Raw genomic sequence first — 72,089 nt, forward strand, 5'->3', positions numbered from 1 at the left:
ATCATTTATAATTTTTAAATTAAATCTTTTACATTTTTTTATTACAAAAAAAATTTATAAATCTGTTTTATCAGAACATAGTTCTAATATAAAAAAAAAAAAAAATTCTACTAAACCTTGACTCTGTAAACATTTTTCTTTATTTATTAAATTATCTTAAAACTTAAATTTGAAATGTTTCGGTTACAATTTTTTTTACCAAAATAATTACGATATTTTAAAATAAAAAATTTGTTATATGTCAATTACAAAAACAAAATCAACAACTTTACAATTATTTTGAATTATTGATAATTTAGATAATAAACAAAATTATATTTGATAAGAAGATAAAACAATTTCTAAAATATTTTTTGTTAAATTTGTTTTAAAAATATTAAATTTCAATTTAAAGATATATGTGATAAATAAAAAAATTAACCGTTATATTTAATTTAAAGATATATATGATATTTAAAAAAAAAATTGTTATATGTCAGTTCCAAAAATAAAATCAACTATACCATTATTTTGAATTATTGATAATTTAGATAATAAATAAAATTATATTTGATAAGGGGATAAAAATAATTTCTAAAATATTTTTTGTTAAATTTTTTAAAAATATTATATTTCAATTTAAAGATATATGTGATAAATAAAAAATTATCGGTATTTTGAAATTCTTTATTTTACACCATGTGTACAAATTTGGATTAATTAATTAATTTTTAAGCAACATTTGTTTTTAAATTTGAACCTTTTTTATTTAATAAATTATCTGTAAATTTTAAATATTTCAGCTTTCACCAAATTTATTACCATATTTATAAATAAAAATTTGTTATATGTCAGTTTAAAAAAATTACTAGAATTTTAACAAATTTTTTAATTCCTTCTTTGTAGAACATAATTCTAATATAAAACAGCTAATAAACCCTAAAACTTAAATTTCTAAACCGTAAATTTTAAATGCTTTTTTAATTTATCAAATTATATAAAAAAAATTAAATTTGAAATAATATAGTTAAAAAATTACCATAATAATTATAATATTCATAAAACCTTTTTTTAGTTACTAAAACAAAATGACTAGAATAATTATAAAATATTTAAAAAAACTAGAGGGATTGTTTGTGTGTTTAATAATTATACATAGACATAATATTAGAAAGTTATGTATAGTTATTCAAAGATAATATAATATTTTTTAACATCTGAGGAGTATAATGGTTCATTAAAAAGTGAAGACCAAAACCAGTTACATACCCCTATACCCCTTTTATAATAGGTATAGATAATTATAATATATAAACAAATCTACTAAACCCTAAAATTTAAAATCTAAACAATTATTTTTTAAATTTATTAAATTATTTTAAAGTTTAAATTTGAAAGGATTCGGTTTAAAAAAATGACCAAAATAAATACGATATTTTAAAACCAAAAATTGTTATATGCCAGTTTCAAAAACAAATTATCACTACAATAATTACAAAATCTTTAAAAACATAATTATAATGTATAAAAAATCTATTAAACCCTAAACCTTAAAAATCTAAATCCTAAATTTAGTACCTTTTTTAATTTATTAACTTATCTTATATTTTTTACATTTTAAATTAATTATTTATAAAAAAAATGATAACTATAATATTTACAAAAATTGTTTTTAATTTATCAAATTATTTAAAAATCTAATATTAAATATTTTAACTAAAAAAACACTAAAATAATTACAAAAATTTATAAATCATTTTTACCGAAAGATAATTCAAATCTAAAAATAATATACAAATTTAATGATTGAAGTATGTACAAATTAATTTATATTACTTTTATTATTTAATTCAATCTTTTATTTCAATGATTAACAACATCACTTAATTTTATTAATTACTATAATAAAGATGAACAACAACTGTAACACCCCAGCAACCCGCATGTGGATATTGTCCGCTTTGGCCGCAGCCCTCACGGTTTTGCTTCTGGCAATGGCACGCATGCCACCCCAAAACGCGTCCACACAAGGAAGGTATCCACACCCATATATATGGCATGCTTCGTTCTCCTTCCTAACCGATGTGGGACTTCACAATCCACCCCCCTCAAGGGAGTCCAGCGCCCTCGCTGGCACACCGGCTCGGGTCCCGGCTCTGATACCAATGTAACACCCCAGCAACCCGCATGTGGATATTGTCCGCTTTGGCCGCAGCCCTCACGGTTTTGCTTCTGCAATGGCACGCATGCCATATATATGGGTGTGGATACCTTCCTTGTGTGGACGACCCATATATATGGCATGCTTCGTTCTCCTTCCTAACCGATGTGGGACTTCACAATCCGGTGTGGATACCTTCCTTGTGTGGACGCGTTCTAGGGTGGCATGCGTGCCATTGCCAGAAGCAAAACTGTGAGGGCTGCAGCCAAAGCGGACAATATCCACATGCGGGTTGCTGGGGTGTTACATTGGTATCAGGGCCGGGACCCGAGCCGGTGTGCCAGCGAGGGCGCTGGACTCCCTTGAGGGGGGTGGATTGTGAAGTCCCACATCGGTTAGGAAGGAGAACGAAGCATGCCATATATATGGGTGTGGATACCTTCCTTGTGTGGACGCGTTCTAGGGTGGCATGCGTGCCATTGCCAGAAGCAAAACCGTGAGGGCTGCGGCCAAAGCGGACAATATCCACATGCGGGTTGCTGTTGTGTTACAACAACTATATCTGAAGGCTTTTCATAAAATATTAGCATGTACAGTAGCATTTAAAATTGTTCTTGTAACAGCCCAAATTTTTACTGGGCCGTGGGCCCAATTCGTTGCCTGGAACGGACCGTTTCGAAAGTGAAACGGGCCGTTCCGGAATAAAGAAATTGCCTAAAAAACGTAGTTGAGAACGGGTCGTTCCGGTTGGAGAACGGGTCGTTCCGGTTTGGAGAACGGGTCGTTCCGGTTTTGGAACGGGCCGTTCCAGTTGAGATTTTTGCTTGGTTCTGGAGGGTCTAGAACGGCCGTTCCACTTTTGGAACGGGCCGTTCCGGATTAGCTGAGGCAGATTCCTATAAATAGGAGGCCTTACCTCTCATTTTCTCACATCTCTCATTCTCTCTTCCTATTCTCTTCTGTTCTTTTTTCTTCCCCTCTTCTTCTCTCCGAAGACCATAGGGCACTTAGAGGAGGAGACCAAGAGATCCCTGTTGTAGTTTCAACTGCTGTTTATCCAGGTACGGGGGAAAAGGGAATTATTTATATGTAGAGGAAATTGGGTAGAGGAAGAACCCTAATTTTATAATTATTTTTGTTTGAAGAATTATTAGTCTTATTTGATTATGTATGTATTTAGGAACATGGATATATGATTAATTGGTAAAAATGATGCTCTGGGAGAGAAAACGAAATTATAGAAAAGTGCCTGTAAGCTAAGTTTTGGAAAAATTAGGATATTTCTGTTTGAAAAATTAATGATCCCATTAGATTCTGTATGTGTTGAGGATTAGAAATACATATTTAATTTGTAAGAATGATGATCTGAGAGGGAGAACGAAACTGTAGAAAAGTTCCTGTGAGTTAGATTTTGAAAGAATTGGGGGTTTTATTGTTTATGTTAAAGTTATATGAAATTGATAATTTCATTGTTTATAATATTAATTTATGAATGTTATTATTGTATCGATTGATAAGAATGAATGATCTTGATGTGAATTACTTGAGGGGTGAGTAAACCCTTATTTTGTTGGGCTTATCTGTTGTGTATGTGAGGTGGAATTGTGTACGTGATGTGAGTTTGAATTATGAGATCAAATGTTGTATGAATGTGATTATGATTGTGATTGTGGTGCCTCACATCAGTGACTAGGGATGGCACGGCCCCTGGGTAAGTGGTGCTACAAGGAGGGCGTGACCCTAACATGGTGTGGGATGAGTAAGACAGTTAACACACACCACTTATGTCGATTATGGCAGCCCTGGCATATGGTTAATTGCAAGAGATCGTATGGATTCTAATTTGATTGTGGTTCCTCACACTAAAGGATTAAGGATGATACGAACCCTGGTAATTGATGTTTCAGGGATGAGCGTACTCCCGGATGATCAGGGATGATACGAACCCTGGGTAGGTGATGCTTTAGGGACGAGCGTACTCCTTAATGACTAGGGATGACACGGCCCCTGGGTAAGTGATGCTACAGGGAGGGCGTGACCCTGGTTTGGTGTGGGAGGCAATTAACCTGTATCACTTGTGTCAGATGTGGCGAGGTCTTGGCATAGTGTTAATTGTAAGATTGGTGTGAATTATGGATGTGGAAATGATATTGTTAATTGTAAGATTGACATGAATTATGAATATGGAAATGATGTTGTAAATTGTATAATTGGTGTGGATTATGATGGATTGAGATATGTATGTGAAATGAGATATGTTAAATGTGAATTGAGATGTGAAGATGATGAATGATTGATATATATATATATATATATATATATATATATATATATATATATATATATATATATATATATATATATATATATATATATATATATATATATTATTAAATAATAAATTATGATGAGATTATATTGTGATGTGTTTGTATGTACTTTGCATATAGATATTTTCTTTTCTCACCGTATAAACTGTGGATATTTTAGGTGAAGAAGATCCGGCTACGAGTGGCATCTAGAATGTCAACAGTTAAATTATGGGAATGCTCTGATAATGTGACATCGGGGCAGAGGATTTCTAGGACAGAATATTTATATGGATTTAGTATTGTAATAAATGATTTTAAAATTGTAAACTCTTAAATTTTACCTTTCAAGTTTTATTTTTCAGTCATTTTCTTATATTGAAGAAAGAACAGTTTTGAAGTTTTATGTGAACCCTTTTACGAACCCTTTGAAAGTTTATTCTTCTTAATTAAATTATATTATATATGTGTTGGAGTAGTAAGGGTGTCACAGTTCTAACCTGTGATCGGTGGTAAGACGATCTTCGAGCAAGATCGGTGAGCCTCTTCTGCTTGACGATCTTCGGGCAAGATCGGTGAACTTTTTTTGCTTGATACGTCGACTGCTCGAAGATGGGGTTTGTATCTGCAAAAGAGACTTTAATGCTTAAGTTAGTCTTTGTGAGTGTGTAAGTGTCATATATAATACACATACCTTGATGCAGATTACGGCTTTTCCTATAAATGATAATGGGATTGATTACGATTTGATAAGATTATGATCTTATCAGTTTATCTTATCGGTTGGGGAGCGGTTCGACTTGATAAGCCGATGTGGTACCGATGTGGGTAGTACAAAAATAAAAGTGCAACTTAAAATTAATAACTCATAATTAAAGTGTCTCAAGATAAAGAAATAATATTTATCACCCAACAATCTGAAAATGACAGTATATATAAACTCTTTTACATATTGTATTAAGTAACCTTATATTTTATGTTATTATCAAAATTAAGATATATAGAACTAACATCACATATTGCTAATATTACATGTTAATAACTTAAACAAATTGTAAAAGCTTTCTTGTCGAATTTATTTTAAAAAATATTAAAGTATAATTTAAAGATAAATTTGATAAATCAAAATTGAATTACATGTTAAATTTTATAAAAAAAACTTTAAATTTTTCTCATCAAAATTATTTAAATAATAGTAAAAACTATTTAGTAGGATATATGTGATAACTAAAAGTTGAGTTACATAAGAAATTAAAATAATGTACAATTATGAAATATTATTTTATAGATAACTATCTAATTTGTAAGAGATTTTTGTTTTAATTTTTTTATCCAATTTGACTTTTATTTTTTATAATTATTTATTAATTAACCTTTACATATTAAACACATATATCTATCTTATCTAAGAGCATCTTTAGAGACTTTTCTTCTTCGACAAAAGAATTTTTAAAAATAAATTTTTAATCTGGCGATTGTACATGCATGTTTATTATATATAATTAATAGGGAAAGAGATACTTTGTGCTTCTATATATTTATTTTTTAAAACATTTTTAAAGAATTTTTTTATAAGTATAAGGGTAATAGTGTCCAATACAAAAATAAAATTTTATTTTTGAAAGAATTTTTTTTGTTAAATATATGAATAATAGTCTAATATAAAAATGAAAACTAAAATGATAGTTACCAAAATTTATTTTTATAATAGGTATACATTAATTGGTGTATTTTTAATGTCATATTTTTTATATGAGATCATAATTAATATTATAATTTTAATAGTTAACTAATGTGCATTTAATCATTGAACCAAAATTGTAAATTTCACTTGATTGAAGAACTAAAATTGTGAAATTAAACATTATGGAATGAAAATTGTAGATATGATATTGGCTTTGTTTGAAATTAAACAATTCTAAAAAAACTAATTTTTTAAAAAGTGATTTTTCAAATAAGATTTACTTCTTAAAAAATAGAGAACTATTTGTAAAGAAAATAAACGGTTTTTTTTAAACAATTTAGACTAGCATTTTTTTAATACCAATTTAGACCAACATGTTAAATAAGTAGAAAATTGTTTATTTTAGTTGGAAAAAAAATGGTAGCAAAGAATCAATTTTTTAACAAAAAAAATGGTAGAAATTTTATTTCTAATAATTAATGTGGGCTACATATATTATTTGTAGTTTTTATATTAACTATTTACATTTAGTTGGACTCAATAAAAGTGATCTGATTTTAGTGAACCTTTAGACTGTGAATAGAAAAAATAATATAGGCCCAAACAAGTGAGAACCAGATTTGGCCCGTTAGGGGTTAATGGAATCCTAACAGGTTTAAAATTCTAAAGATGGTCATGGTCCCCAATATGTCAAATTAAAAATAGACGTCTCTTTGTCTCCCACCAGAAGAGAAACATCAAGTCCCGTTAAATATTACTTCTTCTTAGACAGAGAAAATAATACTGTGCATCTATCACAATTTGAATTTCAATGGATTATAACACCTATTCTCACATTATTAATATTTTATATAAAATGTTATTTTCATCAATTAAACTATTGGAATGTAATTATATTTTAATAAAATTGAACAGTAATAAACTGATAATTAAACTATTTTTATTTTCATAAATTTCAATATATATATATATATATATATATATATATATATCATGTTAATATAGAATAAACAGAATTCAAGGTAATGGGAATAAATAAGTAATTTGATTTCTAAATTATTTAGTTTGTTATGAACAACCATGTACCAAAAAAGATGATGCATTAAATTAGTAAATATGAGTATATACATGTTAATTAATAATTTAACAGGCACACTTTTTAATTGAAATTGAAAATTAAAATTCCAAGTAGATTATACTTAAAAATCATTTGATTATTTTATATTAAATAATTTATTATTAGTTTATATCATCCATTTATAAATATTTATAATTAATTAATTAATTAATAGTATTAAAAATTAAAATATAGAGGTGACTTTTGTAATGTAATATTATTCTCCATTATTTGGTCTCTTAATATTTATTTTGTTGAATATATGAATTTGTCATGTCCCTTTCTTTTAATACTAAAATTAAAAAAATAATTATATCCTTTAAAACTTATCTTTTAAGTATTTCAATATTCACTAATTATTATTTTTAGATTCAAACAAGGAGCCTAAATCACCACAACCAATTTCTTCCTCATATGAAAAAATCCATTGTAAGTACAAACAAATAACTATCTAAGAAATCAAAAGATGGATCATTATCAAATAAAAAAGTTCATTCAAGGAGAAAGATATCTATACAAATTTTTGACAAATCCTCAGATGAAGAGCCAATTCTAATTCAAAATTTAAAGAAAAAAAAGCAAAAAAAAAAAAAAACAATTCAACAACCTAACACCAAAATAAAAATGACTAAATATTTATCTGAATAATGATTTGTATTCATTTTAATATCATTTTTGTTTCATTGGTGGTTTGCTATTTTATAATCAATTATTGACTTCAATAATAACTTCTTATCTTTATCTACATTCACATCAATTTCACTCTTACAAAACTAATTTTATGTAATGTTTATTTTTATATATACATACTTATTTTTAATGAATTTTTAACTTAAAATTATAGACACAAATTTGTAATATAATTAATAAAAAACTAATATATAACAATTTTTATATATTTATTTCATATCTTCATATTCCAAAATAATAGTTATTATATTACAAAATTTTAATTTACATATATTAAAATATTATCTAAAAATAAAAAAAATTCAATAAATTATGCAACGCACGGATCCATATCTAATTATAAAGAAAATTCGAAAACTATAATATAACCAAAATGAGGCAAACTAGATAATAAGATTTGTAAAATGGGTACATAGCTAATATCATATTCGGGGCAAACAATATAAGCAAATTCTTATAATGAATATTTTAATTACTCAAGACTTAGGATAAATCTATAAAATAAGATGAAGTAAGATAGCAATATTTGAAGTCAAATTAATCAGAACAAGACAAAACATGATCACAATAGTCAAAACATACATACAATACAACCGTTAGTTGGAAAACCCTCTCCTGATATTTCCCATGGTTCGGAAACTAATTTTTTTGTTGTAATAAGGAAAAATTATTTACAGTTTTTATTTATTAATATTTTAAGTTTTGTTTTAAATTAATTTGATTTCTTTGACTGGTACATAAAATTTAATTAAAAATTATTTTATCAAGGATGGGACTCGAGTAATATCTGAATAGTTCTAATTTTTTATTAAAAAAAATAATTCTTTAAATTGAATTTCCATTTTACCATTAAAAAAACTATATATATACATACAACGGAGTGGATCCAAATTTGCACCATCAAAGCTGAAACCTTTCTCTCGTATGAACCTATTCCACGTTCACGTACTTGTTAAATATCTTTGAAACTTTCAGCATGTTTCAGTCATATCACTTTTTGTTCTGAAATTTCTTCATTGTTATGTCTTACTTTTATGCTAACTCTTTTGCTGTAAGTTATGACGAAATCTTGACTTATATGTATACATATTTTTGTCCTACTATTGAAGTTCCTCCTACCATTGAAAATTCACCACTGTCTCCTTAAACCATCAGGTATGTATGATCATTCCTCTCTCTAACCCTGTACTGAACAATTTTATATAATACAGTATTTTTTTGCCTATAGTTTTATATAATAAGATTGTGGTTGTTTAACGATTTAGATATCTTGAATGGTTGAAGTGGTTCCTCATCACATATATATATATATAGAGATAACGTAGAAGATGAAAGAGAAGATGGAGGCAAGTACTAGTTCAGATGGAACAGAAACACCTCTATTAAGGGAAAATGATAATGGAAGAGAAAACACATGACCCCAAGTTGTGGGGTGGTGGAATAAAGTGTTGGACATGGAAGAGGCCAAGCATCAACTCTTGTTTTCACTGCCAATGATTCTTACCAACTTGTTCTATTACTTAATCACTTTGGTTTCTGTCATGCTTGTTGGTCACCTTGGTGAGCTTCAGCTTGCTGGTTCTACTCTCGCAAACTCATGGTTCAGTGTCACAGGCGTTGCTGTTATGGTAATTCATTGATTCATCTCTCTCTACTATCATGTTGTTGTCATTGTAATTCTTAAAAATAAAAAATAAAATACTTTTCTCTTATCACTGTAAGGATGTTTTTAACCAAAGTCTTCTATTATTGTAGTCTCTTAATATGTGCCTAGTTCATTGGATAGACAAACTGTAGTATATATGACAATTAAACTTTTCAATATCAGTAGTTGGACTGCTACCGATCTTGCAAATCGTAATAAATGTTTGAAAAACCCACATAACCAATTGTCATTAATGCTTCACAACTCATGTAGCGGTACAAATTGTCACAGAAGACTTAGGTTGTGTTTTTTGTCTTCACTATGTCTAGAATTTGTACAATTGTACGTTTCTAAAACAGGAGAAAAGATGAGAATTTATAAATTGATTGGAATGTGGAAACAACATGAGAACATGAAAACATTATATCATAACAAGCATGCCTCATATGCATAGTAAACATTATCTCATACCCTGTAGAGGAGATTAACAAAGATACAATTTTTTGGTTAAATGTCAATGATTGTTTCCAATCTTTATTTCTATACCTGAATTTATCCTTATAAACACTGGTGCAAATTTAACATCATAACATTTGTCTCAAACCTGGTTCAATTGAATGCAACAAGATAAATGTTGTTACTAGATTAAATTCCTGGTTCATACCCTTATTCTTGTCTTAGGTTGGTTTGAGTGGGGCACTGGAAACACTGTGCGGGCAAGGATTTGGTGCAAAGGATTACCAAATGCTGGCAATTTACCTACAAGTCTCTTGCATCATACCTCTTATTTTCTCCTTCATTATATCAATTATTTGGTTCTATACAGAACCCATCCTAGTGTTGCTTCATCAATATCAAGACATTGCAAGAACAGCTACTCTTTATATGAAGTTTTTTATCCCAGGATTGTTTGCATATAGCTTTTTGCAAAACATCTTGAGATTTCTTCAGACACAATCTGCAGTAATGCCATTGATTGTACTATCAGCTCTTCCATTGTTGCTTCATATTGGTATTGCATATGGCTTGGTTCAGTGGTCAGCTTCTTTGTAAAGGGCATGGTCAAAATGAGCAACATCAACACTCTCACAGGAAGCTAGGACAGATCAGAATCAATTGCAGAAAATTCAATTAAAAATGATGCATCAAAAATTGGAAACAAACTGCAATTAAGTAAAAGAAAACAAAAAAACATGCGAGAGGAATTGACAGAAACAGATCAGAGAAGGGGATTTAGACAATGGGAAAAAAAAATTGGCCGCTTACATGACCCAAAAGACAACAACTCAGTCCCCAAAAGACAAGAACTCCCAAATCCCCTAAGACATGACCCAAAAAGAATAAAAGTTCAGTCTACATATCACAAGATAGTCCAGTCCAGATTCACATTTTAGGTCAAAAGCATGTAAAATCTTCTGCAAAAAACTAAAACAAACATATTCACCAAGTAAATAAATTATTATTGAGCCAAAAATTATTATATGTAGCAATGAAACCAAATTAGTTCTCAAAAACGGAATCCTGATAAACTCATGGAAGTAGCTTTCTACTTTGTTTGAGAAACAAAATAGTTGATGGATAAAAGATCAAAATTCTCAATTCTTGAAATAAATTGAATTACAAGAACAGGTAGTCTTCACCTTCGAACTAACTGCTCAGGTTCCTCTTCCTCCTCAGCTTCTTCGTGATCAAATCGAGGGGCAGTTGTTGTAGTTCTGCCAGCAAGAAGGTCATCATGTCTTGCAAGAACTTTCTGAAGTTGCTCATTCAATTCAATTGCTCGAGAAACTATGCTTTCATCTCTGCAAAAGACCAATGCAAAACCAGTTTAAGGAAAAAATTAACAATATAATAATAACTAGATGCATTGTCAGGTTGTACATGTGCAAAACTGCAAATACATTAATATTAGGGAAAATTACAAGAGAAGATTTCATTCTGAAAGTAAATCCAGATTAGGAATAATTAATTACTTAACTTGTTGAATATGTTCAAATAGTGATTTCTGAGTAACCCTTTGTTAACTGGTTTGTTCAAAATACTTGAAATGTTCTTATCATGAGTGTATCTTTGTGGTTTTCCCATAGGTTTTCTTGGGATCATGGTAGAGCTACCACGATCATACCACGCTGCTGGTGCTTTAAGAGACCAGTGAATCTCAAGTTTCAAATACTTAATAGTTCTTGTTATCCAATACTTGAATTCATCCTCTTTTAGGAAGAGGCAAACACCAAACAAGGAAACTAAATCTGAACAGAAATAAATCCAATCTAAAATATAAAAAAATAAAAATAAAAAAACTGAATAAAGGAATGAGCGAGACTAAATAACAGAAGCAAATTCGAACAGATCCTATCTAATTGTATCAGAATTGGATTCAAGTTAATTAGATTCTATCTAATTATCAGCTGCTGTATCCATTATTTCCGGCCTTGGCCTCCTTCAATGTGTATCATATTGCGGGTCTAACAGATTAACACCAAAACTCTACTGTATATATTATTAAACAATCCAACATAGTTTTCTTTTTGGGGCTTGCAATTTGCATAAGATGAGTATCAAAGGAAAATTCTTAGAGCTACCAACAGACTACAAGCAAAGGCATTTACATTCATCCTCTGAACCATCTCAGTTCCACAAAGGATAAAGAAGGAAATTGTACAAAAAAGTTTAAGTAAAGAGAAATTTGAAGCACCCTTACCTAGAAGGCATCACAAGATGCATAACCCTTTGCTTTTGAAAGGAACATTGTTCTACAAGATCAAGAGTGAATTCATCCCTTGCTCCCAACAAAAGAAAACATTTATAAAGCAAAAGTTAGGATGTAAGTATTTACAGATTCTACAATAGACTCGCAGTAGTCACCTGAGGATTTTAAGCATCAACAGCATCAAGGACCTCTTTTAGTACTTCTAATGCGTTGCTAGCCTTTTGAATAATGCTGCAAAATATAAGTAGATGAAAATGAAGAAACATCATTTACTTACAGTACCTACCAATATCTAGCTAGCTCTCCTATGTTTCAAGTAAAGAACTACATGGTGGTGGTTGTTACCAACTTACTGTATAACAAAGGCCTATATAAGCTATTAAGGTACACAAAACAAAACATATTCATAGCTTGAACTCAGTCCCCAAAAGACAAGAACTCCCAAATCCCCTAACACATGACCCAAAAAGAATAAAAGTTCAGTCTACATATTACCTGGTCCAGTCCAGATTCATATTTTAGGTCAAATGCATGTAAAATCTTCTGCAAAAAACTAAAACAAACATATTCACCAAGTAAATAAATTATTATTGAGCCAAAAATTATCATATGTAGCAATGAAACCAAATTAGCTCTCAAAAACGGAATCCTGATAAACTCATGGAAGTAACTTTCTCCTTTGTTTGAGAAACAAAATAGTTGATGGATAAAAGATCAAAATTCTCAATTCCTGAAATAATAATCATCTACACACCTTGGGACAACAAAAACACATAAATTCTGCCAATAAAAATATCAAAACATACAAGCATCAAAACGGAAAACAATAATCTCACAGAACGCCAATAATCTTGTTAAAGCACACCCAAATCATGTCATATACAACAATACTGCAAAATCCATTCAACTAGATAACACGGAGAAAACACTGTAATCAAGGAGTCATATCCTAACCTAATTAACATTTTTTCCCAAGACATTTTATCAATATAGTTAATCCAAACATGAAAGGGGAATAAAAAGCACATAAGAAAATCTAAAACAGAGCCCTCTTTTTTACACAAACCAGATCACAAACAGAAATAATTAAACCCTAAACTAAAAAACACTATTCCCGGGAATGTCAAACGCCCGAGGACCACCATGCCCGTCCCAACGCCGCCTCCGCCCCCGCCGGCGACGGGGCCACAATTGAAGTGGTTAGGCGCCCCAGGGGCCGCCCTCCTGGCTCCAAAAACAAGCCCAAACCGCCACTCGTTATAACCCAGGAGCCCGAGCCTGCTATGACCCCTTTTATTTTAGAAATCCCGGGCAGAAGCTACGTGGTCAAGGCCCTGGCCCGGTTCAGCCGCAGAAAGAACACGGGCCTATGTGTCCTGTCCGGTTCGGGAACCGTCACCAACGTCACTCTCCATCAACCCTTCGTCACCCCCGGCGCCACCGTCACTTTCCACGGCCGCTTTGATGTCCTCTCCCTCTCCGCCACGCTCCTCCTCCACAACTCGCCGGCAATACTTTTCTCTATTCTAAACTGATTTTTGTCGACAGGTGTAGTTAACCAAGAGACAAAGAACATTAACATGCTATAAGGGCAACTTAACTAAGATTTTAAAGATACTCCAAAAAAAATCAATAACAACACCTCAAATTCGATCAAATCCACTAATACTGATATAAGAAACACTAATTCCAAGTCAATCATAACCTACAAAAGAAAACATGTTATTATAAATTTTACGGAGACAAAAAAAGAAAATTAAACCAAAAACAAAACTCAAAAAGAGATTAAAAATTCCTCACATGTACTCATCAGTGACTTTATTTGACCGCAAACCTCAATTATCAAGTGGTATTTCCAAGTGACTTGCATAGCGTTTAATTGTACAAGCCTTGCACAGAAGGTACTCGTGCTGGAGTGGATTGTTATTGACTTTGAAGCCAAGCAAGCACCGTCCCGGTGTCACTATACTTAACAATTTAATATATATAACAATAGGTGATAAAGCAATATGCTACTCATCAAAAATACACCGCAATATCACATTAATTGTTGAAATTAAAAACCACTTGTGAATTGAAAAAAGTGAAGTTAGTATCTTAATTTAATAATGAGTACTTAAATGGAGTCTAAGAGATCCTTAAGAGAAAACCTTAAATGTTGAAAATCCAGCTTTATGAACCTTGAAAAAATTTGTTGTTTTAAGATAGCAAACATCAACTACTAAATAGCATTGCAGTTTTTATTCAAATAAAATAGTTTAACCTACTCTTAGCTAGCTATGACTAAAAAAACCTTTTCCTACTCAAGATAATGTATCAGAGTATCAGAACACAGTCAAAGGAGAGGCAACTATCTGTACAAAAACAGACAAGAAAAAGGGGCCAAAAATAGTATTGTAAATTATCATTGTGCTTAATTATATTAAAAAGTTTCCCCAATTTTATTATAAATTGTTTTGCTCGAGGCTCTTGTTTTGTACTGTATAATGGAAAAGAAGTATAAAATGGGACTAAACGAATAAAAAAGTATTATACATGCTGAACCTAATCCTGAAGTTAAAATTCAGTAGTTAATTTGATTGATGAGTGATGACAGCCTTGATCTTCAAATTAATTACTATTTACTACGTTGAATTATGGTGTAAGAAATGGTGGGGGAAGAAAGAATATTACCGTTGAAGCATGAACCAACGAAATATATTTTCCTTATTGGATTTACTAGTATTTCTAACAAATAAAAACAGAGCATGTACTAAGGAATGTTATGAATGAAAGTGACAGAGAGAAGATATAAAAAATATTAGTCCTTAACATAGTTCATGGATATATTTAAAAGAAGAATGACATAATAACTTAAATAAAACCAAGCGCATAGAGTCTGACAATGCTAACAGGTTAGCCCCGAAGAAAATGTTGGTATTCAAATATACCAGTTATCTACTCAAACAAATTTTCTGCAGGAATTCTTGTAATGAAGGATTTTCTTTATTAGCTGCGAAATGACTGATAAGCAATTCTGTGGTGGTAGCATCTGCAGAAAAACCTTTGTCTCTCATTAATAAAAGGTATTTTGTTGACCTTGAAATATCATATCTCCGCAGCAATCCTTGGACAAACACATTATAAGTCCTCATATCTCGGGGACAGCCATTCTCTTCCATTTTCATCACCAAGTCTTCAGCATCATCCAATAGTCCCGCTTTACATAGACCTTTAATCATTGTCGTATAAGAAATAACATCAATTTTCATGCCTTTACTTTGCAAACAAGAAAACAATTCTCGTGCATCATTCAGTTTTCCAAACCTACACAATCCATCTAGCACAATATTGTAAATAACAATATGGAGATCAAAATTCATCTTCTCCATCTCCCTAAACAATGACATTGCCTCCAAATGAAAATCACACTTGAATAGGCCATCCAAAATAATGGCACAAGTTTGGAGATCAGGAGGTTGGTCATGCTTGTGCATTATAGAAATCAATTCTTGCGCAGCTACTGGTTTCCCTGCTTTACAAAACCCCCCAATAAGAATGCTCCAAGTGACAACATCCGGACTCAGTCCACAATTAACCATTTCACCCAAGAGATGCATAGCCTTATTTATGTTTTTAATTTTACACCATCCATGGATTAATGAATTATAAGTTGCAACAGTTGGTATGCTGCCCTTCTGAATCATCAAATCAAATACTTTCACAGCATCCTCCATTTGATTTAGCAAACAATGAGCACTAATGAGTGAAGTATATGTGACAAAATTAGGTTCCACTCCAAAATGAACCATGAAGTCCATTATACTTTTAGTCCTTGCAATCATCCCCTCCTTGCAAAAATTGTCAATTAAAACATTAAAAGTTTGCACATCTGGCATGATTCCCTTTCTCATCATATGACCCAGTAGAGTTGCAGCCTCTTTCCATCTATCAAAATTACAAAGGCCGTGAATTAAGGAATTGCAAGTGACCAGATCATGATGAATACCTTTGCGAGTCATTTCTGAAAACATATCCAAAGCCTCCCATACCTTGCCATCCTTGCAAAGGCCGTCAATAACTGTATTCCAAGCAATAACGTCCAAAGAGTGTTCCATCTTCTTGAGACATGAGATAGCAGCAAAAGTGTCTCCGACCTTACACAACCCATTAATTATTGCACCATACGTGTAGGAGTCAGATTGATATCCCAAGTCTTCCAAATGCTCCACCAACCTCACTGCTTCAGCCACATTGCCTTCTTTGCAAAACCCATTAACGATGGTGGTAAGAGTCACGATGTTGGGCTCCACACCAATTTTGAACATAAGCCCCAAAATAGAGAAGCCATACACTGTGTGATTTAAACGGCAGACACAATTGATGACTATAGTGAGCGTGTAAACATCTGGTTTCACTCCAAGGGAATACATGTGTTTGGTAAGGGAAATCACAGTTGTGTAATGTTTCATCTTTGCAATGATGCCGAGCAATAAGTTGAAGTCCTTGTTACCATGGAAAGGCTTCATGGCAATCATTTGGTGGAACAAATCCAAAGCAGTGTCCACATTTCTGATGTTTCTGATGGAATCCAATAGTTTTGTTCTGCGTGTATCACTACCACTGTCTAAGGTGGAGAAAGTTGAAGGAGAATGCGATGGGCGAAGAAGGAAATCTCTGGGATTAGGAATTGAACCCAAGTGGCGAAGAACTCTTCCTCGCAACATCCCTAACACCATCGAAGGAAAGAAAACCTAGAAATGCAAATGTGGAAAGAAAGAAATGTGCAAAAGGAAAGTTGTAGATGAAGTTGTATATGACACGTAATAATAAGTTTCTAAAAGACTGATATAATATTATATTATTAAATATAAATTAAAATATTATATATTATTAATTTACGTGTTTATCCGTGTATCTTCCCAATTAATCTTCACCACGAGAAGTAACAGCACGTGGAATCGACGCTAATAATAGCGTGAAGATTGTTTATTAAAGAAAATATATAAGATTGTTTATTAAGATTGCCTAATGAAAAAAATAGATGAGATATAAAGTAGAAGCTTATTTTTTACTAATAATTTTATTTTTAAATAATATTTAGAACTATTTTATTAGAAGTTTAATATTTTATAAATAATGTTATTCAAAAATAATTGTGAGACCCCCGTTCTCTCTCTCTCACTCACCTCCTCCTTCACTTATTTTTCTTCTCCTCAACCCTTACTCATTTCTTTTCTCTCAAAATTCCTTGTGGTGAATCTTGGTGACTCTAGGTGCAAGCGGTAGGAGAACTGATTCCTTGTCCGAGAGCTGAGTCCCCAAGCATGTTCTTCCTCTTTGTTCAAGCTCCCTTTCGTTCTCCTTCTTCATTCAAGTGCCCGGAGCTCAAATTTCTGGATTCAAGGTAAGGGAAGTTAGTTTTATGCTGTGGTTTGGTTAAAGGGGGGTCTGGGGACTCATTTAACCGGCTGAGAACTGATGATTTTGGTTGAGAACTTCTAAAGTTAAGCTTTTGGGGTTTTCGGGATTTTTGAGAAATTTTGAGGAAATTCTTGGATTGTGGTTGCATGTGGAAAATGAGGTATTTTTCTTGATGTTGGATGAGAATGTGGCATTTTGGCTGGATTACATGCTTGTTTGCTGTTAAGATTTGCAGGTTTTGAGCAATTTTTCGAACTTGGGGAAATTACTGATGAGTTCGCGCTGGGCGCTGTTCTTCGCGCCGGGCGCGCGACCACCAGGAGACTCTGTTTAGGCAAGCCCGCCGGGCGCAAGGCTGTGTGCGCTGGGCGAGCTTGCAAATGGGAGTCTCTGGTTGGCCCGCGCCGGGCGTGACTCGAGCTACGCTGGGCGCGATATCAAGAGTAACATGTTTTTGGGATACTTGGACCGCGCTAGGTGCACTTTTGGACTCGCTGGGCGCGGAGGCTCCTTGGGAGTCTCTACCAAGAGCATGCCGGGCGCAATTGTGAATTGCGCTGGGCGCGAGACCCTGGTAGGTCTCTGCCTTCCCCACGCTGGGCGTGGGTTAGGCTCCGCTGGGCGCACGAGACTCCTTGAGTCTCTGCCAAGCAGGCGCTGGGCGCAATTTGGAATTGCGCCAGGCGCGGGAGAGCCTTGGTGCTCTCGGGTTGAGCCGCGCTGGGCGCAACCTCGAGTGCGCCGGGCGCGCAATGAGATGATGATCTATAGGATGTTGACTGTTGAGTTGTGCCGAAATTGTTAATCAATGATGTTATATGCTAAGCCAAGCGAATTTGATGAATATGCTGTGATGATTAGGGGATAAAGCTGAGATAAATATATTAGTTGTATTAGAGGTGTATTGTTGAGCTGGAATCAATGGATTAATAAGAGAAATTATATAGTATAACGGAATTATAGACCGTTGGGCTGAATTGTAGAAAGTAATAATTTTGTTGAATTGCTGTGCTGTGCTGAGATATGCTGGGTTGGGTGATATTATAGCCGCTAAGTCGGTGCTGTTGTTAGCCACACATGTGGTGCTGATTCTAACCGCTAAGGCGGTGCTGTTGTTGCCGCTTTGCGGTGCCGTTATAGCCACTAGAGTGGTATTGTTGTTGTCGCTTTGCGGTGCCGTTATAGCCACTAGAGTGGTGTTGTTGTTGTTGCTAAGCAGTGCTGATATTGCCGCATTGCGGTGCTGATATTGTTGAATGGTATAAGCTGTACAAGTGTGCTGATAACTGTATCTGTTGTTATTTATATTGATATTTATATAATTGTATGTTGAATTTTAATTTCACTAGCTTACCCTTTTGTTGTTTTCCATGTTTTTGGACTGCGATGATCATACTATGTATGGGAGCAGGGCAGGAATAGATGTGCGTCTTGTGGTGAGTCTGGTGGACCTTGCAGCTGTTTTGCTTGGTGATGTTGTTTTGCTTGTGGCTACGTGGGATAATAGCATTTGGTTGTAATTTTCTTTAGTACACTTTAACTCTAGTCAGACTGGAACCTTGTATATCTATATATTCTAGATCCTATATTTATATACTTGTTCTATCTGTCTGGTGTTTCTAGTGTGCTATGCCGGGTGTAGTGACCAGACGGGTCGTTACAATAATAAATAAGAATTATTTTTATTATTATTATATTTATTTACTTTTATTATTATTATTATTGGGCTTTCTTTTTATATATAGTTTTATCTAAAAATAAATAATAATAATTATTATTATATTTATTTATTATTAAGAGTTTAATTAATTATAAATAAATTTATTTAAAAAATATAATTATTTTTATTATATATATATATTACTTTTAAATAATTCATCTTAAACTTCTTCAAGTTCAATATTAGTTACAAGCTTTATGCTAAAAAGATGTAGTAATATATTTTTGGACAAGTCTAAGTCTTTGTTTGGTAAAGAGGAAAAAAGTGAGGAAAAAGAAAAGAAAAGAAGTGTGAAGAAATATAAGAAAATAAATAAGAAATAAAGTAAAAAGTAAGATCGTTTAAAAAAATAGATTAGAAATAGGATAGTGATTTATTTTTTATTAATAATTTTATTTTTAAATAATATTTTAAAAAAATTAATAGAAGTTTAACTTTTTATAAATGATTTTATTCAAAAGTAATAAATATGAATTATTAATATTATTATTATTATTATTATTATATTTATTTATTATTACTATTGGGATTTATTTTTTATAAATAATTTTATCTAAAAATAATAAATAAAAAATATTATTATATTTAGTTATTATTAAGATTTTATAAAAACTAAACTTTTCCACATTTTTCCTTATTTAAGAGGGAAAGTATTTCTGTGGGTCCCACTCGAATTTTTACAATTTCTTTTTTTTTTTTATTAAACACCTTATCATGCTTCACTTTCACTACTTCTCCTAAGGTGAAGTACTTGTTAAGTGGTTTATGAATAAATCATCAAAATTTATCATTAGATATAATAATAAAAAAATCGACGATTATGATTGATGACTTGTTATTGATTAATTATTCAATTTTTGTTTACAAGTTTATGACCTTCATGCTTCAACGTTGCATATCAACTTTTAATTTTTTAATCCAAATATACAACTTTAGAATTTTTTTTAGATTATTTATAAAATTAGTATGAGAAATGAATGCTTCTAAGGTGAAGCACATACGTAAATTCCTCATTGGTGATCTAGGAAAAATACCTCTAATAATAATATTTTATTCTTTAAATTTTTTAATAAATATCTATAAAAAATTATAATTTATTTAAAACAAATATTTATATTTACAATTATTGGATTAATCTTCTACATAAAAAAATAATAATAGGAAAGTTTTCAAAACTTTTGAATCCTTAATTGACAAAATTATCGGTGAAGGAATTCAGGCATTTGCAATTTTATATTGTGCGGGATGAGATTGAGCATTTGAAGAAGTAAATTTGTGTAAGTTAATGACTAGCTTGACTACTTGGAAATTGATTTGCTATGGGATTTTATGTTGAAGAAATCATATTTGTTTTTGTTTGAACCAACCATCACCGTGGCTTCATTGTGCAATACCAAAGAGGAAGTGAAAGTTTAAAAAACAAGAGGTCTAAACTGTATGGTTTTTTGGGAAGATGAGAGTTTTCAGAGGGAGATAAAGTTACTATTTTTCTAGTAAAGGAGTTTTTTCTCTCGTTCAATTCTAGCATGGGGTTCAACAGCGAGAGAGTTCGTTGTGGCACACCAAGCCCCATTACAAGTCTGATGTTTTTGATTTGGGGGTTGGGACTTGGTATCAAACAAACCACTATTGGAAAATCCCCACCACCAAAAAAAACCTTCTAGGACAACCATTTCACTTTTTTAACAAGAACAAAAATGAAATTACATTCAAACAATCTCTATGCAAAATATCCCCTTCAGAACTGAACACACCAAATACAAAATGAATACCAATCATCTTTGTCACAAAACTGAACACCATCACTCACAACAATATCAAACATCTGTAGGTTTCATCTTCTCCATTGGTGTCCAATGAACACTGTTTGACAATAAACTTCATGGTAAATTTGACAGCTGCCATCATGAAGACCACGGAGGTCACGCTTGATAGGAACACTAGACCAAAGGGGTCTCTAGGAAAATCTTGAACAACTTTTTGAAAAATATGTGAAGGATAAAAATGTAATTTTATTTATAGTTTTAAATATATAATTTTTTTTAATATATTTGTATATCTTAATTGTTGAATTTATTATTTATATATCTAACAATTGTAAATGATTTTTCACACATCTATCACTTAACACACTACTTTAAAGTTACAAAATTTATTACCTCACGGAGGAGGAGGGACATGCACACTGTTCCATGCTAGAATCTCTCATGAGAAATATACCTTCAAATATTAAAAATATAGGAAACTTGTACAGTGAAGTAGTAAGGTGAATGTGTCACAAATGAGGCACAAAAGTTAGTGGCAGTAGTAGGTTTTTAACTAGATAATTTTTTAATATTTTTATTTTTTCAAATTGTTTTAATTTAAAATGTATATCAACTTCTTTTTCTTCTTGCTCTGAATCCCTATCATCAGTTGCCTCACCTCCTTCAAAGTCGTTCTTGCCAAGGTTTACAGCATGTTGCCTCTGCAATCTTTGACTTTGATACAGCCAAACAAGATTCTTGCTGGAACTAAAATATAAAAGCTTTTCCTCACACTCTACATTGCCTTATACTAGTGAAAGACAACTAAAATTTTCAGTCCTATTTTTCCCAAGCAAGTCTATGACCACAATTCAATGACTAGCCTCTAAAATCAAAAGAACATAATACTTTTTTTTTCCCAAATTAATAACTAATAAATTTAAAGCTTTTTCACTTTCTTCAGTTACATATTATGTCTTCCTCAAGGTTTTATCTATGATTCTTGCTAACGAATAGTGTTGAGGTTGGTGGTAGGGTGATATGCAACTTTAAAACATGAAAATTACAAGCTTGCAAACAAAAATTGAATAATTAATGGGTAACAAGTCATCAATCACTAAAAAAGGCAAGTAAGTAGTAGGGATTTTTTTCTGGCTATTTCTCGAAACGGCCACAAAATATTATAATTTTGGTGGTTATTTTAACCGCTACAAAAAAATTACATTTTCATCGGAATCTTTAAATACCTGTATGTCACACGTCGCCACCTTAATTAATACATATATATATATATATATATTATTTTTTTATTATTTTTAAAAGAATAAAAATAAAAAAACTTGTTCTTATTCTTAGATCATTCAAGGTTCTCTTTCTCTCAAACTTTTTTCAAAATTCTTCTTCTCGAATTAAATTCTTCATTGGCACGTTTGAGCTTAGATATATTCATCAGTAGAGAGAGGCAGATTCGACGATTTCAGTTTGAGGAAGTCACGCATTTAAGCTTAGACGAATTCGAAGGTCAACGTTTTCAACAATCACGATAATTTAGCGTTTGGATGTCTCTACAGGTATTTTGAATGAAATACTTTGAAATGGAATTGAATTTAATGGTTGCTTTGTTCAATTGGCGAGTGATTTCATGAGGATTGTGAATGATTTCAAAGGCGTAGAATCTACCTTTGGCACTCACATGGGAATCTGTCTTTAATTTTGTTTATACGTTTAGCAAGTGCCAAATGGAACTCTAAAACTTACTAATGAATTATGAATGATAGCAGTGATGTTTCTGTTGCAGGTGCATCGAGTTTAGCCATTAACTTATATAATAAACATACAGTGACTATTGTATTAAGATTTGACTTATGATTGAATAGTTCTTGAGTTTTCTTTGTGACTGTTAAAAGTACAAAGAATGCTAGCAACAGACCTGACCCCTAACACACTTTTTAATATAGTCTCTTATTGGGTCTAACTAATTTAGAGTGTTACTAGTATTTCTCTTGAAAGTATTTCATTTTCTCACATGCTGAAACATTTGCATGAAATTCTCTATAGGTACAATGGACTACTCTTGCTCCAAAGCCCCTGCCCCTGTTCAAGATAAGGCACCGAAATCCAATGAGTCAATTTTTGATGGTAATTGAAAGATATAACTATATGCATCTCATATTTCAATGTGATGTTTTTTTAGATATCATAGCAATTTGTTGGTGATATAATATTATATTAGTTGAATATAATATTAATATGGACTATAGAATATTTGAAAATAAAGTAGAATAACAAATATCATTAACTAACATTTTCATAGTTTTTATTGTGATGATAAACACATTTTGTTCTTTTTATAGGTAAAATATCATTTATCTATTTAATTCATGTATGTTAATTTTTAATTAATTTATTTGTATACAAATTTAAACTAAAGCAGGTTCTTGTTTTCTTAGATTAACTAAAAAACTTCTCTTAATTTACTTCACTTGCATTACTTAAGTGTTTCACTTCACGTAATCATGATTTTTTTTTAAAAAATTACTTCTCTAATTCCTTTTTTATATATTTTAAATTATTTATCTAATTTTGATTTTTATTTACCTATAAGAAATACTTTTTTTTTGTATCTAAAAGACAATTCTATTTAAAACTGCTTCCTAAACAAAGAACGTGATCTTAGACAGATTTGGATTTCTAAACACATTTTTCAGACCACACAAACTAAACCAGTTTTTAGAGGTTGGGTTGAGTTTCTCAGGCAACTATGCACATTCCTACATTTGAAATGAAAAAGTTGATGATAAAAGAGTAAATAAAAGAGCTGTGGACTGCACACATAATACAACACAATGAACACTCTAAAATGAGAACCTTGAGTTGACAACTAAACAAATAACATTTTTGGCAATTTAAAAAGCCAAAAAATGTAAACAAGTAAAAAATAATAATTTTCTGACAGTTTAAAACGGCAGAAACATTAAATTAAGCTGAATTAAAATCAATTTTATGACGGTTTAAATTGCTAGAATATGTCAAACAAGTCACACGAAATTGCCGGGACTTTTTAAAACTGTGTATTTTGTGGCGGTTTTAAACCGCCACAAAGTGATTACAAACAGTTTTTTTCAACATTAGTAATGCGATTTATAAAGATTTTTAATTTCCAGACACTACCAAAATAATCGCCTCACATTATTTTATAATAAATCTTAACTATCAATTTGTTATTATTATTATATATATCTAATGATAAATTTTGACAACTCATTCATGAACCATCTAACAAGTGCTTCCCCTTAGGGGAAGTAGGGAAGAGAGGAAGGAATTACGTGGAAGTGAAAGATGATAAGGTGTTTGATAAAAATAAAAAAAAAGTAGAGAGAAAATTGTAATAATTTGAGTGAGATTTACAAATAAATTTTTTTTTTAGTTTTTATAAAAATAAAAAAGGGGGAGGGGTTGTAATATATATATATATATTTATAAAAAATAATATTTTTAAATAAATTTATTTATAAAAATAAATCCCAACAATAATAATAACAAAAATAATTCATATTTATTACTTTTGAATAAAACTAATTATAAAAAGTTAAACTTCTAATAAAATAATTTTAAATATTATTTACAAATAAAATTATTAATTTAAAAATAAACTTACTCTACCTTATCTATCTTTCTTTTATCAAATAATCTTAATTTCAATTCTTTTTTTTTTACCTGTTTTTCTATATTTTTTAACATTTATTTATTTTTCTTCTTTTTCCCCTCAGTCCTCCTTTCTTCTTTACCGAACAAAGACTTAAACTCATACAAAAAATTATATTATCGCAAGTACTGATCACATATAAAAGTGTAAGAAGAATATAAACAAAGGGTATTAGGGATATAATATTTTTGGGAGCTGATTCTGGTGATTCTGGTAGAAAGACATGAGGGTAAATATGTAAATTAATAAATATATAATATTTTAATTTATATTTAATAATATAATATTATAACAGTCTTTTAGAAACTTATTATTTACCTGTCATATATATACTCACCAACGAGTGATGAGTGATGAGGGAAAAACATTACTACTTCGTGTGTGTTTATTTTTCAGTTAGGTTGAAAGTAATCCAAAAGTAACACATGAGTTACTTTAGCTTTTTTTTTTTTTCATCAGAAAATAAAAAAAATCCGTTTAACTAGTTTTGAACGGATTTCAAACACACACTTCTTCTACAACTTTCCCTTTGCAGATTTCTTTCTTTCCACATTTGCATTTCTAGGTTTTCTTTCCTTCGATGGTTTTAGGGATGTTGCGAGGAAGAGTTCTTCGCCACTTGGGTTCTATTCCTAATCCCAGAGATTTCCTTCTTCGCCCATCGCATTCTTCTTCAACTTTCTCTACCTTAGGCAGGGGTAGTGATAGACACAGAACCAAATTATTGGATTCCATCGGAGACATCAGAAATGTTGACACTGCTTTGGATTTGTTCCACCAAATGATTGCAATGAAGCCTTTCCCTAGTAACAAGGACTTCACCTTATTGCTCGGCATCATTGCAAAGATGAAACATTACACAACTGTGATTTCCCTTACCAAACACATGTATTCCCTTGGAGTGAAACCAGATGTTCACACGCTCACTATCGTCATCAATTGTGTCTGCCGTTTAAACCACACAGTGTATGGCTTCTCTATTTTGGGGCTTATGTTCAAAATTGGTGTGGAGCCCGATCAGGTGACTCTTAACACCCTCGTTAATGGGTTTTGCATAGAAGGCAATGTGGCTGAAGCAGTGAGGTTGGTGGAGCATTTTGAAGACTTGGGATATCAATCTAACTCCTACACGCATAGTGCAATAATTAATGGGTTGTGTAAGGTCGGAGACACTTCTGCTGCCATCTCATATCTCAAGAAGATGGAACACTCTTTGGACGTTATGGCTTGGAATACAGTTATAGACGGCCTTTGCAAGGATGGCAAGGTATGGGAGGCTTTGGATATGTTTTCAGAAATGACTCGCAAAGGTATTCATCATGATCTCGTCACTTGCAATTCCTTAATTCATGGCCTTTGTAATTTTGATAGATGGAAAGAGGCTGCAACTCTACTCATATGATGAGAAAGGGAATCATGCCAGATGTGCAAACCTTTAACGTTTTAGTTAACAATTTTTGCAAAGAGGGGATGATTGCAAGGGCTAAAAGTATAATGGACTTCATGGTTCATTTTGGAGTGGAACCTAATGTTGTCACATATACTTCACTCATTAGTGCTCATTGTTTGCTAAATCAAATGGAGGATGCTGTGAAAGTATTTGATTTGATGATTCAGAAGGGCAGCATACCAACTGTTGCAACTTATAGTTCATTAATCCATGGATGGTGTAAAATTAAAAACATAAATAAGGCTATGCATCTCTTGGGTGAAATGGTTAATTGTGGACTAAGTCCGGATGTTGTCATTCTTCTTTTAAATATATCCATGAACTATGTTAAGGACTAATATTTTTGATATATTCTCTGTGTCACTTTCATTCATAACATTCCTTAGTACAAGCTCTGTTTTTATTTGTTAGAAATACTAGTAAATCCAATAAGGAAAATATATTTCATTGGTGCATGCTTCAACGCTAATATTCTTTCTTCCCCCTCCATTTCTCACACCATAATTCAACGTAGTAAATAGTTATTAATTAGAAGAGCAAGGCTGTCATCAGTCACATTAACTTCAGGTTTTAACTTCAGGATTAGGTTAAGCATGTATAATACTTTTTTGTTTGTTTAGGCCCATTTTATACTTCTTTTCCATCATACAGCACAAAACAAGTGCCTCGAGCATAACAATTCATAATAAAATTGGGGAAAAAATTTAATATAATTAAGCACAATGTTAATTTGCAATACTATTTTGTACAGATAGTTAATAAAATGCAAAAAAGTTGCCTCTCCTTTAACTGTGTTCTCTGATACATTATCTTGAGTAGGAATAAAAACTGCAATGATATTTAGTACTTAATGTTTGCTATTTTAAAACAACAAATGTTTTCAAGGTTCATAAAGCTGGATTTTCAATATGTAAGGTTTTCTCTTAAGGATCTCTTAGACTCCATGTATTTTAAGTACTCATTATTAAAGTCAGATACTAACTTCACTTTTTTGAATTGACAAATGATTTTTAATTTCAACAATTAAAGTGATATTGTGGTGTACCGTAGATGAGTAACATATTGCTTTATCTCCTTTTGTTAAGTATAGTGACACGGGACGTAGTGCTTGCTTGGCTTCAAAGTCAATAACAATTATGAGCTTGAAAGGCACTTGAATCTACTCCAGAGAGCACAGGGGTACCCTTTGTGCAAGGCTTGTACAATTAAACGCTATGCAAGTCACTTTGAAACACCACTTGATAATTGAGGTTTGCGGTTTGAGGAAACAAGTGTCTTTACCAGTGTTGTGTTGGTACCTAATAAAGTCACCGATGAGTACATGTGAGGAATTTTTAATCTCTTTTTGTTTTTGTCTCCGTAAAATTTCTAATAACATGTTTTCTTTTGTCTGGTATGATTGACTTGGAATTAGTGTTTCTTATATCAGTATTAGGGGATGTGATCGAATTTGAGGTGTTATTGATTTTTTTGGAGTATCTTTAAAATCTTAGTTAAGATGCCCTTATAACATGGTTATGTTCTTTGTCTCTTGGTTTAGAATGGAGAAAATTCTTGCAATTTGTTAAATTTATGAGCTACTTTCCTGAATAAAACACTTCAGACTATTAATGTGTAGTGTCATACAAGTTATATAGCGTAAAAACAATTTAAGTATATGAATAATACTTGTCAGCCTACTCTTTGTTGTTAAATTTGCGGTGTGAAAATTGAATGAGCCAAACCTTTTGTCCATTCAGCTTGAAGACCCCTTGATTCCCACCATTGGACCATTGGTAGCAATTGACACTTGTTATGAGAAAATTGGAGCACTATAGTCAAAGTATATATAAGTAATTAGCTTATGAGTTTAAATTTAATGCATTGTAAATGTAAAAAAATTTACAAAATCAATCAATCAGAAACCATAATTTGAATGACTTTTTATATAGTTATTATAAAAATTAAAACATTTATCATTTATGGTGAATTATGATTGGATGATTGTAAAATTGTTAAACATTGTTCGTATAAATATTTATAAAGCCAATCAATCAGAAATCATAGTTTGAATAATTTTTTATATAATTATTATAAAAATTAACACATTTATCATTTATGATGAATTATGATTGGATGATTATAAAATTGTTAAACAATGTCAATATATCATCATTAAATTATTTGTCTGTTTATATTTATATATATGTGTATAAAAGAATTTGTTTATCCCTCTACCATTGCACCTATATATAAAATAATTGAATTGGAGAGTTTTCAAATTTAGAATGTCTTGGAGTTTGAAACCTCATTTTGTAAGAAACAGTCACTCGAGCCTTTGAGGATTATACTACAGACACAACAATTAAGGGTGTCAAATCTAACATACATCTCACTAGTGGTGTTGTTCATGAAAGATATTAGATCAATTTATAGGAATTAACTCTTTATATGTTCAATTCTCAACAATTGTAAATAAAAACCTTTAGGTGGATTTTGCCAATGTAAAATCATGTTTCTAGCTTTTGTTTCTGTCTAAAGGAACACTATTTCTTATTGTCTTTTATCCTTATCCCTGATCACACATTTGATTCTCCTATCTTCATCTTCCTGCAATCATGTCAAGCAAAAACAATTGAAATCTTGAACACTTAACTTTTCCCCCCAATTTAGTAGTTCGCTGTCAGCAACAAAAATGCAATCTTAAAAATATTTTCTTGAAGATCATACGCTTTTGAAATAATGAAGTATATCCATCAAAAGAGTCACATGCAGGGGTAAAGTCTGAAAAATATATTGTCTGTTAGGTTGTTAATTGATGTTATCTTCATGATTATACAAGGCAAATGCAATGACACAGACATGAAATATGCGGTAGAATTTTGTCCCCATCGCTCATTCTAGCATTGGTACAGTCTAGGCTACAGGAGAAGTTGTGTTTACTTTCCCAGCAAGTGGCATTGCAACAAGAAAAAAGATAGTGCACTGGTGATGATTCATTCACTGAAATTGTTTGGCATGAACATCTATTTGGTTTATGGTATAATCTAATAGTCATTGTTAGTGTGATAAGTGCCTTGTTTTCCACAAGTTTTTTGAAGATCCAATAACAGTTTATTGAGCAAATTATGCTATTTGGTCTCACTGCATGAACACATGTCTAATACCGAGTGTTTTTAGTATTCACTGCAGTTTTTCTATCATTTGTTGATAATCTAGGGCGGATTTTACAGGCAAATATCAAGATTGGTCAGCCACAGATCCATTAGATCTTTTTCGGGCTCCAGTTATAAAGACAGATTCACACCTAAAGGTATCTATTTACAAATATTTCCTATCAATATTAGTTCCTGCTCTTCTATGAGATCCTTGGTTTGTGTGTGAACATGATTCACAATAGAACACTTTGGTGTTGTTTGATCCTTATCATCCTTGGTTTGCTTGGAAATCTAACACCAGTTTAGGTCAGTGTCACACTGCCAGATTTCTTGATGGCTGATCAATTTACTAGCCATGTCAGTGAAAACCCAAAAAGGGATTATACTTTGCATTGCTATCTCCCATATCATTGCTTTTATGCCCATTGTCCCTTCAGTGATCATTCAGACACAATGATCCTTTTTACTCATTCAAGGTCAAGCCTTGAGAAGTTGAGTTCTACATATGCTACTATGGTTGGATGACTTCAAACACATGCTAGTCAAGCAGGATATTCATAGCCTTTTCATTCATGATTGTTATGATTCAATCCTGGTGTCATTTCATTTTCATTTGTTGAGGAGAAAGATATAATGAAAGGATGTAACGGGTTCAAGTATTTCATCACTATTGCAGTTGTTTGCGTAAGCTAACTTATAAAATCTTTTTGTAAGAAAAATGTCTTCCCAAACCTTTTTAAAATCCTAATCTAATACACTTTCCTTCCAAACAAAATGTGCAATTAAACTTTTTTAATGTTATATCTTATCTTTCCTTTAAATATGCATTTCACGTACTATTCTTACTAAAAAAATTTCCTCCTAAACTATCTCATACTTTTTGATTCCAATCTACGTTCCTTTTTATTTATATAATTACTTTTAATAATTATACTTTATTTTCATAATTATTTATTATGTTTCTATTTTATCATAATTATTTTTCGTAAAAATAATATTATCTGAACAAGAAAATTCTTCTGAGTCACAAGATATCCTACTTTTTTTTGTTGAAGATTATACCACGAAATCTACCTGCACCATTATATTTATATCGATAAAAGTTAAATTTTCAAATAGATGAAATATAATTATTTCATCAAACTCACTTGGGTTATCTTAGTGAGAGGTTTGTGTAATAAGTAAAAGATCTTAAATTTAACTTTGTTACTGTCATTGTATACAGTATACATATAAATAGAGAATTATTTCATCATTTTGTGAGTCCTAAATAACCAAGTGAACAAAACTTATGTAATTTGAGATTCAAACATCCAAAAAGAGAGAGAAGAAAACCAAAATAAACACTTAAAATCATAGAACCAGATTTTTATGTTTTACTTTTTACTTTTTCCTTCCTCGATTTATTTTAGTCACTTCGCATAAAATTTTATATATACTGTGATCGTAATTTGAAATTTCATTTTTTTCTTCCAGCCAATTATAAAACTCTTAAATGATACCGGTTGGTAAAACTCTTTGATGATGCATATTATATTAGCTCACTAAAAGAATAGAAGACAAGCTTATTGGGGTTTTACCTTTGGTTTTTTGGTATAAATAATTTTAAATTGTAATATAATTTTGAAATGCATTTTTTTTCCTTCTTCAATGTCAACTGTTCCTTTAAATAAATAATTTTTTGAGTGTACACACTAACTACTTGATCTAACTATGATATGGTGTAAATATTATATATATATATATATATATATATATATATATATATATATATATATATATATATTATTTAACATTTGGTCCGATTCACTTTCTCGTCATATTACCTATTAGAGTTGTATTCTTTTTCCAACTATCAATATATTAAAGGCTGTGAATTAAAAAAGTGTAAGTGACGATATCACGTTGAATACCTTGGTCAATTATTTTTTAAAACTAATCCAAAGACTCACATACCTTGCCATTCTTACAAAGACTTCTATCATTGTGTTGTAAGATATAACCTATTTAAATATTATGACAACTGTTTAGCCATTTTTTTTTAATGTATAACCAGATAAAAAAAATACTTTTAAATGCAAGAATTTTAAATTATTTTATGCAAATAAAAAAATTAAGAAATTTATAAGTAAAATGTCATTTTGAACATTGAAATTTTATTTTATTTTTGTAAAGCCTTAAAATTGATAGTAAGAGTTGTTGTAACAATTATTAAGAGACTTGTTCATATTAGTAAAATTAGTTGGCAATAATCTCAAGATTATTTTTCATGTTAAATTAAATAAAGTAAATAAAATAATTATTTTATTTAAATAATATAACTTAGGCTAAAAACCTATTTTGGTCCCTTATAACAATTGTTTGTTTCAATTTAGTCCCACTTTTATTTTTAATTTTAATTTGGTCCCAAATAAATTAATTGGTTTCAATTTGGTCCCTAATAAATTAATTGGTTTCAATTTGGGACTTCCGTCCAAATTATTTAAACAGAATTAACTGTTGCATAGGTGGATGCCACGTGGATGCATAGGTAGATGCCATGTGGATGCCAATTTTTTTGAAAACACAACGGACCGTTCTGGTTGCACTTTTGGTGTGTTAATTTTGCATCTGGAACGGGCCGTTCCAGGTGCAAAATTAACACACTAAAAGTTCAACCAGAACGGGCCGTTTTGGTTTCAGGATAGGCCGTTCTGGTTCTAGAATGCTAAACATAAACGATCAATGATTATAGTTCACGGTTGTGAATCATGGAAGGAAAAAGACCCGAGGTACAAAGCATTTCAAACACTGAATTTGGTAATATTGTCAATGGAAATTGATAACTTCAATTGCTAAACAGTTAGGCTATACAATGTATTATTAAGGACAATGCAACGTATCACTAAAGACAATGGTAACAGATTTTATTTCATTTCAAACTGGAGTGAACCACTTCTACCAAATTGATACTATACAGTAAAGGATGAAATGACATGGTATTTTTCCTTGAAGAGGTAGAACCTGAAGTAAAGGAAGAGAATACACATGACTAACATTTCACTAAACAACCATATACAGGGACAGATCTAAGTTAATATAGTGGGGGCACTTGCCCCCACTAAAATTTTTTTCATTCTTTTTTTTTTTATATATATAAAATATTAATAATTTTATAAAATATATATTATTAATTATATTTTAATTATGTTGTTATATCTAATATAATAAATATATTAATATTTTTTATATTTTATTTTATTGTTTAATTATTTTTTATTTTGTGGTAAAATTATCTTCATTTTTAATAAAGAAAAAACTTACTTACTTCAAAAGTAAGTCTTGATAGATTTATTCTATTTAATAATTAATGTTCTATATCAAATTTTTAAGAATATAATTGTTAAATTAAAATTTTTTTCATGTATAGATCAAATTTATAAAAAAAATTTAAAAAATTAAAAATCATATGTTACTTCGCTAAATTAATTCAAATTAGCATATAAAATATTTTTGTTTTAAATGAATGTAAAAATTTAGAGGACACTAAAAGAAAATAAATTAATAATTTTATTATGTTTATCTTATTAATTTTTATCATTTTATTCTTCTAATTTTAAATAAGTTACAAAAAATTATAAAGTAAAACTTAAATATTTCTTCAGATAGAAAGAGAAAAAGAAAAGTTATTACTCTATTTATAAGACAATTGTATTTTATAAAAATAAGTAATTTTAAAATTTTTACCATAAAAAAATATTTTTCAAAATTATTATATTTTTTAATAAAATTAATAAATAATATTCTATTCTCAGTTTTGGAACGGGCCGTTCTAAATCCAGAACGGCCCGTTTTGGAACCAGAACGGCCCGTTCTGGTTTCAGAACGGACCATTTTACTGTACTCTTGGTGTGTTAATTTTGCATCTGGAACGGCCCGTTTCAGATGCAAAATTAACACACCAAGAGTGCATTCAGAACGGCCCGTTCTAATTTTAAAACGGGCCGTTCTGGTTCCAGGTGTTTTCAAAAAAATTGGCATCCACCTATGCATCTATGTGGCATCCACGTGGCCAACAGTTAACTCCGTTTAAATAATTTGGATGGAAGTCCCAAATTGAAACCAATTAATTTATTAGGGACCAAATTGAAACCAATTAATTTATTTGGGACCAAATTGAAAAAAAATAAAATTAGGACTAAATTGAAACAAACAATTATTATAAGAGACCAAAATAGGTTTTTAGCCTTTAGTTAAATAAAAAAATCACTACAACTTGTGTAACCACCTACTCATGGCACTTTCATTTTTATATTTTAAGAAAAAATTTAAGTTAAATTTTGTTTTTTTTTTTTTAATTTATTTTAATTTTAATTAAATTAATTAAATAAATTCACTACAAATTATATAATCGCCGACTCATAGCACATTCATTTTTATATTTTAAAAAATATTTAATTAAATTTTGTTCCTTTAAATCTAGTTCAATGAATTCAATGCAAAGAAAGAAAAATTATAATATAAGAAAAAGAGTGACAAAAAATTAATTGGCTATCAGTATAATATTATTAATGCAGTATGCACAAAAAATTATCTGTGAGTAAAACCGTTTCTTTAGCAATTGAGGAATAAGAAAATATCTAAACATATAGACGTACCTCAGGGTGAAGTTGAAGACCAAGAACTGAAGAAAAAAAAAAAAAAAAAAAAAAAAAAAAAAAAAAAAAAAAAAAAATATATATATATATATATATATATATATATATATATATATATATATATATATATATATATATATATATATATATGTAAACCAGCTATAACACCTTTTGAAAAGCAAAAATACCATAACTGCAAAAGCCACCTTCTGGTACAATTAAGTGAAGAATCACCCAAAAAAATACAATTAAAAAAGAATCACTAAAAAATTTCGACAAACATGCAACACTTTTTATTGTTGCTCATGAATATATAATATATTCTGAGTAGTTTTAATTTTTTTGAGCTTCTATAATTGTGCAGCAAATCAATTTAAGCATATGGGAGCATCTTCTACATCACCAATTCTTTGGAGATATAACTTCTCAAGGATGAGGTTAAACAAATAATGAAGAAGAAGAATACATGAAAATGAAAGATGAGTCCAGAGAAGTGATACGTGAATAGTATATATAATATAAATAGCAGTAAAAAAGTGTAAGTAGATGGAAGAGAAAAAAGAATACCATAAAAAAATATTTAATTTGAGAGTAAAATGGCCGTAAATACCAAATGAGGGTTATTATTTTTTTATGCCTTTTATTTAATTTTATAAATTATAGATATTATAGATTTAACTTTGCCATGATCTGAGTACAAGATGTAAAATTCTATCTTTTAAATAATAATATCATTATATTATAGTAAGGAGTATTATTTATTTTTACAGTAGGGGAATTATTTTATTTATTTATTTAATTTAATGAGAGAAGGGAAATGGATCGGGTTGACCTAGTTCAATGAGCTTTTAAGGGGTTAGGCAAAGTTAACCTATCTATCTCATTTTGCATTCTGAAGGATTAAGAGAGAAAAAAAAAAAAAAAGAGAGAAGGAATGAACTCTAAGAAGAAGTGTTTAAAATCATCTCAAATTGCATCAGACTAATCTTATCGACACAATAAGGTACGGGGAGGGAAATGAGTAATTCATATATGGGATTATGAGAGAGAATGTGAACATGTTTTTCGTATTATCTGGTAAAATTAATATCCTAATAGGTAACTGAATTCTTTGGAATGTCTATGTGGGTTAGGTTTTATGTGGAAATTGGGTATTCTTAACGATATGTGATTTCATGAATTAATGCTTATAATGTGTTTTTGTGTGAAAGTAAGTGTTTTTGACCAATTGAATTAGAAAAAGGATGATTTTATGATTAATCTTGAATTTTTGGAATGTTCTACTCATATTACGTTTTTAGGAAAATGCATTGGCATCGTGCTTAAGTCCTTGGCACTAAGCTTGCATTCATATTGATGAATGTGAAGCCCAGAAGGGTATACGTCGGGCGTGGACGTATCATGTTGGGCGTGACTCCCTAGCGCCAGGCATGAGAGAGACCTGGTGCTCTCTGTGGTCCCTAAGTGTCGGGCGTGATTTCCCGACGCCGGGCGTGGGAGAGACCAGGGCTCTCTGTGGCTCCTTAGCGCTTGGCGAAATTATAATTTCGCCAAATGTGAAATTGTGTGTGTGCTCTCTATTGTGACTTAAAGTCTCATGCATCTTGCTGAAGCCATGCTCAATCTATAAATATGTTATGTGTACTAATGTGTTTGATGATGATTGAGAGTTGTGTGGTGTCCATAGATGGTCATTGTATGATTAAGTATGGATGGTGTGTGTTCGGATGAATTAGTGTATGAATGTGGTAATTGGATGTGTTTTATTACTATTAATTGTGCATATTGGCATGAATAAAAAGGATGAAAGTATGAGGTGACATGGCATGAGCATTGGTGCATGTTGCATACATATTTACCCTAGCCATAAGTGGTGATTAACAAGGGATCTATCTTTATACACTGGTCATAAGTGGTGATTAACAGTGTAACACCGGTCATAAGTGATATAAACAATGTGGCCATGCGTAGCGGTGCTTGAGGAGATTGATGAAGTTTGTCCATTGTGCGGCATTTTGAATTGATGTTTCTTAGGAGGTTGCATTGTATATATGCATTGATGTGAGCATGAGCATAATGCATGAGCTATATAATGATGTGATTGTGGTGATTTCAATTGATGGATATATATAATGATAATAATATTATGATTGGGTATTACTGTGAATTGTATGTGGGACTGATCATAAATTTGGGTGAAATTCTTTTCTTGTGTCGTACATATGAATGTCTATTTTCCTCACCTGTGTACATTGTGGTTTGTTTTAGGTAATGATGTAAGCGATGAGGTTAGTACTCAAGGTGTCGAGTATGAAAGGGATGGGTTGTTCTGATAATGTGACATCGGAACTACATATTAGACTAGATTTTTATAATTTATTTGTGATTCACCGTTTTCTTTTGTATAAGTTCAGTTGCAAACTTTATGTTTTATAGTTTTGATTGAATTTTTATAGACAGTTTATATGTGAAACTATTTTACTAGCAAGTAGGGCCGTATTTAGGAATTCCGGGGCCTTAGGCAAAAATTATGATAGGGACCTATGTTAATATAACCTAATAATTTTTATGTTATTTTTCTGGCTTTTTGAGCTGCAAAATTATTTATTAAAGTTTTATAATTAAATAATTATAACATCTCACTCTTAATAGATAATATAGCTAACTCATTCAATCTATCTTATAGCATAGTTGATCTTAAATATGATTTAATCAATTTTAATTTTGAAAAACTTCTTTCAGCAGTCGCAACAACTACAGGTAATGTTAATAATATTCTATAAGCAATGTATGTATTTGAAAAAGAACATGATCTTTTTATATTGTTCAATATTTTTAATGGTGTGTTAATTTCATTTGTTAGAATTTCTTTCAATAACTTTAATTCTGAAAACAAATCAAGACCATCAATATTAGAATGGTCCTTAAAACTCAATCTTTTCTAGATTGATACAATACTTTTTCAATTCACCTTCCCCTAAAGTTTTAACATTAAAATAAAAATAACAAGAAAAATAATTTTGAAAACTAAAAGATGATAACAATGAAACAATAAAACCTGAAAAGTGAAAAATTATATATGTGAATGAAAATTTCTTTAAGCTATGGCTATGCACGGTCGTAGCTATGAGTATCGAAAATTAAAACTGTAGTGACAATCATTTTGCATGTACCTACAATGATAAACAATAAAAAAATGAGATCTAAAAATTATAATTTGTAAATAAAAGTACTGTACTAAATTGTTTTTTCTCATGCATTAATAATTAATTTATAATTTTTTAAAAGGGTTTGATCCTGACTCTTCAAAGACACGTAGGAAATCATGGAAAGAAGAAATCTTGTCACGATGAAAAACTTCAATTTCAATAAAGGAGAATATGTGGTACTGATCCCTGGGATGACCCATGATAAATTCACAATGCAATATCATGCAAGAAGTGCACTACAATGGATTGTCAATGATGATAACTAAGAAAATGCGTTGATGTTATTGAACCAATACCCAAAATTATACTAATTTAGCAGTTTTAAAGATCTTACAAAGTAGGAATCAACCAAGAAAAAAGACAGAGTAAGACTATATTGCTCCCAATCAAGCTCTCAAATTAGACGCGAAGAAGTAATTGAGAATGAGAATGGAGAGAGAATGAGAAAGAGATAGACTAGAGAGGAAACAAAGAGATTGAAAATTTGTCATCTATAAAAGACAAAAGTAAATAATAGTGACCGTACGTTGAATGTTGAGTGTTTTTCATTTACAAAAACTAATAAATGGGTTGTGATCTTTTAATTAATTTTAATAATAAGAAAATAAGAGATATAAAAATATAAGATATGTGTCTTATAAAATATTGGGTCTTATCTCAAATATTATTAATTTTTTAAAAATTAATTTATATCAATAATATTACTATTAAAAAAAATTGAAGGCCTTATAAGTTTAGAAATTTTAGGTATTAGCCTTAATTACCTTATTAAATGTCCGTCCTGCCAGCAAGTATTAATTGAATTTCAACCTTATTTAATTCCATCTGTTAAGGTAGAATGGGTGTCACACAAGAACAAGAGGCCCACCTTTGCCGTAACTTTTGTATTTCCTAAACTCGCGAGATGTTTTTTTAGTACAATGTAGGCCTTCAAACATTAAGTTATTCCCTATAGTCACACTACAATTTGAGGAGTATTTTCAGTTGAAAAAGAATCAGGTCTAAGAGGTTCTAAATCCCAAAATCTCTTATTTGAAGCAAGGCAAGGCCTTATTAAGAGATTTTTACAATGATTTTTCTAATAAGGCCAAAGTTGCTTCGGGTAATATCATGATCAGTGGAATTTCACTGCACATTCTGACTGGGACAATGCACTAACATGCTAATTGCTGAGATAGTAGTGGTAGTTGATAGTAATTATTATGGTTCTCTTTGGATAAACTTTTCTAAAAACGAGAGGAAAATAAAATTAAAACAATTTTTTTTATAAGTTAAAATTAATTTATGCAAGAATTAAAGATAAAATTTTGAAAAAGTTAGATAGATCTTCTACATATTAACTTATATATAAATTAATTTTAATTTATAAAAATATTCATTTTATTCTATTTTTTATTTCTCTTTCTTAAAAGTACTTTTAGAGAACTTTATCATATAGTATTTGTATATATATGTACTATGATTGTATTACTTGCACTTGTATTACTCTTATTTTATATAGACTTAATTATACATTTGGTCCTCCTAATTTAGTGTAGGAGTAATTTTAGTCCTCATAATTTGAATTGCTTAATTTTGGTCCATAAATTTAAATAATAGGCAATTTTAGTCCCACAAACAATTTACCATCCAAAATTTAACAGACGTTAATAATATGAATTTTATGCTAAATAAACATTAATTATGTTATTTAATTTCTTTTCTGTTCGTAGTTAAGGTTGTGGCAACTGGAACGGCCCGTTCTACAAGCAGAACGGGCTGTTCAGCTTGCACGCGTAGTCTGTTAATTTTGAAACTGGAACGCCCAAGCAGAACGTCCTGTTTTAACCCATTCGTCATGTGTGTATTTTTGCATCCGGAACGACCCGTTCTAAAATGAGAACGGGCCATTCTGCAAGTGCTACGAGGAGAACGGACCGTTCTGAAAGGAGAACGGGCCGTTCTGGATCCAGTTTTACACCATGCTCAGATTCAAAACGCAAAAAAAAAAAATTAAATTCACATCATTAACCTCTGTTAAATTTTGGATGGTAAATTGTTTGTGGGACTAAAATTTCCCATTATTTAAATTTATAGACCAAAATTAAGCATTTCAAATTATGAAGACCAAAATTACTCCTACACTAAATTAGGAGGATCAAAAGTGCAATTAAGCCTTTTATATATATATATATATATATGTGAAGTTCCAACTAAGTTAAAAGTTTAAGTTGTTAGGAGGAGACTTGTAAGATTTATATCTATAGAAGTAACACTGAGATGTATAGTGACAATCATTGACATATGATTTTGCTTTCTAGCTTCTATACAATTTGTTCCCTCTAAAAATGTTACAAATCTGACAATGAAACTTCTAAACTATTCACGATGGCCTTTTTCTTCTTTCTTTTCACTCTTCCGTAGATGTCAATTTAAGAAGCATGTCATGTTGCTTTGCAAAGAATCCATCCCAAGTAAACATGGTGTCTATTTGAATAAATTTCTCCACAAGCCTTCTAAAAAAGAGAAATAGGAAGAAAAAAATGAAATGAATTTTTCCAAAAGTTGAAATTAATTTATACCTAAACTAATTAATTTGTAGAAATTCAATCCAATTAGTTCCTCAAAAATCTTATTTTTAACTTCTACATAAACTAGTTTTAGTTTATGAATAAATTTGTTTTAATTTTTTAATATATTTTTTTTTCTCTTAAAAATGTTTTTGAGAAAGTTCATCCAAACATATTCATAGACTATGGAAACATGCATAGCCTCAATATAAAACATATTAGATGGGTATAAACTAACTTATAGAAGTTCAATCCAATTAATTTTTTTAACTTCTCCATAAACTAGTTTTAGTTTATGAATAAATTTGCTTTAATTTTTTAATATATTTTTTTCTCTTAAAAATGCTTTTGAAAAAATTCATCGAAACATATTCATAGACTATGGAAACATGCATAGCTTCAATATAAAACATATTAGATGGGTATGGTGAGAAGGCAATTTAGTATTTAGGATGGAGTCTAGTTGTTTTGGTTCTAGGGAGGGATGGTTTAACTCACAACTAGGCTGAATGTTATTGACTAATGATTTGGGAGTAGAAGACTGGATTCATGATGATAAACTTGGTCATTGGATTGTAGAGCATTAGAGTTAGTTCTCCTAATTATGACCAGGAAGGGCTCCACATGAGTACTGTTCCAAATTTATCAGCTTAGCATATTTTTTTTATAAGATTATTTTTTGATTCCCGGAAACAACTAATGTTCATAAGTGTTCCATTCTTGTGTGCATGTAGTAGCAGAAACTTTGATTTATGTAATTTGAAGTTTCTGAAGTACTTAAATTCTTGAATTTTTGCAGGTGAATTTATTGAATGAATGTTGTATTTTAGTTTTTGAAGTTGTGTTTTAATAAATAAATAAAATAGTAAATTGGTATTTACATTTTGTAAGAAGTTTAGTTATTGAATGAATTTGGTTAAGTACTTTAATTAGAAAATTGTGATATTAAAAATATTATTATTTGAAAATTATAATTTTGAAGTGTCATTTTAAAATATGATTCGGGTTGTTTAGATCACCTTATTTTAAATATAAAATATTTTTTATCATTTCATACAATTGTGACATTTTCAACTGTGTTTGTTAAAATAAAAATATTTTCTTTTTGAAAAATTATGGCAATTAAAACTGCCATTTTTTCATACAAGTTTATTTTATTTTTATATTATTGCCTTGTGAACAACAAGTTTGTTACAATAATGGTGGTTTGAGATGCATTTATTTACAACAATAATGTCAATTAGAGTTGTCATTATTTACGTCTAACTTATTTTTCTTTTGAAAATTATGAATTTTTTAATTGCCATTTTTTACAGTGTAAATCAACGTTTTATTACATGTATAAAATGATGGATGTTGTGGTGGTTCGTTGATACCTATCCCTTCACTAGTGGAAAATTAGAATATTACGTCACCTCTTTAATGTTGGACACACTAAAATCTGACGTAAAAAAGATACGGTGGCATTTTTGTAATTTTCGTGAACTTTTTTACGTCGGACCTGGTAGGGTCCGACGTAAAAAAAGGACGTGAAATTGAATAAGAGAGTGCGAGGCACACCACGCGCATTCACTCTTCATCACTTTTCGTTTTTTTTCTTTGTAAATCCTCTTCCTCTCCTTTGTTACTGAATCGTTATTTTGTCTTCTGCAGAGTGGGGTGAACTCTTTGTTACTCATTCGCACACTGTTGCAGCTCATCAGGTATGAATCAGGGTTTCGTTAACACCTTTTTGCTTCGCATTGCTATTGTGGCTATCTGTTCTATTTGATTTTTTGGTTGTTCTATTTGAATAGGTTGTTGGCCTTTTCTTTTGGATTGTTCTACGAAGCAGAACGGTCCGTTCTGCTTGCAAAACGGCCCGTTCTCCAAGAAGAACGGCCCGTCTGTGACACCCTTACTACCCCAACACATATATTGTAATAATGAAAACTTAACAAAAACAATTTTCAATTTCGGTAAAAGGGTTCACATGAGAATCTTCAAAATTGTTCTTCAATAACCACAACGATAAAAATGAAACGTGAGAGTTTACAAATGATTTTCAAAAATAATATTTACAATTCTAATTTCATATAACACAATCTATGTCCTAAAGAAAATCCTCTGCCCCGATGTCACAATATCAAAGCATAACCACAACTCAACCGTTAGCATTCTAGATGTCACTCGTAGCCGGATCTTCCTCACCTAAAATATCCACAAATCGCACGGTGAGAAAAGAAAACATCTATATATATAGCACATAAGAAAACACAACATATTATCTCATTATAACTAAATATTCATAAATATTTCAACATATCGTATTTCAATCAATCATACATCGTCATCACGTCATAATTCTCAATCACACCAATCATCACAAATCTTGCACTTCACACTATGCCAAGGTCACGCTACCCATTTAACAATCTCAGGCCGTGCTCACCCCTGATATAACACTGTGCCAAGGTCACGTTATCCCTATCCCAGGGCCGTGCTCACCCTTGACATGTTAACCAAGGTCACGATACCCACGTAACAATCCAGAGTCATGCTCACCCCTGATATAACACTGTGCCAAGGTCACGTTATCCCTATTCCAGGGCCGTGCTCACCCCTGACATGTTAACCAAGGTCACGATACTCATGTAACAATCTAGAGCCGTGCTCACCCCTGATATAACACTGTGCCAAGGTCACGTTATCCCTAACCTAGGGCCATGCTCACCCCTGACATGTTAACCAAGGTCACGATACTCATGTAACAATCTCGGGCCGTGCTCACCCCTGGTCATAGGTGTGAAGAACCACAATCACATCTCATTCACATCCACATTCACATTCACATCCACATCCACATCCACATCCACATCCACATCTCAATTCCACAATATATACACAATCCACACAAAATGGTGATTCACATACCCCTCAAGTAATTCATCATCTAGATCATCAAATAATATAACAATAACATTCATAAACTAATATAACAAACAACAGAATTATCAATTTAATATAATTTTAACGTAAACAGTAAAATCCCCAATTGTTCCAAAACCTAACTCACAAGCACTTTTTTACAATTTCGTTCTCCCTCTTAGATCATCATTCTTACAAATTATTAGCATATTTATAATCCTCAACACATACAGAATCTATTGGGATCCTCAATTTCTCAAACAGAAATCATCCAATTTTTCACAACCTAACTTACAGACACTTTTCTATAATTTCGTTCTCTCTTCCAGAGCATCATTTTTACAAGTTAAACATATATTCGTAATCCTAAATATATATAGAATCACATAAGATAATTAATTCTCCAAACAAAAATAATTATAAAATTATTCATAACCCTAAGGGCTCTTCCTCTACCCAATTCCCTCATGTAACTCTACATATAAATAATCTCCTTTTCCCCCGTACCTAGATAAATAGGAACTCGGGCAGAACCTCCTCCTCTTTTTCCTTAAACAAGGATCGAAACTAAATCTGGGACAGAACCTCATCTTCTGAGTTCCTCTTGGTCTTCAGAGAGAAGAAGAGGAACGAAAGAGAGAACAGAAGAGAAGAGAGAGTGAGAATGCGAGGTGTGTAGAAATGAGAGGATTTGAGGCCTATTTATAGGATTTTTCGCCCACCTACCACTACGGCCCGTTCCAAAATCGGAACGGCCCGTTCTGGGCCCTTCAAACCTACGCAAATTTTTGAACTGGAACGGCCCGTTCCAAAACCAGAACGGCCCGTTCCCAATCCCAGCAGAACGGCCCGTTCTCCCTCCGGAACGACCCATTCTCCAAACCAGAACGGCCCGTTCTCCCTCTGGAACGGCCTGTTCTCCAAACCGGAACGGCCCGTTCTCCCTCTAGAACGGCCCGTTCTGATTCTCAAATTTTGGGCCTTTAACTTATTCCAGAACGGCCCGTTTCACTTTTGAAACGGCCCGTTCTGGGCAACGAATTGGGCCTACGGCCCATTGAAAATTGGGTTGTTACAATACTTCCCTCCTTTATGAAATTTCGTCTTCGAAATTTTTGTAATGGTAGACTCCTCGCTTCTTACTTTCTAATTATTATGCGACCTCACTACCTTAATGAGATACAACTTTATCAAAAGATATCTAAGGGAAAAACAAGTAAACTTGGCAAACCTATCCACTAAAACACAAATAGAATCAACTTCTTAAGCATCTCAAACAAACCTACAATTAAGGCCTATCCACCCATCATCTCACTTCCACAATGGGACGTCTGAGTGCTACAAAATTCCTAAAGACTTCTAGTATACTAAACACAAGTATACAATTTCTCTACTCCTTTCTTCACCTTAGGTCACTTCACTTCCGCTGCGCTATTAAGATACATCCTCCTAAGGTCCCGATACATCTCATTAGCTCCTAAATATATATATTAAGAGTACTGTTATGTCCTTCCTCTAAAATCATCTTCCTTAATTCAAGGTTACTATGCACCCAAGTTTGTTCTTGCACCTCAAAATAATGTCGATTTCTACTCATAAATGGTTATCTATACTTCTACCAATCTTCTCCACTTGGTTCTCTAAGAAAGGATCTGACTTCTAGGCTTCTCTAATCTCATCCATTAATTCACTAGTCACTTTTAACACAATCAATTCAATGCTCCTAAGGATAATCTCACACACAAAGCATAAGTCTCTAAATTCTTCAATCAAATCCAACCCTTAAATCATCATAAATGATATACTAGAGGTCATCATAATCAAGGCATCTGCCACAATATTGGTTTTACTTCTGTGATCATCTTTAAAGATTAAGCACCTAACCGTAAGTTCACTAGGTATACATATCAGATCTCTAATTTCACCAGTCCATCTACACCCAAGTCAAACTCTTATTCATCACCTTATCCTATAGTCTCATATCTTGTCACCAAAATTAATCAATTAATTATACGTCTCCAATTTCCTTCAACAATTCACTCGTTACTCAAGTTATACCTAGTTTCATACTACTCGGAGTAATCTCATAAGTCAAACTTAAATCTTTAATTTCAGCCAAAAAGATCCATCTCTCTAATCATAAGAAAAAAAATAATGTAGAGGGTTCCTACTCAAAGCATCAACCATCACATTGACTTTATGCAAATAACAACTAAGATTGAAATCCTAGTCCACAAAAATTCCAACTATCTCTTTTGTCCCATATTCAAGTCCTTCGGGTCAAACAAAATTTGAGGCTCTAATGATCAGTAAATACCTCCAACTTAGAATCATATAGATAGTGTCTCCAAATCTTAGTGTAAATATCACGATTGCTTACTCAATGTCATGGGTAAGGTAATTCCTCTCATAAATTTTCAATTGCTTAGAAACATAAGTTATTACCCTTCCTCCTTGCATCTACACTATCTCCAAATTCATCTTAGAAGCATCACGGTATACCACATAAGACTTACTAAAATCCGGTAACATTATCCAATCTTTCCTTAAGAGTTTGAAACATACTCTCACATTTATTATCTCATACAAAGGCAAGTCTTTCCTAGTCAATCTAGTCAAATAGTAAGCAACCTAGAGAAGTAAGCGACAAAATGCTTTGGGGAGTTGAAAATAAGCATAGGTCCGGGGATCCTCGATATAGGTTAACCTTTTGAACTACTGTTGAATTCATGGGTAGGCAAAAGACAACTTAGTGAACTGAAACATCTTAGTAGCTAGAAGAAAAGAAAGCAAAAGCAATTCCTATAGTAGCGACGAGATAAACGAGAGCAGCCTAAACCGTGAACGGCTATCTTAAAAATTTACTCAATAAATTTCCTATAAACTATCTCAATAAAACTTCTAACCTCACAAATTGACTTTTGATATCTCCCACTTAAGCAAAACTTCTACCATAGGTAGATCTATGTTATATCCGCGCAAGAAATTACAAGGCCTAAATCTATCTTGGATATATCTTCAAAATTAACTCTAATATGATGATATCACATCTTAAGGTCAATCTCACTAAACACACAATCATTCACTAATTAATCTATAAGGTCATCTATCCTCATATCCACATACATGGATATCATATTAGAATACCTATTTAAACCTTCATATATACATCCTTCCCAATCATATATATAAATCTATCACTATTTCACACCATATAACATGTGCATGAACTTAACTTTACCACATAGCATCATAAAACCTTAAATAACCTTACAATCCACATGACAACACCTCAAAACATCATAACAAAATCATTTTTATCCTTGCATTGCCTAGTAACTCGAAAACATCATGATAGCATACATATCCCATCAATAACTGTCAAGGAAAATGATACCTAGAGAGTTACACTTGTCCAACGATCTCAATCCTATCTCAATTGAAAGATAAAAGAATAAGTTATAACTCTTATGAAGACATGAGATTCTGAATAGATCATCTTCTCAGCTAACAATTCAAAATCACAACAGATATATTTAACGCTTATAACTAGCCTCTAATTACCAAAACAACTATAACTGGAGTTCTAAACCTTCATTTTACCTCATTCCAGTGCCATTGAAAAGATCACATACAAGACTACAACTTCCATGAAGACCACAAAATCCAAATCTATCAATACGGTACTCCTACTAGCATAACAAAACTACAGTGAAAATATCTCCTACACTAGACAACAATAGTGCACTAACATCCCACAGAATACCTCAACCCTTCCAAACTTACTTCTTTCTACCTTAAACTCATAACCAAGCTTCCAACTACAATCCCTAAACGAAAATAATTCACCTATTCCACAAAAGACTTAGAGCTGAAATCAAATCCTCATGCAACCTAACCCCTAACAAGATTAATATGCAAGCATCAAAACTTAAGGAAATCACCAACACTTTGACCTTTCATCAAGAACACTCAAAGTTCTAATGCTCGACACATAACCTCTTGGATTCAATCATTACCACTATAACTTTCAGAAACGCCACCAATCGTAAACTCTTAATACATTCGATAAGTCAATTTCTTACCCACATCAAAGCTTCCACTAGTTCTAGTTGGTTAGCAAGATACTTCGTCTACTACCACTACTTCTTACATAAGCAAGAAGTATCAAAATAATTAAGCAATCATGAGATTAAGAAAGAGCAATCAAAAATAGCATCATCAAGTTATACCATGTCTAACAGACAAATCCTGAGAACACAATGCACATAAATAAATAACAACAACATAATCAATCATCACATTACCACATCAATAAACTTCACACTCAATGCATTTCATCATTCATCTATCGAACAAGCCTAGTAGACTCACAACTCACGGTCGATTGGATCGACCTGCTCTGATACCACTAAATGTGACACCCTTACTACCCCAACACATATATTGTAATAATGAAAACTTAACAAAAACAATTTTCAATTTCGGTAAAAGGGTTCACATGAGAATCTTCAAAATTGTTCTTCAATAACCACAACGATAAAAATGAAACGTGAGAGTTTACAAATGATTTTCAAAAATAATATTTACAATTCTAATTTCATATAACACAATCTATGTCCTAAAGAAAATCCTCTGCCCCGATGTCACAATATCAAAGCATAACCACAACTCAACCGTTAGCATTCTAGATGTCACTCGTAGCCGGATCTTCCTCACCTAAAATATCCACAAATCGCACGGTGAGAAAAGAAAACATCTATATATATAGCACATAAGAAAACACAACATATTATCTCATTATAACTAAATATTCATAAATATTTCAACATATCGTATTTCAATCAATCATACATCGTCATCACGTCATAATTCTCAATCACACCAATCATCACAAATCTTGCACTTCACACTATGCCAAGGTCACGCTACCCATTTAACAATCTCAGGCCGTGCTCACCCCTGATATAACACTGTGCCAAGGTCACGTTATCCCTATCCCAGGGCCGTGCTCACCCTTGACATGTTAACCAAGGTCACGATACCCACGTAACAATCCAGAGTCGTGCTCACCCCTGATATAACACTGTGCCAAGGTCATGTTATCCCTATTCCAGGGTCGTGCTCACCCCTGACATGTTAACCAAGGTCACGATACTCATGTAACAATCCAGAGCCGTGCTCACCCCTGATATAACACTGTGCCAAGGTCACGTTATCCCTAACCTAGGGCCGTGCTCACCCCTGACATGTTAACCAAGGTCACGATACTCATGTAACAATCTCGGGCCGTGCTCACCCCTGGTCATAGGTGTGAAGAACCACAATCACATCTCATTCACATCCACATTCACATCCACATCCACATCCACATCCACATCCACATCTCAATTCCACAATATATACACAATCCACACAAAATGGTGATTCACATACCCCTCAAGTAATTCATCATCTAGATCATCAAATAATATAATTATAACATTCATAAACTAATATAACAAACAACAGAATTATCAATTTAATATAATTTTAATGTAAACAGTAAAATCCCCAATTGTTCCAAAACCTAACTCACAGGCACTTTTCTACAATTTCGTTCTCCCTCTTAGATCATCATTCTTACAAATTATTAGCATATTTATAATCCTCAACACGTACAGAATCTATTGGGATCCTCAATTTCTCAAACAGAAATCATCCAATTTTTCACAACCTAACTTACAGACACTTTTCTATAATTTCGTTCTCTCTTCCAGAGCATCATTTTTACAAGTTAAACATATATTCGTAATCCTAAATATATATAGAATCACATAAGATAATTAATTCTCCAAACATAAATAATTATAAAATTATTCATAACCCTAAGGGCTCTTCCTCTACCCAATTCCCTCATGTAACTCTACATATAAATAATCTCCTTTTCCCTCGTACCTGGATAAATAGGAACTCGGGCAGAACCTCCTCCTCTTTTTCCTTAAACAAGGATCGAAACTAAATCTGGGACAGAACCTCATCTTCTGAGTTCCTCTTGGTCTTCAGAGAGAAGAAGAGGAACGAAAGAGAGAACAGAAGAGAAGAGAGAGTGAGAATGCGAGGTGTGTAGAAATGAGAGGATTTGAGGCCTATTTATAGGATTTTTCGCCCACCTACCACTACGGCCCGTTCCAAAATCGGAATGGCCCGTTCTGGGCCCTTCAAACCTACGCAAATTTTTGAACTGGAACGGCCCGTTCCAAAACCAGAACGGCCCATTCCCAATCCCAGCAGAACGGCCCGTTCTCCCTCTGGAACGGCCCGTTCTCCAAACCGGAACGGCCCGTTCTCCCTCTAGAACGGCCCGTTCTGATTCTCAAATTTTGGGCCTTTAACTTATTCCAGAACGGCCCGTTTCACTTTTGAAACGGCCCGTTCTGGGCAACGAATTGGGCCTACGGCCCATTGAAAATTGGGCTGTTACACCGTCCTCCATTCAAAATGGCCTGTTCTCCATGCAGAACGAGCTGTTTTGAATGGAGAACGAGCCGTTCTACTTGGAGAACGGGTCGTTCTGCTTGCACTCGTTATGTTTTTTTTTACTACTTTTTTACGTCGGACCTTGGTAATGTCCGACGTAAATTTATGTCAGTTTTACAAAGCCGACATAGATTTACGTCTCCCGCATTAATGTTGGTATTTTTTTCGATGTAAAAAGCTTAAAATAACCGACGTGGAATACCTCTTTTGTACTAGTGCTTTATACTTTGTGGCAAAAGAAATTATGATGGTGTTGGCAATCACAAATCATGTAAATAATGGTGGTTCTAATTAACATTATTTACAATGAAAAAAAACATCATTGTTTACTCATTGTTTTGTAGTGAGAATTGTTTGCAATCTCCCAAAAATTTCATCAACATCTCTAAATTTTTTTGTGAAGAATAACTCATAATGCTTTTGTAAATTGGCATTATGCCTTAGTTTGACATCCTTTATTCCCTCATGGTGACTCTAATGACATTCCACATTTCCTTTGCAATTTTGTAATTGCATTACTTATTGTTTGTCCATGATGAAGAGTATGTTATAATATATCTAGCTTTTGTGTTGAGTTGTCATATATTATAGTCCTCTTAAGTGTATTCACTCTCTAGTTTGAGGACAATTATCTTTTCTTTGTGATAATTTTCCATATGGGGTGGGTATGATGAAAATTTTCATATTTTCATTCTAATAAGAGTAGTCCTTACCATTAAAGGTAGAAGGTCTAGTAAGAGAAACATCTTCAGGCAGGGACTATTCGTCCAAGCTAGCCCCATCTTTGGATTTTTTCCTCTAACACTTGTTAAGATGCTCAATGATGGAACAAGTTTCAAAGAGTGATTGTCCTTTCTTCAATTCTTTTTCTTCTCCCAAGATCATTCATCCATGAGGTGCTAGGTTGAAGAAGAACACAAAAATGGATAAGGAAAGGGATCGAATGTCGCCACATATGGAGTTACACTCTAAGAGAGAAACTCAAAGATTCTTGAAAGTTGAGAGGAAAACTCAATTCTCATTTTCATATACTCAAAAGTGACGAATTACATGGAGGAAACACCTATATATAGGCTAGTTTATGGTGCAAGTTAAGTAAACTATGGTTAAGTAGACCGTAGTTTAGTTAACTTGTACTCAAGCTAACTAACCATGGTTCTCTAATTTAAAATTAAAATTTAGGCTCCATAATTATTATATCCACACTATCCTATGGGAAACAAACACGTGGCAAGGTGTGGTAAGTGTGATGGGGGGTGTAGGAGTAAAAAAGAGGTGTAGAAGCAAACATACAGAAAGTATGACTAGATATGGGAACATGTGACTAGGTGGGGTTGTGTAAAGCCAAGGGAGGGTGTAGGAAGTCCAAAGTGGACATTCCACTCAAGGAAAAAGAATTCTCCTCCCTCTCTTGTCCCAAACAAGTTCAATTAGCACGTTTTTCAATTACTAGTTGCATCGCCCAAGAATTCTAGGTTCTCCCAAAAGAAAATACAAGAAAATATAATTTTATTCTAATTGACCCAAAATAAAAGGTGAAAATAAAAGAAATATTTACAAGCAAGAAAAATGAACTATTATTAAAAACCTAAAATTCAACATGAGCTTAGGCCTTCCTCCTTTATATCTAGCTCACTCCTCTTGACTTCTTTTGGACTTGGCCCTTAGGCATGATTGCATCACTCAACCCCTTAAAGGTTGAGCTACAATACTAGAATGTAAGGAAAAAGTGGCCGAGAGGGGTTGAATAGTATCTCAAACTTTTTCACCAATAAAAAACTATGGGACAAATGATAGAAGCAGAGGCTAGTTATATGATATAAAAAAAATAATAGAAAACTTATAGAGTTTGATAGAAGAAAGATCAACACCAATGATTTTTATATCGATTCACCTCCAGCATTGAGGCTACATACAATTCTTGATCAACAAACCAAGTTCTACTAATAGTGCTTTGTTTACAAACAAGTATTCTTTTTCAAGCCCTTCTTATCTTAATAAAGCAAACCCAAGTATTCTTTGACACAAAGTTTTGAAGTTAGCGGAAAAACACATAGAAGGGGGGTTGAATGTGTGTGTGCAAGAACGAAGGAATTTTAAAAATGTTTTCATAGAAGGACTCTTTCTGTCTAAAAACAATATTATCTTGAACACTTGAAAACTGTGCAAGGTTGGATTAACAAAAGATTTTTCATCTGAAGGTTTATCGTTTCCACAAGGAAAATGTTTCTTAAAAGGAAAATGTTCTTTAAGATAATAAGTTACGCAAGTATATTTTTCGTCTAAAGATAGTTGTAGTAAAAAATAATTAGTGGACGAAGTTTTCAATATGATATAACAGCTAAATAAAATTGCGTCTAAAAATAGATAAAGAGTGCAACAAGTTTTATACTGGTTCGCTTGACCTGAGCTACGTCCAGTCTCCTTCAACTAAAGGGTTCCACTAATCACAATGGATTACAAGTATTATCAACCACTTCTGATTCGTCAACTTCACTCGTCGACGCTAGTATTCTTAAACCACTTCTGGTTCTCCAAGTATTATCAACCAGTCCTGATTCGTCAACTTCACTCGTCAACGCTGATATTCTTAAACCACTTCTGATTCACCGAGTATTCTCAACCACTCCTGGTTTTCCAAGTATTCTTTCAAATAGCCTCTCCAAGCTTTATAATAGATGAATGGTTTGAGTGTGTGTATAACTCTCACAGAGAGGATAGGATAGTTTCTACACTCGCTAAGGTATGCAACCTTAGTTTTACAAAGATATGTTTTTGAATGTGTATATTACTCTCACAAAGAGGATATGATAGTTTTAACACTCACTAAGATAAGCTATCTTAGTTCTTACACAGATATACAAGACTGTACAAGCAGAGATATAAGTTTGCTTTAACGTTCACTTTTGCTCGTTGCTTCACTTCTCTGCTTGCTTCTCTTGTTTGGTCTTGATATTTATAACCTCATGATAAATATGCCCGTTGTTTGAATTTGAAAGTGTTCATTGAAGCGGAGCTTCCCATTGGTGCAGATAGCAGTTTGTTCATGGCGATATGGATCTTTTCATTTAATGCATTTGATCTTGCATTAAATGTTTCCTTGCCAAATCTGTGTTACGTGAGGTTTTTGTGTAATTTTTCACTTTTATGTCTGACTTCAATCATAACCTAGGTATATTTTTTCTCTTTCCGTCATTGTAGCTGCAGAAACATTGTCTTTTTCTGAAAAGTAGGTGTACTTGCTCTAACACACGCAGCTTTGACTTGTAGATTCGCGTATACCTATTTTTCTTCTTTCTTTTCACAATATTGATGACTTCGTGTGCTCTTCTTATGAGTGTAGACGATATATGATATCTCTCGTTGTGAATAGTGGACTTCAAACACTTTTCAATATTTTTCGTTTGCGTCTGGAATTTGAGTCTCAGTCTGAAAGGTAGACTTTGACTTTTCCTTTCGTCTGTTTTGACTCTTCCTTTCGTCTGGTCACTTGTGAGGATGGAATACTTTAGTTCCATCTGGAACATTTCTTTGTCTTATGTTATCCATCGTCTAATAATTTTGTTGACCTTTGACTGGTAGTGCGCCTTGTCTTATATTTGTTGTATTTTCATATGGCTTTTGTCAGGCGTAGTCTTGATGCTTGATCAATTTGTCTAATGTTTTGTATGGCCCAATCAGGGTTCGTTTGGTTTGACCATAGTATATGTAATGACACATACTTCGTTTTTTAGTTCTGCCTGTTCTTATATTTATCTGAAAGACTATCACACATGTTAGAAATAACAATATGTATTATATTTGTCATGTTCAAAACTTTGTTAGAAATTTCTTCATCTAACTTAACAAGTTTCTCTAGGTTTCAATAACTCAAGTATTTTTTATTAACAACAAATCTCTTTAGGTTTACCCACAGATAAAAATAAAAGAATATGCAAGAGATTAATTTCTTCTACAAAGACTAATATTACAAAGTATAAGAAATTTTGAGAGATTAAAAAATATTGCTACTTGTAATAGAAAAATGTACTTCTATTAAAGAGTCGTCTACTATATGTAGTTCCTTGGGAGAAAGTGATTGTTGGAGCTTCATCTTAATCTGAAGAAGAACGTTTGAAAGTATCCATTGAAGAACTTGATGACACGCATTACATGCATCTCCTTATCAAGTCATGTCTTATGTGATAATAAAGAGTGTTTATCTTCTTCTTTTTTTTAGTTGAGAGCAGTTTTCAGAAGCTAGGTATAGAGATATGGAAAGAAGCAATTTTTTTTAGACAAGTTATGTAACGCCTAGTCGTATTAATATTAATCTCAATAATATACGTGTATATATATATATATATATATATATATACTATTTATAGATAGAAAACACATGTATAGTAATAATATTATACATAATAACATACTAATAATATTTACCACTACGTGCGTAGTTACTTACCTTTACATATATATTACATTTTATTAAAAATATTTACAATACGTGTCTATTTACATACCATAGTTTCTTTTTCTACTTCTATTATAATTTTTTACATGGGTGATTGAAACAAATTTACAATTGGATTCACATGGTTAGCGGGCGGTAAAAAGAAAGTGACTATTATTGGGTCGTCGATCACTGTAGGGACTTCTTGGTTTGGAGAGAAGGTAAAAGTCGACACTGCCACTCCATTAAATGTGACTGCGTTTGCTACCGCATCTACACTCCATGTAGTTCCAGAAAAGACTGCAGATATCACTGAGGGAAAAAGTCCTGGAATGTTGGGCGCATCCATCTATATATATATATATATATATATATATATACACACATATATATATATATATATATTTGTTTTTTTTTATATAAATTAATACAAATTTTAAACAAGAAATATAAGGAGTGAGAACAATTTTCAAAGAAATATTTATAATTACTTAACATGCGTAGCAATAGTTAATATTAGAAAATATACATATAAAAATTTGAATTACACTTGCAGTGACTAGTCAGGATAAATGAGGATTATAATATCAACCAGCGAAAGAATTTTTAATCTTAACTCCTTACTCATTTAAATCCCCAAGGTCAAACCTCCAGCTACAAATAATTCAAATTTTATTTTCTATGGCCATAGAATAATATTTATCTTTAAAACGAGTCAAAGACATTTTAACAAAATTATATTATAATCAATCATAAAAACAATCATGCTAAATAAATTTGAGAATTTATCATTATTTAAGCTTTAATTAAATAACATATACGTAAATAAAATATATTAAGAGCACCAATTAATTAAATAACAATGATAATCATTATAAAATAATTAAACAATATAAAATATGAACATATTAATAATTATTATGGATAAAAATAATCATAGATTAAGCAAATAAATGAGGTTAGGGTTACCTCACTAAATAAATATACATAAAAATAACATAAATAAATAAACATAGTAGTATATAAAATTTTAAAGAAATAAAGCTCTCCTCCCCATTACCTTAGTAGAGATATAAAATTGTTCCTAAAACAGTGTACCACAACTTTCTTTCTCACGTACTTTTTTTTCCTCTTTTTACGTTCTCGTTCTCTCCCACTGTACTCGAATGTTTCAAATGGTTACTCCTATTTATAGGGGTGTAATACCCCTTGATTACGTAAGATCATGCGTAACATACATTATCAACTGTTGTGTTGTTCAATAATTGCTCTACACATATATACGTTATACGTTATCTACTGCTCTGTACATATTTATCTATTGCATCTCATATTCATATTTATCTACACCTATTCATCATTTCACTGCACCTCATATTCATATTTATCTACACCTATTCATCATTTCACTGCACACATGTCACACATACACGTACACCACTCACCACACATCTCATATTATTTACACCTATTCATCACAGCACACACGTCACAGATACACGTAATGCACCACATCACTTATCATTTATTATTTAATTTAATTATATTTAATTACTTATTAAAATATATAAGTTATTATATACATTATAATAGATAGTTTTATATATAATTAAATATTATAAATATTTATAATATTACTGGATATCATATATATATATATATATTTATATATATGTGTATTTAAATATGATTATTTATATATATATATATATGTATATTTATATATACATGATGATTAAAATATTATTCTAAAAATGTGAATTATAACTATCTAAAAAAAATAATACAACCAATTTTATTTATTTTAAATAAGGTAACTAATTTAAAAGAAATATCATTTTAAATATATATATATATATATATATATATATATATATATATATAATATGAAATTGAGAATGTTGTATCACAAGTTTAGAATATTACAATTCTCCCCTACTTACAGAAATTTCGTCCTCGAAATTTTTATTGCTTAAAAATAAATAAGGATAGTTTTCCCTGATTTTTTCTTCCAATTCCCCCGTAGCATCTCCAGTAACATCATTCCAGATGACCTTTACCAGTGAAATCTGTTTGTTTCTCAACTGCTTGATCCTCCTGTCTGCGATCTGTACAGACATTGTTTCAAATGTAAGGTTATCCTTTAACTGTTCTGTATCAGGCATTATTACATGAGATGGATCAGAAATATGTTTTCTTAACTGAGACACATGAAAAACATTGTGAAGCTTAGAAAGAAAAGGAGGTAGAGAAATTTGGTAAGCAACAGGACCTATTTTTCTGAGGATTTGATAAGGACCAATAAATCGAGGTGTGAGTTTCTATGATTTCATTACCCTACCAATTCTGATTGTTGTTGTAACTTTCAAAAATACATTATCACCTTCCTGAAATTCAAGAGATCGTCTTCTCCTATCAGCATAACTTTTCTGTCTACTTTGAGTTGTTCTCAATTTTTCCTAAATCATTTTGATTTTCTCCGTGGTTTGTTGCACCAATTCAGGGCCCAAGATTATATTTTCTCCTGTCTCAAACCAACACAAAGGAGTTCTGCACTTTCTTCCTTATAAAGCTTCATAGGGTGCCATATCTACGCTAGAATGGAAACTGTTGTTATAAGTGAATTCAATCAGAGGCAGATATTGATCCCAACTACCAGAATCCTCTAGCACACAAGCTCTCAATAAATCTTCTAAGGATTGAATGGTCCTTTCTGATTGTCCGTCTGTTTGAGGATGATATGCAAAGCAAAGGCGAAGCTTAGTTCCTAATGCTTGATGAAAACTTCTCCAAAATTTAGAAGTGAATCTAGGATCTCTATCAGATATTATGCTAGATGGTACACCATGCAGCCGTACAATCTCCCTTATGTACAGTTCAGTCAATTTTTCTAGCGAATACCTAATGTTAATGGGTAAGAAGTGAGCAGATTTTGTCAGCCTATCCAAGATAACCCATATGGAATCAAACTTATGAATTGTTCGTGGTAAACCAACTACAAAATCCATTGCTATGTTGTCCCATTTCTATTCAGGTATATCTAAGGGTTGTAACATTCCTGCTGGCTTTTGATGTTCTATCTTGGCCTTTTGACAAATCAAACATGTAGCTACATATTGTGTTACTGCCTTTTTCATTTTAGGCCACCAAAACATTCTCTTGAGATCCTGATACATTTTTGCTGCCCAGGGTGTATACTCAACTTGCTCTTATGTGCCTCACCTAGAATTATTTTCTTAATTTCTGAATCATTGGGTACACATATCCTATCGTTAAATCTCAAAATTCCTCTTTGATCTATATTAAACTTTTCACCATCCTTTTGTCCCAACAATCTCTTTTTCTTTTGAATGAATTTATCAACTACCTGAGCCTCACCAATTTGTCCATGTAAGTCATTAGTAACTTGAAATGCATGCAATTGTATTCTATCCTGACTTACTGTAGTTGATAAATTCATATCTCTAAATTTTTCTATCAAATTCATCTCATGAATCATTAGTGAAGAGATGTGTAAAGATTTTCTACTCAGTTCATAGCCACAACATTGGCTTTTACTGGATGGTAATGTAATTCAAAATCATAATCTTTCAAAAATTGCATCTACCTTCTTTGTCTCATATTTAGTTCCCTTTGATCAAATAAATATTTTAAACTCTTATGATCGCTAAAAACATCAAACTTACTACCATACACATAATGTCTCCATATCTTGAGTGCAAAAACAATGGCAGCTAGTTCTAGATCATGGGTTGGGTAATTCCTTTCATGAGCTCTTAGTTGTCTAGAAGCATATGCTACTACCCTTCTGTCTTGCATAAGAACACACCCTAATCCCATTTTTGAGGCATCAAAAAATATGACAAATTGTCCATTAGGATTGGGTAAGGCTAAGACTGGTGCAGTGGTTAATCTTTTCTTAAGCTCTTGAAAACTATTCTCACATTTTTCTGTCTACTCAAAGAGTTGTCCTTTCTTAGTGAGTTGAGTTAAAGGCATGGCTATTTTAGAAAATCCCTCAATGAATCTCCTATAATATCTTGCTAAACCCAAAAAACTACGGATTTCTGTCACTGTCTTTAGAGGTTCCCATAACAGAACTGCTTCTACTTTAGACGGATCCACAGACACTCCGTCTTTGGAGATCACATGTCCTAAAAATTTAACCTCCTCTAACCAAAATTCACACTTAGAAAGTTTGGCATACAATTGCTTATCTTTCAAGATTTGAAGAATAGTTTGAAGGTGTTCTTCATGCTCCTTATGAGTTCGAGAATATATGAGGATATCATCTATAAAGAACACCACAAAATGGTCTAAATACGGACGAAAAATCCTATTCATATAATCCATGAACACTACAGGTCCATTGGTTACTCCAAAAGGCATCACTTGATATTCATAATGACCATACCTTGTTCTAAATGCAGTTTTCTGTATGTCTTCTGCTTTCACTTTGATTTGATGGTATCCTGATCTTAAATCTATGTTAGAAAACACAGTGGCTCCTCTCAATTGATCCATCAAATCATCTATCCTAGGAAAAAGGTATTTATACTTTATGGTAAACTTATTTAATTGACGATAGTCTACACACAACCTGAAACTTCCATCTTTCTTTTTAGCTAACAAAACAGGAGCCCCCCAAGGTGATACACTAGGGTGTATGAAATGTTTTTCAAGCAACTCTTCTAATTGTTTCTTCAACTCAGCTATATTCAGAAGGTGACATCCTATAAGGTGCCACTGAAATTGGTCCAGTTCCAAGCATTAAGTCAATAAAAAATTCAATCTCTTTGTCAGGTGGAAAACCAGGAATATCATTAGGGAAAACTTCAGGAAAATTTTGAACAACATCTATGTTTTTTAAGTCGACTTCCTCTTTAGCTTCCATAGAGGACAAGATTAAATATCCTTGAACTTTACCCCAAGAAAACTTGCTTATTGGTTTGGATAATGAAATCGATAGGTCCTTAGAATAAAAAAATCTTACAGACTTTTCGGCACAATTGAGAAAGACATGATTAGAAGATAACCAGTTCATACCTAAAATTACATCCAACTGTGATAAAGGTAGGCAGATCAAATTTACAAGAAATTTTCTATCACCAATAAAAATAAGGCAATCTAAACAAACTTTATTGGCAATCATAGATTCATTTGTAGGGGGTCAAAATAATTAGATTAGTCTCTAAAGAAGAAACTGACAATTGAAGGTGTTGAACGCAATCATTGGAGATAAAAGAATGAGTTGCGCCTGAATCATACAGTACATTTAAAGTTTTGCCTTTAATGAAACATGTACCTTGTATTAGATCGTTGTTTTGAGCAGCTTCAGTTCCAGTCATGGTATAAACTCTCCCAGTTGTAGGAGGTCTCGGTTTGGGTCCAGAAGTATACGCGTGTGCCTTTGGTTGTCCACACTCAAAAAACACATGACCCGACTTTCTACACTTGAAACAAACAGGTCCTTTGAGATGACAGTCTTTAGTATGATGACTATGTCCACACTTAAGACACTTAGCTTGATTATTCATGGGTCTACTGGAATTTCTTGCAAATTTAGAAGATTGGGGTTTCCATTGAGGTCGATCATAAGGTTTTCCTTCATTATTCTTTTTCTTGTTAAACTGTGGACCAAAAGATTTTGGTCTGTTATCCTTATTGTGATCAAAACCTTCCAGAAAACGACACTTGTGTATTAATGTGGGAAAATAAGAAATTTCTAATATTCCTACGACCTTTCTTAATTCTGGTCTAAGTCCATCCTCAAATTTAATACACTTCATTCTCTCATCAGGGTGATAAAAGAAAGTAGAATACTTTCCCAATTCCTCAAACTTGGAAGCATACTCTCCCACAGTTATGTTCCCTTGTTTTAATTGCATAAATTCTATTTCTTTAACCCTCCTAACATCATTAGGAAAATAGTTTTCAAAAAATTTAGCTCTAAACACTTCCCATGTAATAATTATTTCTCCTCCTTCTAATAGTCTTCTAGTACTATCCCACCAATATTCTGCTTCTCCTACTAACATAAACACTGCATAATTTACTTTTTGGTTATCAGGACAGTTCATGGCTCGGAATATCTTTTCTATTTCTTTAATCCATGATTCAGCCTTTTCAGGATTATATCCTCCATCAAATTGGGAAGGTTTATTTCTCCTAAATTCCACTAATCCTTGTGACTCCCTCATTCCTTCTGGTCGTTGATTCCTTAACAAGGCGGTAGCCATGTCCTTAATAGCTTGCATAGCCTCAGTCAGTTCTGTATTTCTTTTTCCTGCCATCTGAAATTTTTATGGATTAGTTTATTATACTTGAAACATGGTTAGCACATTTCCCCAAGTTGCACATGGAACGTTGCTATGATACCATTAAAATATAACGTCTAGTCGTATTAATATTAATCTCAATAATATACGTATATATATATAGATATATATATATATATAATATTTATAGATAGAAAACACACCTATAGTAATAATATTATACATAATAACATACTAATAATATTTACCACTACGTCCGTAGTTACTTACCTTTACATATATATTACATTTTATTAAAAATATTTACAATACGTGCCTATTTACATACCATAGTTTCTTTTTCTACTTCTATTATAATTTTTACATGGGTGGTTGAAACAAATTTACAATTGGATTCACATGGTTAGCGGGCGGTAAAAAGAAAGTGACTATTATTGGGTCGTCGATCACTGTAGGGACTTCTTGGTTTGAAGAGAAGGTAAAAGTCGACACCGCCACTCCATTAAATGTGACTGCATTTGCTACCGCATCTACACTCCATGTAGTTCCAGAAAAGACTGTAGATATCACTGAGGGAAAAGGTCCTGAAATGTTGGGTGCATCCATCTATATATATATATATATTGGTTTTTTATATAAATTAATACAAACCAGCGAAAGAATTTTTAATCTTAACTCCTTACTCATTTAAATCCCCAAGGTCAAACCTCCAGCTACAAATAATTCAAATTTTATTTTCTATGGCCATAGAATAATATTTATCTTTAAAACGAGTCAAAGACATTTTAACAAAATTATATTATAATCAATCATAAAAACAATCATGCTAAATAAATTTGAGAATTTATCATTATTTAAGCTTTAATTAAATAACATATACGTAAATAAAATATATTAATAGCACCAATTAATTAAATGACAATGATAATCATTATAAAATAATTAAACAATATAAAATATGAACATATTAATAATTATTATGGATAAAAATAATCATAGATTAAGCAAATAAATGAGGTTAGGGTTACCTCACTAAATAAATATACATAAAAATAACATAAATAAATAAACATAGTAGTATATAAAATTTTAAAGAAATAAAATTCTCCTCCCCCTTACCTTAGTAGAGATATAAAATTGTTCCTAAAACAGTGTACCACAACTTTCTTTCTCACGTACTTTTTTTTTTCTTCTCTTTTTACGTTCTCGTTCTCTCCCACTGTGCTCGAATGTTTCAAATGGTTACTCCTATTTATAGGGGTGTAATACCCCTTGATTACGTAAGATCATGTGTAACCTACATTATCAACTATTGTGTTGTTCAATAATTGCTCTACACATATATACATTATACGTTATCTACTGCTCTGTATATATTTATCTATTGCATCTCATATTCATATTTATCTACACCTATTCATCATTTCATTGCACCTCATATTCATATTTATCTACACCTATTCATCATTTCACTGCACACATGTCACACATACACGTACACCATTCACCACACATCTCATATTATCTACACCTATTCATCACAGCACACACGTCACACATACATGTAATGCACCACATCACTTATCTTTTATTATTTAATTTAATTATATTTAATTACTTATTAAAATATATAAGTTATTATATACATTATAATAGATAGTTTTATATATAATTATAATATTATAAATATTTATAATATTATTTGATATCATATATATATATATGTGTATTTAAATATGATTATTTATATATATATATATATATATATATATATTTATATATACATGATGATTAAAATATTATCCTAAAAATGTGAATTATAACTATCTAAAAAAATAATAATACAATCAATTTTATTTGTTTTAAATAAGGTATCTAAAATTTAAAAATATATCATTTAATATATATATATATATATAAAATATAAAATTGAGAATGTTGTATCACAAATTTAGAATATTACAAGTTAAATAGAGTTTGTCTTTTGTAACGGAAGCTTACAATGAGTGAGAAGACCAAATCTTTTTTCAAATTTGACTATCCCAAGGTTGATCTATATAGTTATAATGGTAGGGATCATAAAATAATAGAAGTATTAGTTTATTTAAAAGAAATACAAGTATAGATTATTGAACTTTGCTTATTATAGACGATCTACAATCATATAATCCAAAAAGGCATTTATTATGTCATAATCGTAACATAATAAATAGGAAGGGTAAAATTCATCTTTTGTACTAACAATAATTTATCCACTTGCCTCTGAATTTTCTTTGCTTCCATATAACTTGTTCTATAGATGGCTTTACTTGGGATTAAAGAACAAAAAATAAGGTTAATTTGATATTCAATACCACTTAAGGAGGTAACCCATATGACACTTATTCTGGAAAAACATCAATTTATTCCTACAATAGGGAAACAACTTCACAAGGAAAAGAAGAAGTGAAATCATTAGTGAAATAAACATCCTTGTACATGAGTACTATTAGTTTCTCTCTAGTATCTGATAACAATTGTCGAATTACCATTAAAAGCACTAGATTTCCTTTAATTTTTTTAGTATATGAACAAATTGGGTCATTATTCTTAAGGACAAAAATTATGGATTCTAATATCATTATATATGAGTTGGGTACATATTGAATTCAAAGGAATGCTTAAACAATGTTATAATAACATTAGCAAAAAAACATATATCAAATTGAGAGGATTATCAATCATGCAATAGAATTATCACAATATTCAAAGAATTTTGAATTCGTACACACTCATGTCAACTTGAATTCAATTTTAGATAATCATTTAACATACATTCATGAAAATTGAAATGTCAATTGCAACCTTAATTAATGCAAATTTAAGAAGAATTAAATGATTAACTTAGGTGATTGATTGATTACCTAACCTTAATTAGATTAGTTTAATCAATCCTAACCTAATTCTAATTTCAAAACTCAATAATCATCATGAACACAAATTCAAAATTGGAAAGAGAAGATGAAGTGCAAGAGCTCAAAAAAAATCGAAATTAAAATTTGTCGTCTTGAATTTGTTACAATAATGTTATAGTATTTATCTGAGAATGATATATTTATCAAAAGGGGGTTATTATATCTTGTTTTTATTGATTATTTCACACACATCTCCATAATGGTATAATATTTTCTACATTGGGCTTACACCATCATGGTTTTTCTTTTGTTCATCGCCCAAAAAGTCTCTTACTAGTGAAGTATGTGTGTGCTTTATAAACCATTGTTTCTCCTCTTGTTTTAACAATGTAGTACTTTATATTAGTTAGATATTATTCATTTTGGGTGTAGACCTTCATGGTTTTGCTTTTAGTTATCATCCAAAGGGCATTTTACCAATGAAGTATGTGCAGAGGTGGCAAAATGACTTATGGCCCACGGGCTGGCCCGTTGGCTCGCCAATAATTAGCAGGTCAGGCCCATCATTTCAACTTGCCAAACCCGTCCCACCAACTCGCCAAGCCAAATGGCAGGTTGGCCCGTCACAACCTGTCAACCCGCATAAGTAATTGGGTTTCAGTTACTTGCATAAGTATTTGGGCTTTATAAAATTAAAAAAATTAGGTCCAGCCATCCAGGGGAGAGCCAAGAGCCACATCCCAAATTGTAAGGGTTTCTTCTCTGCAGCTAAAAAAATCAGGTCCAACCGTCCCTAACTCTTCTCTACAGCTTAGAAGATTAGAAGGGATTCTTCCATTTCCTCCATAACTCCACTCCATGGAGTCCACATAGTACGTAGACCGATAGACCCTCGATGATTTCGTTCGTTGCCTTTCTCCTCTTTGAAGCCCTCTCCGTTAACTTCATGTTGTTCATTGTTTCTTTTCTCCTGATTTTATCTATGCGCTATGCTTCCTTGATTTCCATTTCAACTAATTCCCTTAGTGTATTAATTTCTGCTTCAACTTCATGAGGTGGATAAATCTTCCTTAAAATTGCCTTACCCTTTTCTTCTCTTCTCTGTTATTCAATAGAAAACCAATGCGGAATGTGATTCTGGCAACGCAATAATTCTTCTAGCAGCATACTCATTAATATGATTTGTATCAAAGTAGGTATTGCTGCTACTCCTAACATCCATCTTCATAACATGTCCTGCTTAAATATATATGATTATTATATTTAGATGATTATTGTTATGTTTAAATGATATTGTAAAATTATTTTATACTTTTAATGCACTATATTTATTTAATTAAAATTATTGTATTTAGCATGTAATTTAATAATTTATACTTTGTTATACTGTACACGAGGATATTAAAGTAATTGGAAATTGCAAATTTGCACTACTCCTAAAGTAATTGGATATTAATGTAATTGGATATTAATGCTTTACTTCACGTTACGTTAACCTAACAAAAGTTGGATTGAGAAAAAATACGCATGTCCTATTAGAAAACTCTTTTCTTCCCTTAACTAACTAAAATTTGATCTTCTCTACAACTAATACCAACTAAACCGGTTTGTAGCTGCAAGGACAAATAATTATTAAACAATTAAGGTATATATATATGGCACTAGTTTTTATAATGTTTATTACCTAATTTGACCAAGTAATAAAAATTATATATCTTGTTGCCTTTAATATTAAATGTGATGGAGTCTTCAAAATGCATGCTTAATTAATTATGCTAAACTAACTTAAATGAGCCAGCATATGGATGTATTGAAATCAATTTGAAAATATTTAATTTGATAAAAATGAGCTACTTAGTATTGATAAATTATGCCTTTCATAATTTAATCAATCCACTTGCTTATTGTTCATATACTAGGATACACACTCTAATTATCCTTGTAGTAGCGGGTCTGATCCTGGGTCTCGGTCTTCTCGTTCCTATCCGGGTAGTCCGAAGTCAGGGGTGGGTGTGCCTGCAAAGACACTCCGATGCTCAAGTTAGTGCTCGGCATAATAAATGCGGTAGTTCATAATTAATTACATACCTCGTTGGGGTCCTATTTATAGTAGTTCTTATTGGGCCGCAATTAGGGACTGGGCCCCGGAAAATTAGGGGTCTAATCCTATGCATTATGTTAATTAATCTCTCCGTAACCATCTTGATGATGCCGACACACTCGGCTGACCCCGCCGACACGTTTCGCCCCTATCTAGGGGTGGTCGGCGGGTTCGGGTACTCGGCATAAGCAATGGTCTCGGGTATTCGGGCGTGTTGGCCACCATACGGTATACAACCCCCGCAGCGTCAAGGATGAGAAAAGACGAAGACGGTACAAAAAAGATGGTGACGTGGTGTTCGGTGTTAAAGAATAAGGGTCGGTATAGGTGTATCTCGATGCGTCGCCTTGATGATGCTTGGGCCGACCTTAACCATGAGCTCAAGCCGAGGCCTTTTGCAGGCGATGTCTAGGCCGAGACCTTAGACATGTGAGGTCAAGCCGAGGCCTTTTGCAGGCGATGTCTAGCCCGAGACCTTAGACATGTGAGGTCAAGCCGAGGCCTTTTGCAGGCGGTCTAGGCCGAGGTCTTAACCATGTGAGGTTGAGCCGAGACCTTTTGCGGGCGATGTCTAGGCCGAGACCGTAGCCATGTGAGGTCAAGCCAAGGCCTTTTGCAGGCAGTCTAGGCCGAGGTCTTAACCATGTGAGGTTGAGCCGAGACCTTTTGCGGGCGATGTCTAGGCCGAGACCGTAGCCATGTGAGGTCAAGCCGAGGCCTTTTGTAGGCGGTCTAGGCCGAGATCTTAACCATGTGAGGTTGAGCCGAGGCCTTGGACGTGAGATCTTGCATCGGGACTTCGAATACTGGTGACTTAGACCGAGGCCTTGGCAGGTGTGGCCTGCCACGTTGGCCCTAGCGGTTACAGGCCCAACGGTTACTTAATCTGGGCCGTTGGATGATGTAGATCGAACGGTCGTGGCCCGGGGGCGTCTTTTCACCTCCCCCCATTTACCTTGCCTATAAATAGGGGTGTTTGGACGTGAAAATTTGCGCGCTGTAAATTTTCCTAGCTCTCCCGAGATCGTATTCTTCCGAACAACCCGAGCAAGGTAAAATTTTGTATTCTTTAATTTTAGCAATAAATGGATAAAGGCTACATTTCGGCGAGGAGTTGGACGTCTTCGGAAGCATCGGGCGCTTCATCAGATAAAGAGGGGTCGGCTTCAAGTGAAATATCAAGATTACCACCGCTGCAGTGCGAAGTTGTCTTCCCTTCCGATCACCCCGAACAAGAGGACAGCGGGGATGAGGTGGTCGAGGTATCACCTCCGACGACATTGGTCGTGGCCTTGGCACGGGCAACCGAGGTGGATGACTGAGGTCTAGGTCGAGTCGGTCAGCCGGACCCGTAAGCTTTGCAAGTTGATATAAGCGGGGACGAATTGGAGGTGGTCGGCAATGCACGAGGCAAGAGAGCTGTCGGATCAAGTACTCGGGTAAGGGCACGGATCGACTATGGAACTGTGGAGATGCCTGGTTACGAGTGGGTCGACGGGGAGGTCAGCATTTATCTTTCGAAGTTGTCTGACCAGGGGTTGTTAGACACATTTGTCTCTTTGGAGAATTGTTTCGGGAGTGGGGAGGATCAGTTTCCCCTACTTGCCGAAGCATGCATGGACGACGGGCCGGAGACTGACTTCGTGTTTTTGGAGTCGGGGGACGATGAGGAAGATTACTTCTATGCCTACATGTGTTGGTTCGTAGACCTCGGTGTTCAACTACCCTTTGACGATTTTCAAATGGGGGTTCTCCGAGTGCTCAACGTGGCACTGACTCAGTTGCACCCGAATGCCTGGGCCGCTATGCAGGCGTTTCGGAATCTATGCTTGTGTTTGGGTCTAACTCCCCGACCCCTGGCTTTCCTTTATTACTATACCAGTCGCCCGAGCAAACCGGTGAAGTGGGTGTCATTGTCTCAGGTGCCGAAGCGAGGGTTTCTCCGAGCCTTCACCTCTTCCTACAAAGGGTTTACGAATGGGTTCCTCAAGGTTCGATGGGGGTCGGAGATGAAGAATTGCTTTTATGACCGAGAAGGCGACCCACTCTTTCCCTTTTATTGGACGGAGCACCCGACGCGTTACGAAACGATGTCCGCATCTAAACTCCCTGCCGAGGACAAGGAGATTGTGGACCTGTTAGATCAGCTACCGAAAGGCTTGCCTGTCCGAGGCCTTTTGGACATTTTTGAAACGTCTCATTTTGAGATGGCCTTGCTAGGTATGCGTTCTAGGATTCGGTTACTTAATCAGTTTTTTTAAATTGATGTTAAGATTTACTTCGTTGCAGGTTTAATGGCCGGAGGTAAGCTAGACGTGACCGCTATGCTCGCGAAAAGGGCGAAGGATGCAAAAGCTAGTGGGCAGGTTCCCCCGGCACGGTCGACTCTGAAGGTGGCTCGGGATAAGCCTTCCCATGTGCTGATTCCTGTCGCCGACCCCAAGAAGAAGGGAAGCACCTCTCGAGTGAGGTCGGCCGAACACAATATAGAGTCGGAGCGGCCGAGCTCTTCTCATAAGCACCTGAAACAACTATCGTTGGAGCAATCAGGGTGCGGCACTTTTGCTATTCCCGCTGTGGTGGCGGCTCAAACTTCCTAGCCCCTAACGTGCAGACCGAGAACTTGGTCAGTTTGGATCTTGCTACCGGAGGGGGACTGCAATACTTGGAGGGTATGTCCGCCGAGGCCGCGTACAAGCTCTTCTGTGAGCTCGATACCCGGACCTCTTTGGTCGCCAAGCATGTCATGATGCGACATGCTGTCTCCGAGGAAAGGTTTCATGGCCGGCTCAAGGAGGCCGAGGTCACGGTGAAGGAGGCGTTGGGGGCCAACGCTAAACTAACCGAGTCGGCCGAAGAGCTGAAGAGGGTCGCTGACGCCCATAGGAGGGAGGCTGATGACTTGAAGTTAGTCGTTCAGAGGTTGAAGGCCGAAGCCTCCAAGTATGAGAGTGAAATTGCTCGGCTGAAGGAGGCGGCCACCAAATTTGAGGCCGAGGCGACTGAGCAGATCCTTTCACAGCATGATGCTGGCTTTCAACACGCAGTGCGGCAAGCCTACCACTTCTGTGAGGTCCCGGCCGATTTCCAGTTTGATGTCAGCCGAGACTTCTTGGGTGGAAGGTTTCTGAGTTATGCTGAGTTCCCTCAAGGGGCCGAGCCTGATGCGGAGGCTCCTTGCCGAGGCATTTCAACCCAACCTCCCGTACAGCCGACCGAGGAGGAGGACCCGGTTATTGACGTTGTTGGTGATGGGGATCCGGTGGACTCAGCAGCCGCATGAGGATCGGCCTTAGTCGTAGGATTTTATTAGTTTTTGTAATTGGGCCGTCAGCGCGTTTTGTAAGCTCGGCCTTTGGTGTCGGTGCATAAACCTGACTCATTGTTTTTTGTAAGTAGCCGTTTTAATGGCCATCATTAATGAAATTTCTTTTGCTTACTCGTCGTGTTTTTAAATGCCTAAGTTAGAATCAACCAATTTCGATGTGGCCGAGGGGCTAATTTTGCGATTTGGTCAATGATTGGTGCGTGGTGTATTCGTATATACGAGTGTACGGGTTTCATGTGTTTGGTTTGAACTTGTGGCAAGAGTGTTCGACCTGAGTGTGAGCGATGGGTTATGTATGAGTGACTGAGGGTTGATTGGCTGGAGAACGCTCGGTTTCGGTTTGTGCGTGTGTCAGGCTTGCGTGAATCGTTGATAGGTCGGCCAAAGTTTGTTCGGTGCGAGTTGTGCACGGTACTCGGTTTAGGCGCATCCTTAGCCGAGGAGGTTACTCGGGAGGGAAGCCTGAAGAGCGCGAGTACGCGTCGGATCGATCGGCCGAGGAATGGTCGGGTTAAGTGCGTTGGGAAAGGTACTCGGCCTAGGTGCATCCTTAGCCGAGGAGGTTACTCGGGAGGGAAACCTTAAGGCGCGAGTACGCGTTGGAGTGACCGGCCGAGGAGGGCTCTGATTTAAGTATGTGTTGGGCGTGGTACTCAGCCTAGGTGCATCCTTAGCCGAGGAGGTTACTCGGGAGGGAAACCTTAAGGCGCGAGTACATGCCGGAGCGATCGACCGAGGATTGTTCGGGTTAAGTGGGCATCGTCGCTTAGCGTTCGGTCTATGTCAACCTAAACATTAAAAAATAGGAAACAATATGATGAAATTTGTTTTATTAATGAAGTGCCTCGTTAAAAACCTTGCCGACCCAAAACCCTCCTTAGGGAAAAAAGAGTCAGTCAAGGAAAAGAGTGCACTGATACATCAACTGTAGTACATTTTCAAATGCGAAGAGTTCCAAGTTCTCAGAATTGGTTCTCCCGACAGGTGCTCCAGCTTGTACGCTCCATTGTTCATGTTGTGACGGACTCGGAACGGTCCGTCCCAATTTGGGGCGAGCTTCCCTTGCCTCGAATATTTTCTTGCTTCACCTGTGGCTCTCCAAACGAGATCTCCTTCTCGAAATTCTCTTGGTTTCACCCTGCTGTCGAATCTTTGCTTGTAGCGTTGCTTGGTGGCCTCGGCCACGACTAGTGCTCGGTCACGAATCTCTTCTACCGTGTCCAAGTTCGTTCGGAGTTCGGCTTCGTTGCTTGCTTCGTCAAAGTGGGCTCGGCGGAATGACGGTTCTCCGATTTCCACCGGGATCATCGTGTCGGATCCATAGACCATCCGGAAAGGTGTTTCTTGTGTGGTTGACTGGGGGGTGCATCGATATGCCCATAAAACCTCAGGTAGCTGCTCGGCCCATGCTCCCTTCGCTTGCCCTAGACGTTTCTTCAGTTCTGAAAGGATGACCTTGTTGGCTGACTCGGCCTGACCATTCATTTGCGGGTGTTCGACCGATGTGACCTTGTGCTGTACTCCTAAGCCGGCTAGGAATTCGTTTAGTTTTCGGTCGGTAAATTGCAGGCCGTTATCGGTCAGAAGAGTGTGTGGAACACCAAAACGGGTGATAATATTCTTCCATAGAAACTTTTGGACTTGATGAGCCGAGATACACGCCAAGGGCTCGGCTTCGATCCATTTGGTGAACAGGTCGACGGCAACAATGAGAAATTTGCATTGGCCCTTGGCGACTGGGAAAGGTCCGAGTATATCGGCACCCCAAGTGGCGAACGGCCATGCCAGGGGAATGCAATGTAATTGCTCAGCCGGTTGATGAATCAAATTGCCATGCTTTAGACACGGCTGGCACTTCTTTATGAACATAGCGCAGTCAGAGTTTATGGTCGGCCAATAATATCCGGCTCGCAAGAGTTTGGATACTGTCGTTCTAGCTCCTGAATGCATTCCGCAAATGCCCTCATGTACTTCTCTCATCACGTAGTCAGCCTCGGAGGGGCTTAGGCATTTAAGCAAGGGGGTAGAGAAGCCATGTTTATACAATTGGCCGGCAATGATGACGTATCTACTGGCTTGAGTTCTCACCCGCTTGGCCTCGGTCGGTTCGGTGGGTGCAATTCCGCCGGTGAGGTATGCCTTCAGTTCATCCCGCCAATCGGGGGGATCGTCGCAATCGACTAGTTTAGCGTAAACATTTGCTACCATCTCGGCTTCAATGTTGGGGTGGTCGATCTCTTGTTGAATGATCGTTCTCAAGTGGCTCGGCTTCTTGGTTGCGGCCAACCTAGCCAACTGGTCGGCCCGGGTATTATCTTCGCGGGGGATGTGTTCGACTGACACCTCCTGGAAATTCGCCTTCAGTTTTTGATAGGCATGATAGTATCTCATCATGCTGTGGTCTTTTACTTCTAAATTTCCGCCCACCTGCTCGGCCACCACTTTGGAATCGGTGCGGCACTTGATTCTTGATGCACCCATGTCCTCGGCCAACCTCAATCCAGCCAATAGAGCTTCGTACTCGGCTTGGTTATTTGAAGCTTTGAACCGGAAGCGCAAAGATTGCTCTAAAGTTATCCCTCTCGGTCCTTCTAAGATTACCCCTGCCCCGCTCCCTTGGTTGTTTGAGGATCCGTCTACATGGAGGGTCCACCACGGTTGTTCAAATTGGCCGTGAGGGTGCAGTTCGTTTATGAAGTCGGCCAAGCATTGGGCCTTGATCGGTCCCCTCGGCTTAAAGGTAATGTCAAATTGCGAGAGTTCCATTGACCAGGCCATCATTCTCCCAACGAGTTCAGGTTTGCTTAGTACCTTAACGATTGGACAGTCGATATGCACGATAACTCGGTGGCTTTGGAAGTAATGACGTAGGCGTCGGGAGACGTGTACTAAACTGAGCGCCACCTTTTCTATCAATTGGTATCAGGTTTCAGAATCCTGCAATTGTCGGCTGATAAAATATATAGGAGCTTGGGTGCCTTCTTTTTCTTGCACCAGAACCGAACTGATCGCCTCCTCGGACACGGCCAAGTACACAAGTAGCGGGCTTAGAGGATCAGGCTTGGTGAGGGTCGGCGGGGTCGCCAGGGTTGTCTTCAATGTTGCGAAGGCGGCTTCGCATTGTTCATCCCATGAGAAGGCCGAAGCCTTTCGCAAGAGTTTTGTCATTGGACTGATCTTGTCGCCTAGCCGTGGGAGGAATCGGGATAGGGCGACCAATTGTCCCGAGAGGCGCTGCAGCTCCTTGAGGTTGCTCGGGCTTCGCATGTCTAACACGGCCTGTCATTTGTCTCGGTTCGCTTCTATGCCTCTCGCGGATAGCATGAAACCTAGGAATTTGCCTCCTTTGACCCCGAAGGTGCACTTTTCGGGGTTGAGTCTCATGTTGTGCTTGCGGAGTTCACCGAAGATTTCGGCTAAGTAGGTTAAATGTTCGGCCAGAGAGTTGGACTTGACCACCATATCATCTACGTAGATTTCGATGTTTCAGCCGATTTGACCCTGAAACACCTTGTCCATTAACCTCTGGTAGGTCGCCCCGGCGTTCTTCAACCCAAACGGCATCACTTTATAACAAAAGTTGGCGCTCTCGGTTATGAACGTTGTCTTCTCCTCGTCGGCCGAGTGCATCCTTATTTGGTTGTAACCGGAATAAGCATCCAAGAAGCTGAAGATTGAACTTCCGGACGCTCCGTCGACTAGTCGGTCGATACAAGGGAGTGGGTAGGCATCCTTGGGGCAGGCCTTGTTGAGGTCGGTATAGTCGGTGCACATTC

General features: G+C 33.7%; 3 protein-coding genes and 1 long non-coding RNA gene across 13 annotated transcripts; 2 read left to right on the plus strand and 2 right to left on the minus strand.

The window, feature by feature from the left end:
* The first annotated feature begins 8,842 nt into the window (after positions 1–8,842).
* LOC145951643 (uncharacterized) lies at positions 8,843–11,020 on the plus strand. The gene is made up of 2 exons (XR_014429497.1): positions 8,843–9,095; positions 9,206–11,020. It is a non-coding gene; the product is annotated as an uncharacterized LOC145951643 (long non-coding RNA).
* LOC145949282 (TOM1-like protein 4) lies at positions 9,993–14,932 on the minus strand. Of its 5 annotated transcripts, XM_083063222.1 has the most exons (7): positions 14,096–14,932; positions 12,791–12,848; positions 12,451–12,526; positions 12,287–12,364; positions 11,226–11,387; positions 10,852–10,904; positions 9,993–10,681 (listed from the first exon to the last, which is right to left on the minus strand). In XM_083063222.1, the coding sequence occupies exons 3-7, from the start codon at positions 12,474–12,476 to the stop codon at positions 10,617–10,619; spliced, it is 384 nt and encodes a 127-aa protein (XP_082919348.1). In that variant the 5' UTR covers positions 12,477–12,526; positions 12,791–12,848; positions 14,096–14,932; the 3' UTR covers positions 9,993–10,616. The 5 variants fall into 5 exon arrangements, with proteins under 5 accessions (XP_082919348.1, XP_082919349.1, XP_082919352.1 ...); XM_083063223.1 differs by lacking the exon at positions 12,791–12,848; XM_083063226.1 differs by having other exon boundaries at positions 12,287–12,338; positions 12,791–14,932.
* A 152-nt stretch (positions 14,933–15,084) lies between these two features.
* Positions 15,085–17,093, minus strand: LOC145949324 (uncharacterized). The gene has a single exon (XM_083063216.1). It carries the CDS (start codon positions 17,011–17,013, stop codon positions 15,229–15,231), a length of 1,785 nt encoding a protein of 594 aa, XP_082919342.1. The 5' UTR covers positions 17,014–17,093; the 3' UTR covers positions 15,085–15,228.
* Positions 17,094–25,235: 8,142 nt separating this feature from the next.
* Positions 25,236–36,621, plus strand: LOC109812887 (uncharacterized). Of its 6 annotated transcripts, none has more exons than XR_014429626.1 (4): positions 25,243–26,179; positions 27,410–27,642; positions 29,532–29,611; positions 36,362–36,621. XR_014429626.1 is itself a non-coding variant. In XM_083063659.1 (3 exons), exons 1-3 carry the CDS (start codon positions 25,450–25,452, stop codon positions 29,979–29,981), a joined length of 1,029 nt encoding a protein of 342 aa, XP_082919785.1. In that variant the 5' UTR covers positions 25,236–25,449; the 3' UTR covers positions 29,982–30,286. The 6 variants fall into 6 exon arrangements, 2 of the variants coding, with proteins under 2 accessions (XP_082919785.1, XP_082919787.1); XR_014429625.1 differs by lacking the exon at positions 36,362–36,621 and adding an exon at positions 29,763–30,292; XM_083063659.1 differs by lacking the exons at positions 27,410–27,642; positions 36,362–36,621 and adding an exon at positions 29,763–30,286 and having other exon boundaries at positions 25,236–26,179.
* Positions 36,622–72,089: the final 35,468 nt, after the last annotated feature.

This window comes from Cajanus cajan, chromosome 9, assembly GCF_000230855.2.
Source record: "Cajanus cajan strain Asha chromosome 9, NIPB_CcT2T_4, whole genome shotgun sequence".
In the NCBI taxonomy this organism is placed as follows: Eukaryota; Viridiplantae; Streptophyta; class Magnoliopsida; order Fabales; family Fabaceae; genus Cajanus; species Cajanus cajan.

Coding starts and splice junctions, on each gene's coding strand:
- LOC145949282 (XM_083063223.1), bottom strand. CDS start 12,476: ATGCTGTTGATGCTTAAAATCCTCAG. Junction 10,905..11,225: donor CCTGAGCAGTTAGTTCGAAG/GTGAAGACTACC, acceptor GTCATGTCTTAG/GGGATTTGGGAGTTCTTGTC. Junction 10,682..10,851: donor GTTGTTGTCTTTTGGGTCAT/GTAAGCGGCCAA, acceptor GATCTGTCCTAG/CTTCCTGTGAGAGTGTTGAT.
- LOC145949324 (XM_083063216.1), bottom strand. CDS start 17,013: ATGGTGTTAGGGATGTTGCGAGGAAGAGTTCTTCGCCACTTGGGTTCA.
- LOC109812887 (XM_083063659.1), top strand. CDS start 25,450: ATGGTTTTAGGGATGTTGCGAGGAAGAGTTCTTCGCCACTTGGGTTCT. Junction 26,180..29,531: donor TTCAGAAATGACTCGCAAAG/GTATTCATCATG, acceptor CGGATTTTACAG/GCAAATATCAAGATTGGTCA. Junction 29,612..29,762: donor AGACAGATTCACACCTAAAG/GTATCTATTTAC, acceptor ACACCAGTTTAG/GTCAGTGTCACACTGCCAGA.